This window comes from Gouania willdenowi, chromosome 16, assembly GCF_900634775.1.
Source record: "Gouania willdenowi chromosome 16, fGouWil2.1, whole genome shotgun sequence".
Lineage (NCBI taxonomy): Eukaryota > Metazoa > Chordata > Actinopteri > Blenniiformes > Gobiesocidae > Gouania > Gouania willdenowi.
This window is the reverse complement of record NC_041059.1, coordinates 15,253,267-15,325,355: the sequence shown is the minus strand read 5'-3', so window position 1 is coordinate 15,325,355 and position 72,089 is coordinate 15,253,267. Positions and strand designations below refer to the sequence as shown.

At 39.4% G+C, this 72,089-nt stretch overlaps 2 protein-coding genes and 1 long non-coding RNA gene across 7 annotated transcripts in view; 1 reads left to right on the top strand and 2 right to left on the bottom strand.

Annotated features, from left to right (window-relative positions):
* LOC114477411 (uncharacterized) overlaps window positions 1-2,705 on the bottom strand; it is a 3,090-nt gene extending 385 nt beyond the window's left edge. Inside the window, exons 1-3 of the long non-coding RNA XR_003675700.1 lie at window positions 647-2,705; window positions 462-570; window positions 268-343 (exon numbers count right to left, since the gene is read on the bottom strand). This is a non-coding gene — a long non-coding RNA (uncharacterized LOC114477411). The remainder of the gene's footprint in view (window positions 1-267; window positions 344-461; window positions 571-646) is intronic.
* A 13,378-nt stretch (window positions 2,706-16,083) lies between these two features.
* Window positions 16,084-57,894, top strand: galnt1 (UDP-N-acetyl-alpha-D-galactosamine:polypeptide N-acetylgalactosaminyltransferase 1). Of its 3 annotated transcripts, XM_028470747.1 has the most exons (14): window positions 16,086-16,479; window positions 31,617-31,729; window positions 38,766-38,905; window positions 38,988-39,156; window positions 45,690-45,856; window positions 47,338-47,465; window positions 47,567-47,646; window positions 48,626-48,796; window positions 51,169-51,286; window positions 51,564-51,744; window positions 54,410-54,549; window positions 54,648-54,746; window positions 54,887-55,021; window positions 56,107-57,894. In XM_028470747.1, the coding sequence occupies exons 3-14, from the start codon at window positions 38,767-38,769 to the stop codon at window positions 56,251-56,253; spliced, it is 1,674 nt and encodes a 557-aa protein (XP_028326548.1). In that variant the 5' UTR covers window positions 16,086-16,479; window positions 31,617-31,729; window position 38,766; the 3' UTR covers window positions 56,254-57,894. The 3 variants fall into 3 exon arrangements, with proteins under 3 accessions (XP_028326547.1, XP_028326548.1, XP_028326546.1); XM_028470746.1 differs by lacking the exon at window positions 31,617-31,729 and having other exon boundaries at window positions 16,084-16,479; window positions 56,107-56,253; XM_028470745.1 differs by lacking the exons at window positions 16,086-16,479; window positions 31,617-31,729 and adding an exon at window positions 38,580-38,669 and having other exon boundaries at window positions 56,107-56,253.
* Window positions 57,895-69,499: 11,605 nt separating this feature from the next.
* Window positions 69,500-72,089, bottom strand: part of tmem245 (transmembrane protein 245) — a 21,934-nt gene continuing 19,344 nt past the window's right edge. For 2 of the 3 annotated variants that reach the window (XM_028470905.1, XM_028470907.1), the window contains 2 exons: window positions 72,051-72,089; window positions 69,500-71,966 (listed from right to left, as the gene is read on the bottom strand). The exon at window positions 72,051-72,089 is cut by the window's right edge and continues 2 nt beyond it. In XM_028470905.1, coding sequence (XP_028326706.1) covers window positions 71,941-71,966; window positions 72,051-72,089 — 65 coding nt within the window. In that variant the 3' untranslated portion in view covers window positions 69,500-71,940. The remainder of the gene's footprint in view (window positions 71,967-72,050) is intronic. The other variant, XM_028470906.1, reaches the window with a different exon arrangement.

Genomic DNA, 72,089 nt, shown 5'->3' with positions numbered 1-72,089 from the left:
GCTCAGATGAAGTGCAAGAAAATAAAACAAAAGACAGAAAATAGTGCAATGAATGAGAAAATACAATAGAAGATATACAGTATATAAATAGAAATATACACATCAAGATTGAAAAATGTAAGTAAATATAGATATATATTCTTAGCCTTAAAAAAACTTTGCTATATATTTACAGGTGTCTATGAGAATACAAACATGTTACTCTGGGCTGTGGTATTCAGCAGTGGAAATGTAAGCAACGTTCAGAAAAAAAAAAGCCTCACTCACTGCATGACTCAGCTCGTGCTGCTTCACATCAGATGTTTGCATCTCTAGTATCACTGCGATGACATCCTCTTTTTGACTGGAAGACAAAGTTTAGAAAAAACAAACATTTGGGCCTTTGATTACTTTTAATTAACATTGATCTTATTTTAGTTGTGTTGCCAAGAACAGACTACAACAGAAAGGGCTGCACCTACCTCTAGGTGTTCCAGATACTAAAGCTGATGGGAAGCACATGGTCAGGCTGTTGGGGCATCAGACTGTGGTGATGGGGTCGACTCAGTGGCACCCTCACTGGTTTTGTCACTTTTGAAAAGAGACAAATACATTTAATTGCCAAATAGTTGTAAATACAAACAAATCAGAGCTGTGACATTCTTACGTTTCACTCCACTCCAATCACTGTCCTGAATTGAGCGGTAGTCTTGAGTTTTTCTAACTTAGACACTGTAGAGAGGTCCGGTGGAAGCCGTGAGCATGCATTTGCTTATAGAGTTTCTGGTATACTCGCTCGCTACGAGTACAGCCATCCAGCTCTCTGAATGCGATCAGCAAACAGGAAGGTTTGAACCTCATCCAGATTGCACTTTTTTGCTGCAATCCTTAAAATAGCCAACAAAAATCAATGGTGGCCACAGATGCTTTCTCTGTATGCGAGTTGATGCTATGCTGTTAAGTTTCAAATTACAAAATGCAAAAATGACCTTGTTGTACAGGTGTTAGTGATCAGATCAATGTAAAAAGGACATGGGTTAGTGACCATAATGTAAAACATGGGTTGGTAATTGAAACAAGACCTGGGTTAGTGATCTGTTCAGTGCATAAAGAACCAGGGTTAGTGACCATAATGTAAAAAAGACATGTTAGTTATTGAAATAAGACCACACTGTGGTCAACGCAAAAAGGACCTGGGTTAGTGATTGAAACAACGCAAACAGGACAGGTTGGTGTTTCCTAATGTTGAAATGACCTGGTTGTACGTTGGAAAAATGCAAAAAGAACCTGGGTTAGTTAAGACGATGCTAAAAGGATCGGTTCTTGATGGGAATAATAAAAGACATGGGTTAGTGATCAAAACAAAGCAAAAAGGACCTGGGTTAGTGATCAATACAAATTTAAGAGACATAGGTTGGTGATCAGAATGCTAAAATGATCTCGTACATTGGAAAAATGCAAGAAAAAAAAAAAGACCTGGGTTAGTGAACAATCAATGCAAAAAGGACCTGGTTGTAACTGGGATCAATGCAAAAAGGACTTGGTTAGTGATCGAACATGCAAGAAAGACCTGGGTTTGAGATTCCAACAATTGAAAAATACCCACTTGTACATCAGATCAAAGTAAAAAGGACCTGGGTTAGTGATCAGATCAATGCAAAAAGAAACTGGGTTAGTAATAATAAAATGCATGATGACTTGGGTTACAGATCAGATCAATACAAAAAAAACCAAGGTTATTGATCGATCAGTGCAAAAAGGACCTGGGTTAGTGACCAGAACAATGTAAAATTGACCTGTTAAATGGAATCAATTAAAAAAAACCTGGGTTAGTGATTAAATCAATTCAAAGATGACCTGGATTAGTGATCAAAAATGCAAACAGGACATAAGTTGGTGTTCATAATGTTAAAATGACCTGGTTGTACATCGGAACAACGCAAAAAGAACCTGGTTAGTGATCTGTTTAATGCATAAAGGACCAGGGTCAGTGGCAATGTAAAAAAAGACATGCGTTAGATATTGAAACAATAAGACCTGGGTTAGTGATCAAAACAACGCAGCATGTAGATTGTGTTCATAATGTTAAAATGACTTGGTTGTACATCAGAACAATGCAACAAGGACCTGGGTTAGTCAGAAAATGCAAAAAGGATCTAGTTATAAATGGTAACATGAAAAAAGGACCTGGTTAGTGATTAAAACAAATCCAAAAGACGTAGGTTGATGATCAGAATGCTAAAATGACCTTGTACATTGGAAAAATGCAAAAAATACCTGGGTAAGTGATTTGCTCAATGCAAAAAGGACATGGAGCCAAAGCAGATTTTAACATCAGCTGGCAAAATGTGAATATATGACCCCAGCCAGTGCAGATTTCAACATCAGCTGGCAAAATATAAATATTTGACCCCAGTCAGAGCAGATTTTAACAGCTGGCAAAATATAAATATTTGACCCCAGCCAGAGCAGATTTTAACATCTGCTGGCAAAATATAAATATTTGACCCCAGCCAGAGCAGATTTTAACATCTGCTGGCAAAAAAGTAATATTTGACCCCAGCCGGAGCAGATTTTAACATCAGCCGGCAAATAAGCAATGTTTGACCCCAGCCGGAGCAGATTTTAACATCTGCCGGCAAAAAAGTAATATTTGACCCCAGCCGGAGCATATTTTAACATCAGCTGGTAAAAAAAAGTAATATTTGACCCCAACCGGGGCAGATTTTAACATCTGCCGGCAGAAAAAATCATGTTTGACCCCAGCCGGAGCAGATTTTAACATCAGCCGGCAAAATATAAACATGACCCCAGCCAGAGCAGATTTTAACATCAGCCGGCAAAATATAAACATGACCCCAGTCAGAGCAGATTTTAACATCTGCTGGCAAAATATCAATATTTGACCCCAGCCAGAGCAGATTTTAACATCAGCCGGCAAAAAAAGTAATATCTGACCCCAACCGGAGCAGATTTTAACATCAGCCGGCAAAAAAGTAATATTTGACCCCAGCCAGAGCCAATTTTAACAGCCGGCAAAAAAATTATTATTTGACCCCAGCCAGAGCAGATTTTAACATCTGCCGGCAAAAACGTAATATTTGACCATAGCCGGCAAAATATAAATATTTGACCCCAGCCAGAGCAGATTTTAACATCTGCCGGCAAAACAGTAATATTTGACCCCAGCCGGAGCAGATTTTAACATCAGTCGGCAAATAAGTAATGTTTGACCCCAGCCAGAGCAGATTTTAGCATCAGCCGGCAAAATATAAATATTTGACCCCAGCCAGAGCAGATTTTGACATCAGCCGACAAAAACGTAATATTTGACCATAGCCGGCAAAATATAAATATTTGACCCCAGCCAGAGCAGATTTTAACATCTGCCGGCAAAAAAAAGTAATATTTGACCCCAGCCAGAGCAGATTTTAACATCTGCTGGCAAAATATAAATATTTGACCCCAGCCAGAGCAGATTTTAACATCTGCCGGCAAAAAAGTAATATTTGACCCCAGCCGGAGCAGATTTTAACATCAGCCGGCAAATAAGCAATGTTTGACCCCAGCCGGAGCAGATTTTAACATCTGCCGGCAAAAAAGTAATATTTGACCCCAGCCGGAGCATATTTTAACATCAGCCGGTAAAAAAGTAATATTTGACCACAACCGGGGCAGATTTTAACATCTGCCGGCAGGAAAAAATCATGTTTGACCCCAGCCGGAGCAGATTTTAACATCAGCCGGCAAAATATAAACATGACCCCAGCCAGAGCAGATTTTAACATCAGCCGGCAAAATATAAACATGACCCCAGTCAGAGCAGATTTTAACATCTGCTGGCAAAATATCAATATTTGACCCCAGCCGGAGTTAATTTTAACAGTCGGCAAAAAAAATTATTATTTGACCCCAGCCAGAGCAGATTTTAACATCAGCCGGCAAAAAAAGTAATATCTGACCCCAACCGGAGCAGATTTTAACATCAGCCGGCAAAAAAGTAATATTTGACCCCAGCCAGAGCCAATTTTAACAGCCGGCAAAAAAATTATTATTTGACCCCAGCCAGAGCAGATTTTAACATCTGCCGGCAAAAAACTAATATTTGACCATAGCCGGCAAAATATAAATATTTGACCCCAGCCAGAGCAGATTTTAACATCTGCCGGCAAAACAGTAATATTTGACCCCAGCCGGAGCAGATTTTAACATCAGCCGGCAAATAAGTAATGTTTGACCCCAGCCGGAGCATATTTTAACATCAGCCGGCAAATAAATAATGTTTGACCCCAGCCAGAGCAGATTTTAACATCAGCCGGCAAAATATAAATATTTGACCCCAGCCAGAGCAGATTTTGACATCAGCCGACAAAAACGTAATATTTGACCATAGCCGGCAAAATATAAATATTTGACCCCAGCCAGAGCAGATTTTAACATCTGCCGGCAAAAAAAAGTAATATTTGACCCCAGCCAGAGCAGATTTTAACATCTGCTGGCAAAATATAAATATTTGACCCCAGCCAGAGCAGATTTTAACATCTGCCGGCAAATAAGTAAGGTTTGACCCCAGCCAGAGCAGATTTTAACATCAGCCGGCAAAATATAAATATTTGACCCCAGCCAGAGCAGATTTTAACATCTGCCGGCAAAAAAGTAATATTTGACCCCAGCCGGAGCAGATTTTAACATCAGCCGGCAAATAAGCAATGTTTGACCCCAGCCGGAGCAGATTTTAACATCTGCCGGCAAAAAAGTAATATTTGACCCCAGCCGGAGCATATTTTAACATCAGCCGGTAAAAAAGTAATATTTGACCACAACCGGGGCAGATTTTAACATCTGCCGGCAGGAAAAAATCATGTTTGACCCCAGCCGGAGCAGATTTTAACATCAGCCGGCAAAATATAAACATGTCCCCAGTCAGAGCAGATTTTGACATCAGCCGGCAAAATATAAATATTTGACCCCAGCCGGAGTTAATTTTAACAGCCAGCAAAAAAAATTATTATTTGACCCCAGCCAGAGCAGATTATAACATCAGCCGGCAAAAAAAGTAATATCTGACCCCATCCGGAGCAGATTTTAACATCAGCCGGCAAAAAAGTAATATTTGACCCCAGCCAGAGCATATTTTAACATCAGCCGGCAAATAAGTAATGTTTGACCCCAGCCGGAGCAGATTTCAACATCAGCTGGCAAAATATAAATATTTGACTCCAGCCGAAGCAGATTTTAACATCTGCTGGCAAAATATAAATATTTGACCCCAGCCAGAGCAGATTTTAACATCTGCCGGCAAAAAAGTAATATTTGACCCCAGCCAGAGCAGATTTTGACATCAGCCGGCAAAATATAAACATGACCCCAGCCAGAGCAGATTTTGACATCAGCCGGCAAAATATAAATATGACCCTAGTCATAGCAGATTTTAATATCTGCCGGCAAAATAAAAACATGACCCCAGCCAGAGCCAATTTAAACAGCCGGCAAAAAAATTATTATTTGACCCTAGCCAGAGCAGATTTTAACATCAGCCGGCAAAAAAAGTATTATTTGACCATAGCCGGCAAAATATAAATATTTGACCCCAGCCAGAGCAGATTTTGACATTAGCCGGCAAAATATAAATATGACCCCAGCCAGAGCAGATTTTAACATCTGCCGGCAAAAAAGTAATATTTGACCCCAACCGGGGCAGATTTTAACATCTGCCGGCAGAAAAAGTCATGTTTGACCCCAGCCGGAGCAGATTTTAACATCAGCCGGCAAAATATAAACATGACCCCAGCCAGAGCTGATTTTGACATCAGCCGGCAAAATATAAATATGACCCCAGTCAGAGCAGATTTTAACATCTGCTTGCAAAATATAAATATTTGACCCCAGCCAGAGTTAATTTTAACAGCCGGCAAAAAAATTATTATTTGACCCCAGCCAGAGCAGATTTTAACATCAGCCGGCAAAATATAAATATGACCCCAGCCGAAGCAGATTTTATCAGTCGGCAAAATATTAATATTTGACCCCAGCCGGAGCAGATTTTAACATCAGCCGGCAAAATATAAATATTTGACCCCAGTCAGAGCAGATTTTAACATCTGCAGGCAAAAAAAAGCAATCTTTGACCCCCGCCGGAGCAGATTTTAACATCTGCCGGCAAAAAAGTAATATTTGACCCCAACCAGAGCAGATTTTAACCGCCGGAATAATATAAATATTTGACCCCAACCGGAGCAGATTTTAACATCAGCCGGCAAAATATAAATATTTGACCCCAGCCGAAGCAGATTTTATCAGTCGGCAAAATATTAATATTTGACCCCAGCCGGAGCAGATTTTAACATCAGCCGGCAAAATATAAATATTTGACCCCAGTCAGAGCAGATTTTAACATCTGCCGGCCCATTAGATTATTGTAATGTTAGAACAGATTGTACTATTAGCTGGCACAATAGAAATAAAACTACCTCATATAGATTGTAACATTTGCTGGCAAAATAGATTGTTTAACATTAGCTGGCACAGTAGAATATTTTACAATTAGCTGGAACAGAGTAACATATACAACAAATATTTAACATCAACTGGAACAGATGTAACAGATACAATAGATCGCAACATAGGTACACTACAATAATAAAACCAGCACTATAGATGAATCCACATCCCATATGACTCAGGTCTTGGAGAGGCTGGTCTGGTCCTTACGGTCAGTGGGCGTGAGCTCCCATCACTGGTCTGGATGTTGTGATGGCATCAATTTTTTTTAGATTTCCTTAGTCAAATTTTTAGTCTTCATACATGGTTCTGGCCGAAAATGGGCAGCTCTGGCCGAAAATGGGCCGGAAAATGGGCAGCTCTGGCCGAAAATGGGCCGGAAAATGGGCCGCTCTGGCCGAAAATTTGTAAACCGTCAACTTCGCAATTCTTTAAATTCGCATTTTTGGCAAAACTAATGATTTAACATTTTTCCACTTTAGGGTTTTTCAAATAAACCGGTTAGTGCTAATTTTAACCTCACAAGTGTTTGATTTTTTTATAAAGGTTTATAAAGACTTAATTTCGAACGAACAAATCATTACTATTTAGTTGGCGCGCAATAAAAATTTGTCAAGTTTTGGTATAAATTCGTCAACACGTTAAATTAAGACTGAAAACATTATGGCATCTATAATTAACTCACCAATGTTTGGATTTTATTTGTTCTTTAAACCATGACCCAGAAACAACAGTATGCGACTAAATTAATGTGTACACTACAAACGAGTATTTATTTTATCGTATTTTCATTGTAGTGTTTTTACGTTACCTGTAAGGCGCTTTTTAATTAAAATGAATTGTTGATTATTTAATGGGGTCAGAGGGTGGAGCTTTAAACCGCTAAACCAAGAGTGTCAAACTCATCAGAAAACAATTTAGGTTTTCGGTTAGGTTTAGGTTGTTAAATGACCGTAAACATCTTAATTTGTTAATACTGCGCATTAAAAATTACAATTATTTACATGTAATTATTTTTATATGTCGCACCTTGATGTGAAATTAGTTTGACACCCTTGGTTTAATAAAAACGATTCTCACTATGCGACGAATTGAGAACGACGACCAGGGTTGACCCACGTCCAGCGTTGACCCACGGCAAGAGCTGATGGACGTCAGGGTTGACCCACGTCCAGGGTCGACGGACGTCAGGGTTGACCCACGTCCAGGGTCGACGGACGTCAGGGTTGACCCACGTCCAGGGTCGATCGACGACTAGTTTTGAGTGTGACTGACGTCAAGAGTCTTTTGTCAGCGGCATCAGATGTCCATTTAATAAACGGGACAAACAGGACTGAGCTTTGTAAAAACCGGGAAAAATCAATGGTTTGGGGGGAAATCGACGAGTACACGGACTGTAACTCGGAAAAACCGTGACTTTTGTTGGTCACCCTACCGAGGTCGCGCAGCAGCCGTTGCAGCTCAGAAAGAATGAGCAACTACGCATCCACAGCTTAAGTAAGTTTGGCCAATCAAAGGAAATGAGCATCACCTGCTGTAACAGGTGCTGCTGCACGAGCGTAATCTACTCACTCATGCTGCGTTCCAGGACCCTCGGAACTCTGCATTTTGAGTTTGAAACTCTGACTTCAGTGTTGCAGACGCAGCACGTCCAAAATATCTCACAAACATGGCTTGAAATAATTATATTAACAATAAAGGCAATACTGTTTATGTGTTTAAAACTGTATTTATTCAGAATAGTCATTTTTTTGTATGTGTCCAACAAACCAAGGCAACAATATGGAGCACATTTATTCACAAAACGTGGAGAAAGGGCACAAATTAAAATAATAAAAATTAGGATTAAAATAAAAGGCTTTATAAATGCATTTTAAAATCATGAAAATAGCTCAACTATAATCAAAAGTATAGCACAGTGTTTTTCAACCTTGGGGTCGTGATCTCATGTGGGGTCACCTGAAATGTCTAGTAGTTGATTAGAAAAATAAATAATACATATGAAAATGATTATTTTTTCAAATTAAAACACAACTCATCAGGCACGTCTCACTCGTGAGGGATGCAGAGGTGGACATTCACACTTTTATGAAAACAAAAGTTTATCCCCCTCCCATTTTACAGAGGGATTCATTGTTGAAAACAGATTGGTCCAGTTTTGATTGACACTTTCTCAAATGTAAATGAAGTTAAAATAAAATACAGCTTAAAGAGAATAAGGTGAAAAGGGGAAGAAAAATAAATGAATAACATAGTTTATATATATATATATATTCAGTCATGTTGGCTTCATACAATAATAATAATAATTACCACTGCACACGCCACCAGAGAAGCTTCCAGTAAATAATTTACAAATAAAAAAAGTTCACTGATGGTGACATTGAGATTTCAATGTCACCATCAGTGAACTTTTTTTTTTTTTTTTTGGTAAATTATTCACTGGAAGCTTAGATATTGTGTGACAAAGATATCAAAGTTTGTTGTTTTGAGAAGAGTCATTTTTATGATTAAAAGTTATGATTGTATTATATTCTAAAGTTTAGAATTATCTGTCTTGTCTTCCTTTCTTTCTGTTCACAGCATAACCTTATATTTAGTTCTACAAAATGTGTTTACAGCTAATTTTACTGATTATTGTTACACATAATCCTGCATGTGCATTATATACAGTATAAATGTGTAGATTTGACCAACTGTTGGAGAAACCATTTTATTAAATACAAAGCAAACAACATGCAAACAGAAAAACAAAGGTAGAAATAGTGTATTTAAATTATGAAATTAGTGAGTTGTTAAAGTGCTGAGGTGCAGCGGAGGGTCTTCTTCTGCAGAGACGTGATGATGAGGGGTCCGAGTAAAACCCAAAATTCCATGGTAATTTTGAGGGTATAAACATGCATATAAACACATTACTGATATATTAAACCATATAAACCAAAAAATATAGAAATGGGACATTTTACAGCTGCAAATGTGTAACATATTACTGGTATTTTGAGAACAGGACACATGTAGATTTCTGAGCAATTCATTATAGTTGTGCAGGACTAACAGGAACTCCACATACTGAAAATTGGCATTGCCACATGTGCACTAACACGACACGACCTAAGAAGAGAAATAAAATAAGATTAAAAATAAATTAATAGTTGCAACAATTTGCAGTCTTGTTCCAGGTTCTGCTGTCATAATATTCCCATCCTTGTACTTCCAATGTTTAAATGTTTTGTTTTTAAGGTTCATGTTACATTTTGCAAAAGGTTGCACTTTATTTCTGGCTTATTGATTTTTGTTTGGAAAATTATTACCCTTTCTTTCAGACATTTCATTTATTTGGGCGTGTATTTGCGATGTTCTGTTTTTGGTTACGTTTAGATGAATAAATTAATACACTACACTTTGCTCCCCAAGACACTTTGTTTGTTTTCATTCTACAGAGTTTGTGAGTATGTGTCCCAGAACACTGAAACACCATATATATATATATATTTATATTATTTATACATTAGCATCAGTACAATGTCCAATTTCCATTTTTTTCTGGGTTATAGAATAGCCAACCACATGTGTCCTGTCCACAAAATACCAGTAATATGTTACACATTTGCAGCAGTAAAATGTCCCATTTCCATATTTTCTGGTTTATATGGGTTAATATACCAGTAATATGTGTTTATATGTATATTTATACCCTCGGAAATACCCGAACCTGATGATGAGCTGCTATACTCCGTTACTGTCCCGCTGTCGGCTGAACAAAGAGAAGTCCTGACGGTCATGTTGTCCTCTTCCTCCATGAGTTCTCTGTGGTGTTGTTCATATATATCAGGTAACGCCAACTCTGAACTTTTCATCGGCTAACAAGCACTTCATTGCGGAATGCGGATGTTTATGTGCCGTAAAGCGTCGCGCGGTCACATTTTGACATCACATTTTGCTATCACATTTTGCGCGCGGGTCGAGTCGAGTTGTGCGTGCGCATGCGCGGCCAACCGTGCCAGTCTGGCACGCTGTTTGGACCACCTCTTCCAGCAGGACCATTGGGCCGTTAACCCCCCTGCGGTGCAGTTCACACCTACGCAGGCCAGACAATGGCCCCCCATGGTTTCACACATGCACAGAGCTGGTTAGGAACGGCCCTGGTTGCCAGTGTGAGTACACTTTATAGGTCCAGACTTAACCTGGAGAGAGGCCAAAAACCTTAAGGCCACAGTGGGTTGCCACAACAACTTCCGGAGCTGTACTCATCCCTGAAAATGAAGAGAAGTAGAGATTAGCGACACAGTCTAAGCAACACACTGTAAATGCAGTCAGAAAAGCTTGTATTTCATCTGTTGGGCGTCATAAGAGAGGAGTAACTGCAACTTTAAAATCCAGAAGTCTCAGATACATTATGCTGGATTCCTGTGTTGGCTCTACAAAAATGGCTTTTACAGCTCAGTTGTTCCACTTCCCAGTTGGGGAAGATTGTAAGATTTGCAATGTTTATATGAGTCCAAAAATCATCAAAATTGATAATGACAAAGTAAACCCTATGCCTGATAATCATAAATCAAATATTCTGAATTTAGAGATTGAGACTATTGAGCAATTAAGTTTATTAGTTTATTAACAAGTTCAAGACGGAATCAGCACTTTTTGCCTGTTTGGCGCCTGGTGACTTTTTTGTAAATCTTTTCATTTTCATTACACGTGGGTTTCTTCCTGTCTGCGATTGGGAGAAAAGGGAGATTTGTGAAAATATGGCGTCATGTGCCAAGGTTACATAAATATTGAATATTTGCCTGTAGGTAATCAGCTTACTATAGGATCATTATGAGAGGACTCATGTTTGTAAATGCTTGCATGCACATTAAAGCACATTGCACAGAATGTAGCGGATGTCTGGACGGTTGGTGATAAAGAGGAACTGTGGCATCCCTAAACAGCCCTGAATGTTGGAACATGGTCAGAAATGAATTATTCAGGGTCCCATGCCAATGGAGCAGCTCGCTCACTGTAGGAAGAAAAGAACCACAATGGATCCTGCTACCTGTCATTGCAGCCAAATATTTATCAGCTTTATTTATTAAAGCTGCTGTAGACGATCATCCTTTATCAGATAAGGAGTTGGCCTTACAGATCAATAAATCAGTGAATATTATTTGCCAGAAAAAAGATGTAAAAGCTTGAATTTGTCACTCAAAAGTTTGTTTTGATCTCCACTGTAAAGACTCTTATTGACATTGTCAGAAAATAATTGTCCATTGCATTGTGGGATGCGGAGTCCTGTCGACCAGTGGTTTTCAACCTTTTCAGTCCACGACCCCCAAAATAAAGGTGCCAGAGATCGGGGACCCCCATTGTACATGAAGGTGGTTGAACACAGACATGAACATTGAAGAACAGTCATGTGGAGACAGGACCATCTATAAGGGGGGATAAATGGGAGAGCTTTTTGGGGCCCATCCATAAAGTCGGCAAAATGATGGTCCATTGTTCTATGAATCTATGATAACCACATTTATTTATTTATCTGAATAATATCCACTGTTATCCAGGAAGTGTATTATAATTTGGGCCATAGTATATAGTCATTTTAAAGATGTAAATCCTTGTTTTAATCAGAAATAAAATGGGTTAAAAGTGACCAAAAATGGTGGAAACATTCGCTTTAAAGACAGTGGAGATGATAGCAGACTTCAGGAAGAACCCAGCCCCCCTCACCCCCCTCACCCTGGGAGACTCTACAGTGAGCTCTGTGGAGTACTTCTGCTTCCTGGGGACCATCATCACTCAGGACCTCAAGTGGGAGCTGAACATCAGCTCCCTTATCAAAAAAGCTCAGCAGAGGATGTACTTCCTGCGGCAGCTGAAGAAGTTCAGTCTGCCAACAAAGATGATGGTGAACTTCTACAGCTCCATCATCCAGTCCATCCTCTGCTCCTCCATCACCATCTGGTACGCTGCAGCTACGGCCAAGGACAAGGCCAGACTGCAGCGTATCATCCACTCTGCAGAGAAGGTCATCGGCTGCAATCTGCCCTCCCTCCAGGACCTGTACGCCTCCAGGATTTTGAGGCGTGCAGGAAAGATTGTGGCCGACCCCTCCCACCCCGGTCATAAACTGTTTCAATCTCTCCCTTCTGGAAGGAGGTTTCGGTCCATCAGGACCAGAACCTCCAGACACAAAAACAGCTTCTTTCCCTCTGCCACCATCCACATGAACACACCCCAAGTCACCCACTGAACCCCCCCCCCACCCAATCACCACCTCCATGATGACATTATCTGCTGCACTGTATATATATATATATATATATATATATATTTATATTTATCCTATTTATCCTTTATTCTCTATCTATCCTTTATTTATCCCTCATCCTTTATATTTATCATTATTATTATTATTATTATTGTTGCTGGGTTGTTCTTTGTTTTTTTTTTTGTTTTTCTTGTTTTGTGCACCAACTACCAAGACAAATTCCTTGCTGCCGCAACATTTCTGATTCTGATTCTGGAAAAGGTGGTGAAATGGGATTTTTTTTAAAAAAAACCACAGAAATTGGTTAAAAGTTGCAAATTAGAATGGCCAAAAATTAATTATTTTTTTTTAAATTAATTGTTTGTGTTTTTGTTATGTGTATGTGAACCCTTTTATCAATTTTTTTTTTTTTTTTAAAAAGTGTTGTTTCCTCCTTATAAAAAGTGTCTTTGTGGGTATGGTGAAGACCACTATGCAAGTGTTAGAAATTATTCTGATATAAATATTCTAACAATAATGTAAATATCCATTACTTGGTATTAAAAATAATGCCGTATAAGGGTAACCTGGTAAGAGCCTGATTAATGTGTAGCTAAGGGCTGGAGCAGCACAAGATGGATTCTGGTGTTTGTGAACACCAGGAGAATCCATCTTGCAGGCAAGGTTAATATAAGGGGACTCCAAAATAAAATCTTGCCAAGGGCCCCAAAGAGGCTAGGGCCTGCACTGGTGCTAACACTTACCGAGAGAATACAGTAGACTTGGAACGTAACCCACAGGTGGAGATGAATTGCTATTCACATGGCATCATGTCAAGGCATGGTGTTTCTGTGTCTGTGCAGGAGGGGTGTTGAGCAATAAAAATGAGACACAGCTCGTCACTAACTTCATTAGTCCAGCAGGAGTTTTAGCAGCCAGGCTGACACAAACCAATTTGCATGCATTACGCAGGGAAGGCAGACATGACACCATATCTCACGTGTCATGTATTGGCTGATAAATCTTCCACTCCACAAAACGCCTTGCCAATCAGAAACAGAATCCACCAAGCTGGAGAATGAAGAGTCAATAAAGTGGTATCATCACAAGAAAATAGACTCACTCTGTCCAACAGCTTGCTATGCCAGCCAGCAGCAGCTACAGCAGCCTGAGCACTCCCAAGTGCTTCAATACTCCAGTCGTAAATTTGTACAAAAAACGGTTATGCCTGCAGTCCCGACATCTAAACAGTCCCTCGATTAAACAGGTAATTGTGGGCAATAGTGTTGACCTCTTTTTTGTAGTTTCTTGTAACTGAGAGTATTCCATTTGCTGTAAACACTTTTGCTTCTCCTTGGTGTGGAACAGTGAAGCAAATTCTTCATACCATTAAAGCTTTTATGACCAGTATAATATAATATGGCCCACTTTCAGCGTCACCTAGCTGCCATTGTAGTTACTTTGTGTTTGTAATATGTGCTTAATAAAATCTCATTAAAGTTAAAAACTGACAAAAATGATTCGAGGTACAAGTGAATATCTTTCATTTTTCTGATGTTAATTTGATATTAATATAATATTAATAATTTCCCTGCTCCCCAACAATGATCCAAAGACTGTAATAACAAGTTTATGTTTTATTGTGTGTTTTTCAATAGATATTTGAAAAACAAAACATTGTTACACACCAGCATTACAGCATTTATGATTTGTTGTTTATGGCAAAAAGTTCTTAAACTGTGTTTTTACCTTTAACCTGAGTCTGGGGATTCACCCCAGGAGTCAAAGTGCTTTGCATTTCAGTAGTTACTTTGTTTGGCTAGAGAACATGACAAACAGGCCTGTAAAACACATAATGATATAGTCCCATGGCTCATATTTTCATAAATAGTTTTAGGACTCGTGAAAAAAACAGGACTATAAGCCTCAAGTGAAAACGGGATCCTTTCCATTCCATTAACCCTTAGTCTTCAGTCAGTTATTGCAACATAACATTACTGGTCTCTAATATAACTTATGTACAATATATTGAAAATTATATGTGCAACGAACAATCAGTTTTGCTATTATTTAAATAATTGAGGCAGTTTGTGCCAGGAGGTCAAATATATGCGTCAAACTCAAGGCCCGGGGGACAAATCTGACACTTTAAACTAAGCATTTAAAAAATTAAATTAAATTAAATTAAATAAAGAATCCAAATCAGCCCTTAGGAGAATGTAAAAGTGTCAGAGAAAACAGTCATTGTGCAAATTAACAAATAATTCAGTTGTAGATATCTCAATTCCTCCAAAAGGATGAATTTGATGAAACAACACAATATTTGCAGGGCTTCTATTTTACGTGCATGTATCCCACACAAAAATTGAGCAATTCCGCTCCAACAATCGCATTAAATTGCCCTAAATTACACAAAAATGTGCCACAAAATGAGGAAATTTTAGGGGAACATCCTGCAGGCACTGGTCCTTGTCAGTGCTTGGTTATTGTTGCTGCCTTACATACTATATATACACGTTATATGTGCACTGCAAGGGCACAATGATGTTGGAATTGCTGTTTTTTCACACCCAAAATCTGCAGTTCACTTAAGATTTTAATGCTCTGTATTTGGCCCTTGTACAAAAATGAGTTTGACATCCCTGAAAGTCATGTAAAATGAGTGAAAAAAGTAATTATAGTAACTAAACTAGCAAATATTTATCAACTGTGTTTGTATTTTTTCCCCCCTTAATTCTCCTTTCTGCATTTTTAGTATTTAGTTTTCTTGCTTGCTCTTTGTGTCTTTGGTTGCTGAGACATGTTAATTTCCCTTCTGTGAAAAAAGTCTAATCTAATCTAAATATACAGATGACTGAAACCAAGGGGGGGGATCTAAGATTAATGTCAAAATGAACTGTTATTGGTTGAGACGGTTTATTGTTTTGTAATAAAGGTTTATTACAGCTGTTATTAAGACATTCCACAAGAAGACTTGTGTTAGATCAGATAAAATAGACAAAATTGTCCTTGGTTGACCAAATAGGTGAGAAAAATAAAAAGGATGCAGTCAGTTTAAGTGAAACAACCAATCAAAATATGAGGAAACACGTCCATTGTTCACTTTTACATTTTCAAAAAAAAAAGAGCAATGTTAATTATTTTCCTGGCCTGGTCTAAAATGACCTTATTGAACTCTAATGTGTTTGCAATCATACAGCAGAAATATGTCCAGCTTCTCCTTTTTTAAATGTGCAGTAAATAATCAAACTGTCTTTCATTACCCTTGAATTCAGCACCGTATGGCCTACGTAGACAGGGATGGGATGATGAGAGGTATTTGTTCCGGGTTGCTGTGGTCCAGGGGGGGATGAGCAGTGATGCTGCCTGCCTGTCAGCCTGTCAGCCGTGGAGCTCCCTTCTCCCAGTCCTTTCCCTCAGTCACACACACACACCGAGGCGGAGGAGGGAGTGCGTCCGCCCGGAGAGAGGCGCCTCTCACCCAACGTCACTGTCCCTCCGAGCCTCTGTTAAAATGGATGTTTTATCGGATGTTGTTTGTTGACCTCAGACGGTGAAGAACTCCACATTCTGGAATGTGATTTTTTTTAAATGTCCGGCACGGATAGAGCCGCTATCTCTCTCTCTCTCTCCCTCTCTTCTCCGTTAGCTAGCTAAGCTAACTAGCCCGCTAACTTAGCCTTGGTACTTTGAAACGTAGCGGCGTCACTTCTCTGCGTGTAGCCGGCCTGCAGTGTCCTACGGAGGGGTGAGCTGACCCGTTTCTCCAGGTAAGTCAGTTTAGCATGTGTGTATTTGTCATGTAAGGGGCCGGTGTGGGGACCGTGGGTCCTCTAACGGTTTCCAGCAGCAGAGCGGCGCTCCTTGTTGACAGAAGATGAGATGCAGTTCACCATTAGACACGCACATTGTCACTGTCCTCTGGACCCACCACCATGGTTCTAATGCAGTGGAACGGTTCTACATTGTAACATTTTCAGTCGTGTAACATTGGCGCTCAACCGTGACATGATTTGTGATGAATGGGCCACTACCAGCTCTACATAATCTCATTCTCGCTAATTTGTCTGCGATGACTGATCGTTTTCAAATGGCATGAACATCTTCCTACTAGTACATAACGCAAATACACACCAGTGAATGAAAAGACTGTTTAAAGTTGTCCATAGTGGTCATAGTTTAATAGTGAGTTGGCCTGATGCTCATCCCCAGGTTTTCATCCTAACCTAGAGTTGTAAACCTGAAATGTAATGTAACCCCTGGTTTGTGTCTCTGTGCCCTAACATAGGTCACATGCTTTAGCCTCCCTTGACAAAATGAGCAAGACAGACCTTTGTTGATTAAAGGCTGGTCACATTCTTGTGTAATTTTATTATAAAGAGAAAATGTAAAGAACAGAATGTGCTTGATGTGAGTGTGTGAGTGTAGTAATAATAATGCTTGCATGGGTGAGCATACATTAACAACACTGTAATTATCTCCAAAGATAAAAAAAAAAAAATGAATAAAAATTGGTGTCACTTGTATCAATGCTGCTAGAGCCAGCAATTGCAGAGCGAAAATATGAAGATGGTGGATTGACATGGAACCAATTAAACTAATCTGTCATGTTCCTTTATGGGAACAGGGAGGAGAACATTCATTATTTCCCCCCCCCCCCCCCCCCCCAGTTTTGGTGTGCATGAACAAGGATGTGTGTGATATTGCCTCCAGTAGTGCTGTGGTAGATAATGTTTTTGTCTTTATAGAATTTAGAGGCTACATTTTAAGCTACCTGTGGCATTGTCTCATTGGTGAACACTTCACAATTTTTGGTTTGCTCTCTTGTAAACGTCTAACTTTATCATGATGGTGGATATTACAGATGTAAGAAATGGGATGGAATCAACAGCACATTATGAACTAAAAACTTTGCAGGATGGAAAATTCTTTCTCACCTGTCCCCTGATTATGTTGTGTTCACGCTCTTGCCATAGTGCTCAATATGTGAGTTTAGCTTGGTGTTTAGACATGACTGTCCAGCATAGAAAGGAAATGAATCATGTTCCTCATTTCAAGGCCGTGGAGTTGGCATGATGCGTTTCCTGCTTTGTGTATGTATGCTCACTGTGTGTTCAGGCCTGAACAGATGTGGTGCTCTTTCTGCATGTAAACCTGTAGATAAACTTGAATCACGATTGTTACACATCTATTGCACAGCCTACAATGATGATAATGAATGAGATGAAGGTGAAAATCTCAGGCGTCCTCTCAATTTGTGCCTGAGTACATATCAGTGTCTGTCATTGACTGCTATACATTTATTGCTCTGAGCTGCTCTGGAACAATAGTTCTATTCTGGCCCAAGTCTCCGGAGTGAGGCAGCAGCATTCGGTATCCCCAGCTTCTGTGTGCCAGCGAGGCTTGGTTTGGGATTGGGTTTCCACAGCCACCTGGAGCTCCGAGCACAGGAATGCCATTGTTCCTCCTTGCAGACTATGGCCGGATCAGGCACATATGCACATAGACACATCATGTAAGAGGAGTTCGTGCCAACCTGCATGTCCCCCTGAATCCAAACAGAGGTCCCCCTGCTTTGCAACGTTTCTGATGCTCACGTAACTGCTCAGTGAATCGTCAAAGATTCTGTTTGCTTGGCCACTGAAAGCTGAGGTTAGCAGCTTTGAGAAGTGGCTGAGCATTTTATTCTGTAGACCAGATTAGATGAGCTTAAAGTAGCTCCACTTGTCTTCTGTCTCTCAATAAAATGTCACTATTTTACATTGTGATCCATCTCAAGTACCAAGATGTAACTTTAAATGTTTGTTTCAGTTACTGTAGTGCCATAAATGCTAGGTTTAGTCATAAAAAACATTTGACGAAGGCGAAGTCGACTTATGTCCTTATATAGTTATTTGCGAGAGGCACAGGAGGAGCTGGTTTGAAAGTGAAGCTGGTGTAAAATTACAACCACTTAATGATTCAAGAACTATTGGGAAGTCTAATTGGTAATTTTTGGGGTGGAAAAAAGGCCTCAATAGTTTAATTTAGATGGAGGTCAAGGTAAAGATTTTCAAGTGAAATCAAAGAATATATAAACAAATCTAACTTTTCTTCATAAGACAGTCTTGGCTTGTTGTCCCACTCAAATGTATATGATTACTAATGTATTATAATAATGTACTAATATCTATCTATGATATATTAATGCTTAAACTTCAATTTCTCAGGGTTGATAATATGTATCAAAGCTTTATTTCCAATTCAATCGAACTTTTTTTAGGAAGTCTGAGTTTCGCTATTCACTTATGCCACTGCCTGGGTTTTTTTTGTTGTTTTTTTAAACTGTAAAAGGTTGATAATAAATTCGAGGGAAACAAAATCTAGACAGAGTCTATAAAATAAATAGGTATAAAGTTAGAATAATTTGTACATTGGTACCTTCTGTATAGGATAATCTAATCTTGTTTAAGGTTTTTCAGATATTTTATTTACTGACTGTGTTCAGAAAGACAGCTATCGTTTCATGTTAACATGGAGATTTGATACAGTGTAAGTAAAATCCTGTACATTTTCATGTCAGCATGACCAATAAAGTTCCATGACTGTTGTTTGCTTCATCACAGATTCTTGTTTTGTTGTGTACACGTTGTCTGAGTATCAACAGCACTGCCGCACTTATATGTACTATATATTTTGTAATATCTTGTGCAATATTTCTTCTGTCTTTATTTTCACAACAGGAATATCAGAACATCGTTTGGTCCATTAGGGTTAATCTTGTCTTTATATTCTCAGTTGAAAAAGCATGATATTGTGTTTAATATGGATTGTAAACTAAGTGAACTGTAAAGGTCTGGATGTGCTGTCCATACTTCTTTATTGTCTCAATGTAGAAAGTCTTACTTTTGTGGTTAAAACAGGGAGTGAAGATTTAGTGCAGAGTAGACCTTACAGAAAGTCATTTTGGATGTTGATTAATAGTTCAACTAGAGCCAACAGCGACTCCTAAATTCATGCTTCTTAGACAAAGAGAGAGAGTGAGAAATGGCAAAGGAGAAAAATGAGAGATTGAGCGATATACTTGCAGCATTTATTGTTTATATTCATCATTTTGGTTCACAGCTCGCTGGGGTTTGATTAGTAGCTGTGTGTGTGTGCATGTGATTGCCTGTGTGTGTTTGTCCTTTAGCTCCTTAGTGGGTTGCATTAGGAACACACTTGTATACAAGTGGGTCAGTCAGTGCCACAAGGGAGTCTGAAACCACTTCCTTCAACAAATCACATTGTTATTCTTTGTGTAGATGTATGTGATTAGCATGTTCGCACATTGTTTTTGAGGATTCATATGGAGACAAATGACACTCCTTTACTCGCTGTTTGTCATTCATTGACCTACCATGTCCTACAATCTCCTTGGTACTTTGAGTTCTCGTAAACCAAAGTCAGAAGCTTTGGTGGAGATACAGACAGGGAGAATGGAGATAAGGCAACAGTCTTAAACCAATGGGCACATAGGGTCACTCCAGATGATTCAGAGCCTGTCACTCTCAGTGTGTCTCAGTTGGATGAATGCAGTGTTTCTGCTGGCCTAATGATAAGAAAATAGGATTTAGTGCAGTATTCAGCAGTGGCTTAGTCAATTCCTGGCTGTAGCCCTTCTTTTACTGCGTTGGTTAATGCCTAATTGGTTCTTCTTTTTAATTTACAGTTTAGTGCCTATTGCTGCAATGCTGTTTGAAGGATATTACATCATATAAGGTTTCCAAGAAGGCTGTAAACTTCAGCAATATTTCAAAACAGGATTAGATCTTAAAAAGCTTAAAATCTGCTTCAATTTAAATTTTTGAAACATGCCTTCACTTGTAACCAAGATTATGTTTAGAAAGCAAGGGGATAGTTGATAAAGTAATTTTCTTATTGTTTTATTTTGAACAATTAGGTTTGTAATGTGTAACTTTCTTTTTTCTTGTGCAATTTTCTAGAGCTTTTTTTATCATTTGCCTTCTGCAGATGTCGATTGTGCCGAGTTTTGGAGAAGTTAGTCTCATAATTTAATCACATCTATTTTCAGGTGTGTGTAATCCTTAATTTCTCTCATTAGTCACGTTTCAAAGTTTAGCGCCTAGCTGTTGGTGATCAAAAGATCTAAAAGCTGACTCATACTACTTGCGTAACACAAGTTAGTGAATAGAAATAAATTATTTTAGGACTTTTAAGTGTGGTTTACTTGTATTGCTCAGTTGACCTCTAAATTTTGTTCAATATCAACATTGTTAGTTGTACTGGTTTCAGTTTTAGTTAGAATTATAAATCTAAATGAAGCTTTTTATGGAAAAAAACAAACAAAATTATTTCCCAATGTTTTTTGGAGTTTTTGCACACCCTTCATACACCTGAGCAAAGTGACGCAACTTTGTTCCTTTTAATGAAATCTTTCTCATATCCAAATATAAAAAGTGACTTTCATATCAAGAGACTGTATGCAAGGGGAGAACAAAGCTTTGAGTGTCACCTTGAGCACCAATGGAGTGATATAATACGGCCTAGAGCGACTCAGTCTTGTAGTGCTCAGTAACCTTATACGTGTTTCTCAACTCGGCTCCGACAATTTACTTCTTTGTAAAAGTGTGGCGTTCATGTGCATCTGCTTCACTCTGAGATATGACCTGACAGGTAGACGAGAAAAAAAAAGCCAGTTTCCATGGTGACAACCATGCTCTTTTTCCAATCCCACACCCCATTTGCCATAAGAGAAACGGAAATATATTATTTCCGCTGACTCATCTATGTACAATTTAGGCACAGACAGAAAAGTTTGCTTGCCTCTTTAATTAGTTACATTTAGAAATCTGCTTTTTGGGAAGATGCGTGTTAAAAAAAAACAAAAAACATATTCTTCTGGCAACAATAATAGATGTGTTGTGTTTTCTGGATGTTTCCATTTGACTAAAGGTTCTAAGTCTGCTCTTTTTTGCCACAAGATCTGGTTTTGATAAAGAGCTGTAGTCCAAAGTTATTATCACCTTAGTTGTTATCCTCCACATGTATCACTCCATGGGTCAGAACATGTTCAGAATAGGTTTTACACCAGAAAAATGTTCCAACTGTACAAAAAGATAGTCCAAACACCTGAGTCATGCCAATTGAAGCTGCACAGTGCACACTCATCAAACAGTTTTGCAGACAAGTCACACAATAATGAAATCATTAAACTCACTGAATAAAAACTAAAAGGGACATTACGATATTTTCATTTCCAGTACGCGTCTGTGTGTAAAAGTGTTGCTGGTAATCTCTCGCTGTAATATAGATTTAGAGCTCTACCACAGTTTAACAGGTTTATTTAACAGAGACAGTGTGCATTAATATTGTACTGAAAATGTACCAGATTTAGCTAAAAGGCTAAATTCATCTTCAGTTAGACATATAACATAACAAAAACTAAAAAATAGACTATCAAAGATGGATTGAGTCAGATTTTTTTTTTTTTTTTTAACATATGTTGAATGTAAGCAAATAGATTATTTAAATTAAACAAAACAATATATATTTTCAAGTGTTTTTTTTATATATAAATTAATGTCATGATATGTTTACTACACTGATTGTAACAATGAACCAGGGGGTGTCAGTCTAAGATATATTTTAATTGCTTCCACAAGCCTGTCAGAAGAGTTTGGCACTGTGTGTTAAAAAGTAAACGTATTTTGATGTTTCTTTTTAAATGAAAAAAAAATGACCTGAATACAAATCCATCTTAAAAACCTCGATGAAACATTCCGGACAATAGTGTAAATTTCATAGCACATTAATTTGACAGTTTATCCTGTACTGGCTCTGCCAGAGAGTCAAGGTTCCTCTGTGTATTATTGCATGTCTAACATTTGGCCTTAGAGGAGAAAGGAGTGGAGAAGGGCAGTGAGTGCTGACCTTGTGAAGGCCTCTCCATGCTGTGTCTTCATTGTGTGACAGTGAGCTATCTGCCTTAGGCTTACCCTAGCAGAGGTTTGAGCACGCACGCACAATGTCATCCATCTCTAGCTCCTATCTGCTTCCTAGCTGCTACTCTCAGTATCTGTGTTAGTGGGTTCGATGGCATTTTAAGAATTACTCGTTTTTGGCCCGGTCACAGTGATAACTGTGTTATCAGTATTTTTTTTCCCCCAATGAACAGCTTAAAAACTGTTTTCCCAAGTGCAGACACATCATAGTCTATGTTTCATCAAACTACAAATAAGTTGATGCTCTCATGTACACAGGGAACATTCATGTGCATTCAGCCGGGATGTGGGCCATTGTGAGTCCAGCCTCACAGACCAAAGAGGGACAGCTGCAGGATACTCCCCTAAAGGAGGACTAAACTGGCCAAGATATCAAAAGGTGAAGCTGGAAATTATTTACACTAAAGAAAATTGAGTTTCACAAGCCTGAGGCTCATTGTCTTGGCTCTGTAGTCATTGTTGCTCTTTTTTGTGGTGTGCTGAGATCAGCAACAACAAACAAAACAAAAAAGAAAGGAGAAAAAAAAGTGCATACAAAGCTGTTTTTGGTAAGTGCCTCAAAGTATAGTAGAAGAGGATTGAATACAATAATCCATGGAATTTTTAAATTAGGTTAGATTAGAGAGAGGATGACCATATTATTCATGTGCAGAACTCATAGTCAGTTTCACCAGCCATCATGTAGCCAAAACTTTTTGCTCAACATTTTTGATCTAACAATTAAAGCTCATTGGAGCTTTAATTATGTGTGTATAAGTACGTGTGTGTGTGTGTGTGTGTGAGGGCTATTGACAGCGCCTGCTTGACTAGGTAATGTGTGTATTTGCGTGTGTATCTCCACAGTTGTATTTCTATTTCACTATTCGCCTAGAGACTGATTGTGCATTTGCAACAGCCAATAGATTATTGATTGTCAGAGTTTTTGCTTTAATACATTCACAGACATCAAGTCATTTTAGCTTGCTTAGGCCTGTTCAATCTACTAAGGATTCATGAGTTTCATGATGCTGTTGACTGTTAATGACAAGCTTAACAGCTAATAAAGGATGACTTGATTCTTCAGTCTTTTAATATTTCAGCCATGTAACTACTTGGCCTGGGCAATATATCAAGATTCAAGAAATACAGAGTACAGTAGTCCCTCATTTATCGGGGGGTTACGTTCTAAAAATAACCCGCAATAGGTGAAATCCGCAAAGTAGTCAGCTTTATTTTTCACTATTATTATACATGTTTTAAGGCTGTAAAACCCCTCACCACACACTTTATACACTTTTCTCAGACAGGAATGAACATTTCTCCCTTGTTTAAATCCTCTCAAAGTTCAAACCTTCATAGATTTTAAAACGTAAACCTGTTTTCAAACATACAGCACTTCAGAGTCACACTGCTAGCGATCAGACATTGATGCCGAACGCACACAGAGTCTTTGTTGACGATGACATCAGGCCGTCAACACGGACACCGGTTTGTTCACCCATTTAACCATGGAGTAGAAGCTGTGTGTGACCACCTGGAGCTGTATGACACAGCCTTTATAACCAGGACCGGACTAGGAAGGATTAGGCGTGGAGGAGAATCAGCGAGAGATGGTAGTAGCAGGTAAAAGTTATCTCTGTAGCACTGAGCTAGGATAGCATTAGCCGCTAATCACACTGGTTTTTTTCACTGGTGGTTTATGTTTATGAGAGGAGAAAAAGAGGCGCAGCTCCTCGCTTCAGCAGGCAGTGAAACTCACCAAGTTGGTTGTGTCGCTGGTGGGTGAACGCAGCATTAGCCAATCAGGACACAGAACACAATGCGCGTTCATACGCTGTAAAAAAATGCATCCAAAATTGCACTGTAAAAAAAATCCACGAAACACAGAAAGGTGCGAAAGGTCAGCCGCGATATCACGAGGGACTACTGTAAACCAACACGATCTTAAGGGGAAACGTAACCCTGTCACGAAAATGTTAGTTACACTTTTCTAGAGAACCTACTTGGAGACAGAGTTTGTTCAGTTCAGTGCTGCAGCTTATGTTCTCATGTTGAGAAGAGGAACAGACTTCACGGTCTTTTCATCAAGAACTTAAAGCACTTTGCGTTTTTATGAGAGAACATAATTATTTTACTATTATGTAGCCCAGTCAGTTATAGACCTGTGCATTATTATTTAATGTGCATATGAGTGGGGTCAAGTTAAGCATTTTATTTTGTATCTTATTTTATATTATATTGTGCATTGTTGGAAGTCTGCTGAATAAATATTTTTTATTGATTAATTATTTCAAGCATTGAAATTGATTTATACAAATACATTGCCTTGATTTTAGTGAGGTTATACACAGTCATAGCCATAAATGCCACCATGGTACTAACATAATTATTTTAAAATGTCATTTTTGGTTTCGGCCAAGAATTTGGCATGCTGTGGCTGAGCCTTCAAGACACTTTTCTATTTTAAATTCTTCCAGAATAGATTATAAAGTGTAATCAACCTTGTTAGTAACAGGATTTGTATATATCAAAATATTTTGACAAAATGATTCATCTTTTCTACTCAGTGTAGGCAAAGATTGCTGTGGCTGCTGTTGATCTGATTTTTATTTTATTTGACACACCTAAAAATAAATATTGCACATCTTACTTTAGATCCTATTTATCACGCAGCCTCCATTCTTGTTGGGATAACTTTGACATGTGTGAAAATGACTAAAAGCTGACTAAGAACTAAACTAAGAAACTTTACTGGAGCTTGTAACTATTGCCCTTTAGCAAAGTCAGAAAGAGTGTATCAACGTGATTTATTTCAGAGCTTGTTTTAATTAGGTCACATAAAAAGATGCATTAACAAAAATCTTCTTGTTTGGGAAGCCTAAAAATGTTTTTTAATGTGAAATATTTTAGGAGATTACTGATTCCTTCATAAAATATGTTATTTAAACAGTAATCACCGTATAAATAGCTAAAAATCTGCTTTTGTTCTAAACTGCTAAACCATTACTACCAAACCACAGCAGGATGAGATTGCTTGTTGCGCACTTTGCACGGAATTGCTAGGAACTCCACTCTGGACTGGGAATGTTGCCTGGAGCATTTGAGCGCACAGCTGAAGGAATACATGCATTTCAGCTTGATCCTGTTAACATGGCTGCTGGCCAGAACAGGAATAGCAAGAAGACAAAGAACCAAGAAGAAATCACAAGTTTTCAGATGACCCCCGACATAGACAGGGAAAGATGCAACATTTAGAGGCTAAATCTGATCTCTGTAGTTTTTCAGGACACAGAGGAGGGAAGGCAGCGTGACAGTGTGTTGTTATCAGTGTTATCGCTTTTACCAGTGTCTAGTGGTAAGCCAGTATGTTTCCTTTGCTCGCTGAACTTTGTAAACAGGAAGCAGATCTCTGTCTTTCTGTCTGTCACACACTCTTTTCACATGTCCTTATCTGTCCTTCCTTTGCCGCCGTTCTCAGCTTTTTCCCCCCACAGTCTCCATCTGTGAGTACAGTATATCCAGAGAATGACAGACATGCGGCTCCCACTGCACTGTGATGGAAGAAAGCAAACAGGCTGTTGTATATGCCGAATAACTGTTACAGTGGAGTATCCACCAGTGGTGACGAAAAATTTACGTCATTGTTTTCGTAAACACGTTTTTTCCACGTAAAAAAAACAAGAAGACGACCAAATTGAAAACAAAATGCACATGAACAAAAACTATCAAATTGTCTTGACTATATCTGCACCAGATTTAGTCGACTAAAACAAAACTCTAACTAAAATAGTCCTGATGACAAAGTATTAACTAAAACCAAATTGCATTTAGTATAGACTATGGCTACAACTAAATCAAAGAATGCTGGCAAAATTAACACTGGTATCGACGGAGGTCAAACCAGCTGTTTCCTACCAATTTTTTTCTGGCACTATTCCTGGTATTCCTGTTTTTCCTCTCTGGGATTCCCCCAGCGAGCTGTCAGAAATGGAGCATTACCATCGCCTGTGACTGTGTAGTTGACCTCCTTTGTTGTCTTTCTTCTTGTCCTTATTTAGCCTGATTTTGGTATTTGTCCATGCACATATTGATACAGTTCCAACTAGGTCTTCCTTTTACCACCTCACAAGAGACATGTACCGTAGATGTGAGATGATTAGCATGAGGTTGTGGGAGACTACAAGAACGAGCATAGAGCAGTTGATCCAGGATTGGCACTGAACTGTTTGTTGTTGCTCAAACCAAATATGTCCTCGTTGGACACCCTCTGATACAACATATGCTACTAACAAGAGTCACATAACACATAGAGGAGTCTTGGAAGGCAGCCACACACACACACACACACACACATACACTCCAATGAAGACAGAAAAAGGTTGGTTTAATGTGCTCTGATGTGGGTGGTTCACTCATTGACGATTGTGAAATTGTCAATGACAGATTAAACAGTTAAATAGCTGTAGCTCAAGCCACAGTGCTCTAACGTGGTTAATTAAGAGCCCATCCAGTTTTGTTTAGCTGCAGCTGTGTTACGTGTCGGAGCATAACACAGAGTTGTTTAGGCAGTTGCCATCTTGGGTAAGGTTCAAACATGCTCAAATTTGACTGTACGTTATTTTCTGCAACACTCATACTTTGCTTTTACAATGTTTTTTTTATTCTCTCTCTGGCACTTTTGTATTACCACAAATATGGAAAGATTGGGAGAAGACAGATGTGAAGAAGACATTCATCTGTACTGATCAATAATGGAGGGAGATTTGGCTTTTTGGCTTTACGACTGCATTCTCCTTGATAGTTCACAGGTGGTTATTGAGGATGAATAAATCATACAAAGAAGAAACCACATTAAACACATTGGGCACAACAGCTTAAATTCTCAATATAAAAAGTTTGTACAGTAAAATATAATGTGAATCTTAGAAAAACTCAAGTAGAAATATACCTTAAGATCTGATCTAATTTCACATTTAGCTAGTTTGTATTTCATAGATATTGGCCCCTCACAACAAAAAAGGCCATGAGCTTGCAAGTTGTTACCTGACTTCATGTTGTATCTTGCATTTCCCATACTTGCTGACTTGGTTTTGAATTGGGAGCTCTTTCTGCCTGTTTATGTAGCAATAGTGAAATATTCACATACACTGCATTAACTTGTGATTAGCTTGTGGCCATTGAATACGCTGCTGTTGCAAGTACTGTTAAGACCAAGTTATGCTGTAACATTATGGCCACTAAAAGATGAGTTAAAAAGCAACTTTCTCTTTACTTTGGTAAAACCACTGTCGCCAGTGATTGTGACTTATCACTGGTAACCAGTCAACATTATTTCCCAAAGTATGTAGACCAATTAATTTGATAAATAATAATCTGCTGTTCAATCTTATATACTGGCTTTTACCAAGATATTCAAACCATCTACCTACTGATGCAGGCTGCATATATAAACTGTCACAAAATGTTTATTACCTGATAGCTTTTAAAGTATATATTGCATGGAATTGATCAACAATAAAATAAGTTTTGACACACTAACTTAGCTTTCAAATTCTCAAGATCTCATTCTAATCAAGAATCTCTCGGATTTACTGGATGAACAAGTCTAAACCATTTGCATTCCTTGTTATAATTTAAGGATTTGCATCCCTGGTTTGATCAACGGCCCCAAAAACTGATTCGTTTTTGGGGCCGTTTTTCTACTGTTTTTCTGCCAGTAGTGAAAAGCAAATGAGTCTAGTTATGAACATCATACACGAGTTATAAATACTCAACCATGATGGTTTTTCTGGACAGTCAACACAAAACTGCTTAACATGCATTAAAGCAGACATTCACAGCGTTAGTTTTTTCCCACTATCTATCTGATACCTACAACTTATACAGTGGGGCAAGTATTTAGTCAGCCACCAATTGTGCAAGTTCTCCCACTTAAAAAGATGAGAGAGGTCTGTAATTTTCATCATAGGTATACCTCAACTATGAGAGACAAAAAGAGAAAAAAAATTCCAGAAAATCACATTGTAGGATTTTTAATGAATTAATTGATAAACTTGGTCACCTACAAACAAGCAAGATTTCTGGCTCTCACAGACCTTTAAGTTCTTCTTTAAGAGGCTCCTCTGTCCTCCACTCATTACCTGTATTAATGGCACCTGTTTGAACTCGTTATCAGTATAAAAACACTTGTCCACAACCTCAAAACGTCACACTCCAAACTCCACTATGGCCAAGACTAAAGAGCTGTCAAAGTACACCAGAAACAAAATTGTAGACCTGCATCAGGCTGGGAAGACTAAATCTGCAACAAGTAAGCAGCTTGGTGTGAAGAAATCAACTGTGGGAGCAGTTATTAGATTATGGAAGACATACAAGACCTTTGATAATCTCTCTCGATCTGGGGCTACACGCAAGATCTCACCCCGTGGGTTCAAAATTATCACAAGAACGGTGAGCAAAAACCCCAGAACCACATGGAGGGACCTAGTGAATGACCTGCAGGGAGCTGGGACCAAAGTAACAAAGGCTACCATCAGTAACACACTACGCCGCCAGGGACTCAAATCCTGCAGTGCCAGACATGTCCCCCTGCTAAAGCCAGTACATGAAGTTTTCTAGAAAGCATTTGGATGATGCAGAAGAGGATTGTGCGAATGTCATATGGTCAGATGAAACCAAAATAGAACTTTTTGGTAAAAACTCAACTTTTCGCGTTTGGCGGAGAAAGAACACCATACCTACTGTAAAGCATGGTGGTGGTAACATCATGCTTTGGGGCTGTTTCTCCGCAAAGGGACCTGGACGACCTATCCGTGTAAAGAAAAGAATGAATGGGGCCATGTATCGTGAGATTTTGAGTGAAAACTTCCTTCCATCAGCAAGGGCATTGAAGATGAAACGTGGCTGGGTCTTTCAGCACGACAATGATCCCAAACACACCGCCGGGCAAAGAAGGAGTGGCTTCTTGAGAAGCATTTCATGGTCCTGGAGTGGCCTAGCCAGTCTCCAGATCTCAACTCCATAGAAAATCATTGGAGAGAGTGGAAAGTCTGTGTTGCCCAGCGACATCCCCAAAACATCACTGCTCTAGAGGAGATCTGCATGGAAGAAAGGGCCAAAATACCAGCAACAGTGTGTGAAGACTTACAGAAAACATTTGACCTCTGTCATTGCCAACAAAGGGTACATTACAAAGTAATGAGATTAACTTTTGTTATTGACCAAATACTTATTTTACCAAGGGATTTACCAATTAATTTATTAAAAATCCTACAATGTGATTTTCTGGATTTTTCTTTCTCATTTTGTCTCTCATAGTTGAGGTATACCTATGATAAAAATTACAGGCCTCTCTCATCTTTTTAAGTGGGAGAACTTGCACAATTGGTGGCTGACTAAATACTTTTTTGCCCCACTGTAGGTGTAGGGCTGAGAGTGATGTAAGCTTACAGTTGTGAAATTAGGTCTGCTAAGCAGCAGCAGCTTGTGCTATGTATACTTTTTGTAGTTAAACGGGGCCAGGTCAGGGATAACAGTTACTCATTATATATAGGAGCAGAAAAAGCTGAGCTAGTACATTTTGGAAATCCTCTGACTCTACTGCATTGCTTAAAAACTAACCAAGAGAAAAGCTGTCTTTTTCTCATTTGATAAACAGATTACAACTGCAGTTAGTTTAAATTAGTATTTACAGTATTGCCAAACATTGTTCAGTCTGTATTGTGTCATTAGTCTTGGTTGTGTGTCTTTTGCACTTTGTGTCGTTATGGTCTTTGTTTTTCTTTTTTTCCCTCTTGCCACATTACGGTGCACTCTGAAAGAGAAAGTGAACAGAAAAAGCAGCTTTGAACTGCGGGCAAAAATGACTGTTTATTGCTCTGCAGAGCTGTGTGTGATGCTGTAAGTTGATTTAATAAATGGCAGGGAAATCTGATGACTATAAGCATTTTTGCTTTTCCCGTTCCAAATTTGGAGATAAAGTATGTGTTATATAAATGCACTGAGGGTGTCTTTACTGATAACGAGAGAGGCACAGCTTAAAACAAGCAGAAAGGAGATGGAAATGTATGGACTCATTTTGGGGTTGATAGACAGACGGAAAGGCAGACGAATATACAATAGCTTACCTGCACTGCAGCACAGCCTCCTCTCGGTCACTAGCATTGAAGTGTGTGGGCTGCCTGTGGGGTTGTTACAGTATGGTAAAGTTTTTATTGCAGAATCCCACTACATACCCATACAATCTACATCGGATGGTAATATGAATTCCCTGTGGATTAGTATGATCACTTGACTTTAAAGTAGGCCAGATTGAAGGACACACATATACTTACACACATTCACTCACACACTGATTCATATTCACGCTCATCAGGATTCTCTGTGGATTTTTCAAAAATAGCAGATTAATCCAGTGAAATGAGCAGTTCTGGGAAATACATCAGCTGTCCATCCTGATTTCTGCCTGCCAGTTCATCTTCAGAGTCTACTGCTTTGTGGCCTTTTCATCCTTTTTCAAAGCTGCTAGACAGACTTTGGTTATTGTTGACCTTTTCGGTGTGAGACGAAGCGAGTGGATGATTGATTCACAATACAAAGAGCTTCAGCGTTTGGCTGACAACTTGTGAATCGGCAAAGCCCATTTTTTGGACATGTTTGACTGAATAATATTATATTTGTGTAAGCTGGGAAGTGTTGGTGTGACTGGAATCACGAGGGGTTACATTTGAACTCTTGACATTCAATGCCAGTTTTTCTCAAGTTGTCCTGGAAGTTCTGTCCAGTTTTCATCAGCAACGAACAATTACAATAGCCGTGATTGATTTTTCCAGTTCTAAATATAAAAAGAAGTGGAAAAAAATACAATGTTCTAAACATCTACAAACAGTGTCTTGTGAATTGAAAAATATAAGGTGATTTTCTTTTTCTGTCTGGCCACTCTCCAGGAGCATGCTTCAGTGACGCGCAAGAGAAAAGGTGGGATCTCCGAAGCTCCGCCTCTCTGCTGGTGGAGCACCATTTACATCTGGCCAGAGACCCCTCTAAGTCACTCAGAAAGGTACGAGTACGGATGTACTGTGGATGCATAAAGCAAAACAACATGTTTTCAGCATCCATCGATGTTTGGACAAAAAAATAGCTCTTTGTTGCTGAATGCTCTGGTGATCCTGTTGTCTTCTTGCTACAAATGTGTGCTTTTTAGCTTGTGATTTACGAACTTGTTTGGGATGTTCTTTGTGTGAACCGATGGCTTTTGACTGCTTGCTTGGTATGTGCTGCTGCTAGAAAAATTTTTTGCTACCCACTCTGAGATAGAGAAATTATTTCAATACTGCTGTAGATAGAAAGACATGAAGGACATTAGGACTGATAAGAAGATTGCAAAAGTGTACACTGGTGATGTTAAACTGATTAAATCCTGAGGTCACCAGTTCACTTTTGAAGAAGCCACTATTATAAAGCATGCTTCCTGATTTGCTACTGTTGTTGTTTTTGTACAATTGCACTGAGACAGAATTACAGTAAAACACGTCTTGATAAACAGCGTCTTTGTTCTGCCATGATCTATTAATAATCTAAGAATGCAGCCTAGAACATTGAACACATAGGGAAAGTAAAAACAGAGTGGATGCGAAAAGGGTTGACTGACTCATCAGGAAATCCCTGCTGTGATGGCGTCACTTCTCAAGTTCTTTCAGGTTATGGGCTACAGGAAGAGGCTGACCTGTAACAGGGGTAATCTAGTCCAGACGCTCAAACCAAACAGTTTGATCTGCTATACTTGATTCAAGTATTTGTAGTAGTACTGCTAAAGCATTTGTCAGCACCAGTAGGCATGTACAGTCTGTGATGGTGAAAACTGAAACTGTGGTTTGCAATAAAGTTTGAAGTGATATCAGGGTCTTTGCTCTGTTCCTTCACATGTCTTGGAAGTAAAAGCATCTGTTCTGTCCAAACTGTAAAAAATTAATGGAGAGAACATGTGGGACTTACAGCTGTTAAAAAAACCAATGACGTAACAGGAGCATCTAAAAGAATGTCAAAAGCAATGCTAAAAATACTGTCTTTATGCTTACAGTAATTTACAGAAATGAATTATTGTATGGCATGTTTGGGTTTTAATAAACACAGACTTGATATTGATAAAGTTAGACCAAGTCACAAGTATGTACAGTAGGGCTGGGCGATTTGAATTGCAGTACTTTTTTTAATCCACAAGTGTCGGCGGCGGGCGGAGTCTGCTAATACTTTCTTTCTGGCCGCCTTCTACTCTTAAATATGTAAATAAATGATTAATTACCCCTTTAGCACTGAAAGAATATCTGTAATATTACTTGAATATCTGTAAAAGTCACGTTTTTCTATTAGCTCTGTCTGCTAGCATAGCTTCTCTTCTTCACTGCAAGATATCTGCATGCCAACCGACCACTGTGTTACCAGCGCTCTCTGCTGGTCCAAACAAATATGACGTAAATCAGTGCAATTACGTTTGTTTTTTTTTAAAGTCCAATTGTTAAGGCAAAAAATACATTTTCAGTTGCGCTTTTAAAAGAAAAAGAACTATTATGCAGTTTTGCATTGTTTATTATAGAACCAGAATTTAAATTAATAGGCTTCATTTTCATTTGTATTATGCCTTTATTTCATTCAATATTTATTTTTAGTTAAATTGCATTGTTTTGAATAGTTTATCAAGGAATTCTTTTGACAATGAAAAATAAAAGGAAAATAGTACAGTATTTTCTAGTTTTTTTCCCAAAAAAAAAATTTTGTCTACAGTCCCATTTTGTAAAATAAATCGTGAGAGAATTGTATCGTGAACCCAGTATCGTGAATCAAATCGTATCGGGAGTTGAGTGAATTGTTACATCCCTAGTAAATGAAACAAACACAAAAAAAAACTTGGCTCTTTTTTGCTTAGTCAATTAATTTGTTTTATTTTATGGAGGTCTATTAACTTTTACATGTTATCAGAAGAGGATTAGCTAAATTGAGCTCCTACTATTTAGTTTCATGGGGAGTATCAGTAACACATTTGAATTTTATACAAACTTAGCATAATCTATAATATTTGCATTCCGTTGAGACAATCTTACCACATCCTGATCCGTCATTGCCCACTCTCTTTTTTCTCCCACCTCTGCTATGATTTCACTCCCCTATGAAGCCAGTCATTTTCTGCATTCAAGGTTGTGATTTAAGCATGAAATAAGCATTCTACCAGCAGCATATTTGTTCTGCAGTTTCTCTTTTGAGAGCCACAGAAATGGGCTTTAGGCCACCTTGCATCATCTTACTTCCCTAAAATCAGGCTTTGTCTTGTTCTGTTCCAACTGAGAGGAAATGCAAATGTTGAGAAAATCAGCATTGGCATCAGGGTTGTCTTGGAAACTGTTGAGCTTATCAAACCCATGTGACCCAAGGATAGCTTATATGCCACAGCACCTGGTCTGCTTTTCTTATTTAAGATGTTTAATTAGCACAAAACCTCCACAAATGTGTTGGTTACATACTAGTTATATGCTTTTCCATTAACCCTAACTTAATAATGATATCCCCTTATTGTTCCATTGAAACATACAATGATAAAACCCTCAGAATGGAGGCTCCTCAATGTCACTCATAAATTGTGAAGCAAGTGATCATCGTCTTGTTGAGTTTTTTCAATTGGTTGTGAGAAACTGTGGTTATACCATCTCAGTCTGTAAAGGGAAATTAGTCCCTGCAGAGAACAGGAGCATAGAGGAAGATGAAGAGAAACACAGAGAAGGATTTGAAGTGGGGGAAATTGTGTTCTCCAAGGGAAGTAGTGATGGCAACCGCTCTTGAAAGAGCAACATCACTAAGAGACAAATGGGGATGAAGTCAGGGGTGGTTTTTAAAAGAGCAGCTTAACTGAAAAACAAAATGTGAAATACCCAGAATAGAAAACCAAAATGTAAGTAAAAATTAATACACCTTCGGTTTGGAATTTCTCAGGTAAAATAGGATGAAGAATTGTGTGTTTCTTTATTGTTGAAAGAAACCAAGCAGTTTACGAGAGACTTATAAAGACTCATGAGAGTCTCAGACACGTGTATTAAACAGCCTTCTACCCACACACATACATCACACTAACAAACAGAAACAGGGCCAATGTCTACTGTGAACTCTGGGCACACCCATAGTGAACTCTGCCATGCACAATTAAAATATAGAAGTGCAGAGAAATGGTGGAGAGTCAGCTATTAGGAAGGATGTACTTGCTGGCATTTTATTTCATGTACATAAAAATGAAATTCTTAGTGATCTGCTCAAAAACCTGCAGTTCAGGCTGATATCCCTATGTCAGCAATGTCACTCGACTGTGAACGAGAATATTCATTGTGTTATAGAGTGCCTTTGGTTTGTTGTTTCCATTTGAGAGCAATCATTTGTAAATGTCTTGTGGGCTCACCTCTCCCTGCACAGCAGGAATAAAGAGAATAAGTTCCAAAACACTGCGGCGCTATTAGGTCATATAGTGTTCAGGCATCAAGGTTGAAGAGGGTTCATATCCAGCAGTGCTCAGTGAAACAGAAGAGAAATTGGAGAGTGTTGACTGACCTCATATTGGGCCTGGAATTTAGGGTTTTTTGGATTAGGGATCTAAAGAGGGGGACAAGCAGTCTGATGAGTTTTTTTCTGGGCATCTCAGGAGAAATAGGACAGATACCGGTATTATATTAATTGCAGACTAACCTCCCTGAATCCACCTTTGATGTTCAATTTATGTAAAAAAAATTACATTAATCTGTTAGCCTTTTAATCTTCTTTTCTTTTTACACCAATGGCCTGTATCCCCTGTCTCACTGCATTCATGAACCTTGTCACTGGCCTTCCTCTCCTCCTTTTGCCTGGCAGCTCCATTCTCAGCATTCTTTCACATACTGTACATAGTCATCGTCTCTCTCTCTCTCTCTCTCTCTCTCTCTCTCTCTCTCTCTCTCTCTCTCTCTCGTGCATGATTAGTCCATCTCTGCCTCATCTTTTTCCCTTTCTTTAACCCAAACATTGCCAAACCCATTCATGCTGGGAGCAATAAAGAAATGGAAAACATGCACTTCACAGATAATCTGTGACAGCACCCAGCTGTCTCACCTTTCTTTCGCTCTTTAAAGAAATTCAGCACGTGGAGTAACACCTGCATGTGTGAACCATAACTGCCTTGACTGGTGTGAATTTCCTGCACTGTACTGCTCTCACTGCCGTACACTGAAAGAGCCTCGCAAGTCATTACACTCCCCCAGTCATACACATTAGAGCAGGGTGCTAATTTAAATGTAATGTAAATGTTGTGAATTAGGTCTTTTTTAGAAAAACAAACAAACGAATACAAGTTTTTCCTAAACTTGTATTTTCATATGTCATTTGCACTTATGTCAAGCACTCAGACAGAAACTAAACGGGTGCTTCCGGGATGAAAGCTCAGGAAATGTAAACCATAAATGATCAAAGTTAACACATAAATTTAACCTTTCTCTGAAGTTCATGCTGATAGTAACGGGACGTCATGTTAAAATGTCCTTTGTGCAAAAGATGGTAGTCACATGAGGTTTATCATTGAGAGTGGCGTGGGAGCTGTGTGATATGGGACGGATGGAATATTTTGGGATGCATCAATGTTTGCTTAGGATATTGTTTAAAACGTGAGGCTGAATCGCCGGTTAGGAGTAATTAAAATTTTCACAAATAATGTTTTGGAGCATGTTACACATTTCCATGGGATTTTTCCCATTAAATAGGTGGCTGAGGGTCTAGCAGAGTGGGTCATGTGATTTAAGAGTAACCATGTATGTAAACTCTTTAAAGCATTAAAACTGTTAAATTAATGACAGTAGTTGATTCTATTAATCCTATTTACCATGTTTGGTGCAATTTTGCAAAAGTGTAATAGCCAGTAAAGTCATCTGAGTAAGGAGAGATGATGAAACAGAAAGAAAAGGGTGACGCAGAAATGGTTAAATCCTGAAACAAATATTGGGAGACTTTAAAATTGAAAATCAGAGGCCCTACCAATGCAGCTTTAAGCTACATAGTCTCTTCACACAAGAGGGTGTTCACTACTTCTACGAATAAGAGCCCATTACAATGTAACTGATTGACTGTTTTTTTCTTTCTTTAGTCTAGAAATTCTCTGACCTAGCCATCTTTAATTTCCCACATTGGTTCTTGTCAAGCTCACTTACATCCTTCTATTTGCCTATTCCCTTTCTTCTGCCACAATAATTGTGAAGATCAAATGGTCACTTACTGCTTTATGTATAGCACACACTTTTGAAGCCATGATAAAAAGCTAATTTGTGATATTTTTCTGTGACCTGTCAATGTTCATAATATGAATTTTTCCCCTGTAAACCAGAGATAAAACCCAGCCATCTTTAAAAAGTACCAGAACAGGTAGGCAAGGCAAATTTATTTGTATAGCGCATTTTATACACAAGGCAACTCAATGTGCTTTACATGATAAAACATTCAACTGTTTAAAATCAATAAGAACATTTAAAATCATCAGTAAAATCAATTCAAATCATCAACAAACACATTACATCAACAACATGACCAAAAATCTCTCTCTCTCAATCATATGCAGTAGAGAAAAAAAGTGCCTTTAACTTTGATTTAAAAATGTTCACATGTGATGCTGACTTCAGCTCTGCTGAAGTTTGTTCCACTTCTTTGCAGCAAAACAACTAAAAGCAGCATCACCATATTTAGTGTGAGCTCTGGGCTCCACTATCTGACCTGTGTCCATAGATCTGAGAGACCTGCTGGGTTCATACCTGACTAACATTATACACCAGCAGCAGAACTTTAAAATCTATTGACTGGGAGCCAGTTGAAACAATTTAAAACTGGAGTAATGTGCTCTGACCTCTTTGTTCTAGTTAAGACCCGAGCTGCAGCGTTCTGAACCAGCTGTAGCTGTTTGATGCTCTTTTGGGGGATTCCTGTTTGAAAACCATTACAATAGTCCAGTCTGCTGGAGATAAAAGCATGGACCAGTTTCTCCTGATCTTTCTGAGCCATTAAACCTTTCACTCTGGAGGTGTTCTTTAGGTGGTAGAAGGCTATTTTTGTGATAGAATTGATCTGACTGGTAACCATTGGAAACATGCTTTTTCACTTATAAGGCAATTTATTTAGAGTTACAGATTATATGCTTTACCTTATTATTGCAAGAGTTCAGAGTTCATTCTTTCACAGAGTTTTTCCAAAGGAAACTGTAGATGCATCCAGAAAAAGTCTGACCTTCTGTCTCACTGCAACTGAAGACCGAGAGGAGATACATTTTGTGCATGACACTTTGTGTTCTCACAATCCTATCAGGTGGAGAAGTGCTGTTCTGCTGAGTTTTTTTCTCTTCCCTGGCAGCTAAGCAAAGCTAGCCTAGGCTAAGCAATGCTAGCATTGTGTAAACTATTTTTTCATCATGCAGACATGAGAAAAATCACTGTAACCAAATACATTTTCTCCCTTCTGCTTGTGCTGTTGCAACCTGAGGTACCATTGAGGCAGAGAATGATCTAAAGAGAGAAGAGATGGTGCTACAAGAGAGAGGGAAGGAGGAGCAGGGGAATCCTAATGTGGTTATGTCTTTTCTCACTTGGCTTGCCAAAGAAAAGCAATTACTATCACAGCTCTTCTTTCTGCTGTGTATTTCTGTGCCTACCTTTGAGTGTGTGTCTGTGGTCTAGCACACATGGATGTGGTCTCTTGATTGGCTCATACAAGACAGGATATATTTAGAACATCGATATGTGTTTGTGTTGTTTAGCTTAAAGGTTACATGATGTTTTATTGGTGTTCATGATGCCAGACTTTAGCCTGACTTCGAGTTACTTTTTTTCTTAGTTTTTTTTTTTTACATCGTTTCAGGTCAGTGTAAATTTCTCCCTAAGTGTTTGAGTGATTATTTGAAGACCCTCAAAAGGAGAGGAGGACAACTGTGAATTGAGACTGCTGAGTAGAGAGATACTGTATGTGAAGAATCAAAGACCGTCTCTGAGAGATCTCTGGAAATCACCAATACCTCTGACATCCTCCAATTTTCCTCTCCTTCATTCTCACTCTAGGATGCGTAGATTTGCCTACTGTAAGGTGGTTCTGGCCACGTCTCTGGTGTGGGTGATGCTGGACATGTTCATCCTGCTCTACTTTAGCGAGTGCAACAAGTGTGACGACAAGAAGGAGAGAGGACTGCCTGGGAGAGACGGTGGGTTTCTAATGCTACATTTTTGGAGAAAACCTTCTTTTGTATAGGATGTCTGAAGCATCTGCATGTGTTCCTACAACAGACCCACTGACCAGACCACGAGATGGGCCTGGAGAAGGAGGGAAACCTGTGGTGATCCCTAAAGAGAACCAGGAGAAAATGAAAGAGATGTTCAAGATTAACCAGTTCAATCTCATGGCCTCGGAGATGATTGCCCTTAATCGCACGCTGCCTGATGTCCGCCTAGAGGGGTGAGCAACTACTTATACGTCTTCTTTTTTTTTTTCTTTTTTTTTACTTCTGCAAACCTAAATGTAGTAAGATATCCACTTTTTAAGTAATCAACGTAAGGAAATTCAGCAGATACTCAATCATTCAGTGTGTAAGAGCAAATGTCTATGTCTATGACACAGAGAAGTAGACAGGTTTATTGGGCTGGAAAAGCAAAGAAAGATTGTGTGAATTCTTATAAATCTTGGCATTATAGGCTAAGGTTTTTTTTACATCAATGACTTTTTATACATACCTACATATCTTAATTCATGATGAAAGCTAAACCGAGTGTTAATTAAGAGGTTAATAAACTGCGAAATTCAAACAGTGAACTAAACAGGGTGTTGTAATCTCATGGGAACTGCGACTTCCTGAACAACATTCAACATGCTCCAATTTCATCCATTGTGGTTGTTTGCTGTCACTGTATGATGTCCTTTTTCACTCTTCCCTAGGACTAATGTTTCACCAATGGGAAATTTCACCACACACTCTTTACTCCAAAATGACTGAATGAGATACTACAAGGCCATTTAAACTTTTTTCCTCCGCTGGCTTTGTTATTTCACTAAATTGTTTTTATTTATTTTAATTTTTTTAAGAATTTACATCGAACTACAGAATTGAATCGTTTTACCATTCTTTTATTTTAGATAACAGTGGTTTAGTGGTTAGTTGGATAAGTGTTCATCCGGTCCAAGCAGGTGCTACCCAGAGCTGTCAATCCCATTTGGGTACCTGACTTCTGCTGAAGAACAGGCATGAGTTGGTAATGAAGGTTGTGAGAGCAATGGGCCGAAGGAGGAACAGTAGACTGACAGACAGGGCACATACAGACCATACAGGTGGGAAAGACAAAGTACATTGATCCGTGAAATGGGTTTTAGTCTTTGAGTGAGAGTTGATTGCTATGTGTGTTTTCACTCAGCCTTTTCTCTGTCTATCTGTTTTTCCCATTAGGCGATAAGACAAAGTCAATATGGAGTCAGGGATTGTGTGTAGGTGGAATACATTACAGTCGCACGTACATGAGTGAGCCTGTGTCCGTGTGAACAGATTTTTATTTTTAATATTGTCAACAATACAGACAGTGCTAACCCAGTAAAATACGGGTTAGTCATGTTGACAGCTTTTTGTATGTGTATGTGTATCTGTGGCAGGGAGGATCTGCAGTGTATAAAACCATTTTCCATAACCACACCTCTCAGAAACGTTGACGAGTTCTTCTAATTGCTGTGATGTGTCTGCGTTCGTGTGTATTATTTGTTCATAATGCTGTTTTGTCCGCCCATCCTAAATATCATCACAATCCACTGGCTGTTGAAAGCATCTGTAACTTATTACTAATGAATTGCTGTTGCCAAATGTTGCTCCACCACCCTGTGACTGTGTCACTAGGACTTCCAGCTGGAGCTCTGTCTGCAAAAGCTACATTATGTGATGTGACCTGGAAACATGTGTGTCTCTTATTTAGTCAATGCACGTTGGTTTGCTGTAGCTGAGAATCAATAGGCCACAATATCATCTCTGAAAAGGGGGAAAAGTTTTAAATAATAATAATAAATAAGATTAGGGGGTATCTAAACCATGAGGTTTGGCTAACGTGTGCCTGGCCTGGAAATTAAAAAAAAGACCTTGATTATGGGCGGGGTTACTTAAACAGTTAAGACACACCCAGTCTATATTAGAAAATCTCCAAAGAACAATCTATTCTATGCTAACTACCCACTCAATACTCACTATACTTCTATTTTCACAATTATCTCAGTTCAACCAATAGTAGAGTTGACAGGTGCTTGTTTTTATAGGAGGGGCAGGGCCAACAGGGGTGGTTCTTGACGTAAGAAGCCACCAAAATATCACAAACCTCCATTCTCAGCCTATTGCAAAAATGTATTGTAATAGCCGAGAGCAGTCACTCTTAAATTTTTACAAAAAAATACAACAAATTAATATAATTTGACTAATTATCAAGAGTTAGACTTGGATCAATCAACAATACTACTTCATACTCAAATACTTTTGTTTTTAGCAGAAGGAAAGTGGTTTTGGGGTGTAGTTACTCTTTAGGCAATCTTTGTTTTTGGACTGATCCATACATATATGAATAGGTTTTTCTCACGAAGACAGTAGCACAAGAGTCTGAGAGTGACCGCATGCTATTTAATATGCTCCAGAGGCAGCTGCAGATCAGGATATACTCTTGACCTCCTGTGTGCTGTTGATCTTACCTTCTTTCTGCCAGAATCAGCTGCAGAGAAAGAGGAAGCAAGCCAGTCTGATCAAAGAGATGCAGGGATGTTATGTCGATGATGAAAGGGAGATATATATCCCAGGTATATTACAATTGACTTTTGTGGGGGGGGAATTTGGTGGAAGTTGCAGCCTGGTTTCAATTTTGTTTTCAAACTGTTTCTGCTTCCCGTATGAGAAACAGTTCCAAGTGGAAGCCACTTTTATGTCGTAGTGTTTATATGCAGCTGTCGCAGCAGGCTGAAAGAGCTACTGGCTGGTTGGCAGCTGGATGTGTTTCATTTTGTAACCCAGAGATTTCTTAAGTGCGAGGTGAGCTATTGCATTGGCAGGTTTTTCAGTAGCAGCTTAAAAACTAGTGAAATGATAAGAGAAAGAAAAATAAGACGGGAAAAGTACAAAACTGGGCCTATTTCTTGACTGGTGTGGCCTGAGTACATGAGTGTTCCTGTCTATTTGAAGCTTGTGACCTACTTTAAGAAACCTGGTCTTTATGACGGACATTATTACTGTTGCAATCCACTATGTTACATCTTGAGAAGGACTCTGCCAGGTGACCTAGACCCTGTCTGGTTATTTTATAGTGTAGTAAAATGACTGATACCCAGTAAGTCTCTAAAAAGGAAGTAAGCATGGGGGAAGGGCATCACTGAACTAAGGTAGAACAAACAAAGAAGTAAAAAACCTAAGTACAGAACCTGCGCAGAATAAATGAATCTTACAAAGACCTGTGTTTAAGCCTCTGGAAGAAGAACAGGCTGACCAGATGCCTTCCTTTTGGTCCTCATCCACCGACCAAGATTTGTTTCATTTCTATTTACGCCATTTAGTTCATTATTAACTTTGGCAATTAGTAAATTAAAATCACTTCTTAGATTAAGATAGTTAAATAAATAAATGGCAATGTTAAAATGCAACACTATTCACATGAATACTGGATGGCTTTGTGTAATGTGTGATATTCTGGAGAATCCAGTGTATTAGTTTTAACACTGTACAGTACATCTTACCTTATGTCATCAGTTTACCAAGTCAGACATTCATTACATGGCCAATAAAGTTGATTCTGATTCTGATTCATTCTTTTATAATGATGGAAAAGTGGAAAGATCTCAGTTCTTCTTTTAACCCCAGGAGTATTTTTCAGCTTGTGTTCATTCGTTCGTTCCTTCCTTCATTCGTTATCTGCTCCTTATCCGGGTTCTGGTCGCAGAGGCAAGATCCTCAGCAGTGAAGCCCAGATGGTCCTCTCTCCAGCCACTACCTCCTCTGGGGGGACCAGCAGAGACATAATCTGCCCAGCGTGTCATACACTGTTCTTGGTCACCTCCCTAAGGAAGCATCCAGGAGGCGTCCTTGATAGATTCCCGAACAACCTCTACTGGCTCCTCTCTGTGTGGAGGAGTAGCGGCTCTACTGCTGATATTTGCCTTCAATATCCCTAGGGAGGTGGTTAGTTCTATTGGAGGTAGAAGTTAAAAGTCAGCCTGACAGGTTTTTTCTCCAAACCTTCCCAGTAGACCTTCACTACATGTTTGACATTTTACCCTGTCACCTGGACTGAACTCCTCACCAGGTGGTGATCAGCTGACAGCTCTGCTCTTCACATCACTCGCTTCTGTGATTTGCAGCTGAAATTTAAGTCTTAGTATGATGGATGGATGGATGGATGGATGGATGGATGGATGGATGGATGGTTTCCTCATGTGGGTTGTCATCTGTTTGAGTGTGCTCCACACTGCGTTGGTAATGACTAATACTCTAATCAGTATCAACTGCCATCTCACTGCCTTTCTATTTCTGAGTATTCCTTTGTCTAAAATTAGGATGCACACTCAGATGCAATGCCTATTATTTGCCCTTGATTGTCTTCATTTAAAGCTGATGAAGTTGTGCTTTTTCTGGAGGCCGTAATTGATGAGCTCAGTGGTTTTCTAACAGTCTAATGCTGTTTTTTTAGTCGGAGCAATGTCTCTCTTGTTCTCAGCTCTCTTGTGTAGACTCAGTTAAAATGCAGCTCTCTTTTTCACTCACAGTCTAGATGGTGATGTCTTTTCTAGTGGGCATTTTTCTGCTTCAGAGTTTTTTTGTTTTTGTGTTTGAAACATTATACACACACTCTTCTTGTTGTACATTCACAATTATACATACAAACAAAAACATGAACATCAATGATGTTTGAATTATGAACAGTGAAACATATCCCACCCCCACCCCAAAGCTCCGGCAGAACTATTCTCTCAATGTTTTAGAATCAATAACAGAAGTTCAAACATGCTATGAAAGGGCAAATTATAGTAGGTATATGAGATATACAAAATAAATTATGACAACAGAAACTACACAAATTACCCTGATCAAAACTTTACATATCCCAGTTCTTAATACTGTGTATTGCCCCATTTAACATCAATGACAGCTTGAAGTTTTTTGTGGTAGTTGTGGATGAGGAACTTTATTTTCTCACATGGTAAATCTGCCCATTCTTTTTGGCAAAAATCCTCCAGTTCCTGTAAATTCTTGGGCTGTCTTGCATGAACTGCACATTTGATATTTCCTCAGAGTGGCTCAATGATATTGACGTCAGGAGACTGAGATGGCCTATCCAGAACCTTTACTTTTTTTGCTGTAACCAATGACAGGTCGACTAGGCCTTGTGTTTTCGATCGTTGTCATGTTGGAATGTCCAAGTGCGTCCCATGCACAGCATCTGGGCTGAAGAGTGCAAATGTTCCTGCAGTATTTTCTGATAACATGCTGCATTCATCTTGCCATCAATTTTGACCAAGTTCCCTGTGCCTTTGTAGCTTACACATGCCCATAACATTAGCGATCCACCTGTTTTACAGTAGGAATGGTGTACCTTTCATCATAGGCCGTGTTGACTCCTCTCCAAACATAACGTTTATGGTTGTGGTCAAAAAGTTCAACTTTGGTAAGGTCTCATCACTCCAAATGACTTTGTTCCAGACGTTTTGAGGCTTATCTCAGTGCTGTTTGGCGTCTTGGAAGTGGGATGCTTTGTTTCATTTGCGTAGTAATGGCTTTCTTCTGGCGACTCGATAAGCAGCCCATTTTTCTTCAAGTGCCTCCTTATTGTGCATCTTGAAACAGCCACACCACTTATTTTTAGAGAGTCCTGTATTTCAGCTGAAGTTATTTGTGGGTTTTTATTTACATCCCGAACGATTTTCCTGGCAGCTGTGGCTGAAATTTTTGTTGGTCTACCTGACTGTGGTTTGGTTTCAACAGAATCCCTCATTTTCCACTTTTTAATTAGAGTTTGAACACTGCTGATTGGCATCATCATGTCTTTATTTTGATCCTGTGTGCATTTTTGTATATGTTTGTCTTTTTGGGGAGTGGGTGGTGTTTTGTTCCTTTTTTTTTACTATGTAAAGCACTTTGAGCTGCATTTTCTTTGTCTGAAAAGTGCTTTATAAATAAAATGCATTATTATTATTATTATTATTATATTCCCAATTCCTTGGATATCTTTTTATATCCCGTTCCTGTTTACATTTTCCCACAAATCCTTTGACAATTTTTTTTTGCTTTCTCCATGACTCAGGATCCAGAACCGTTAGTGTAGCACTGGGTAAAAGAACAAGGGTCTGTAAGGAGCCCAGAAACTCACTGACCTTTTATACACACACACTGATTACTAGCAAACAGATCACAGATGAGGATGGTTATCATTAGTAGCCATTCAAACCTGTTTGTGTCAACTTGTGTGTATGTTATCAGGCCAAAATCACCAGCGTATGTCAACTTTTGATCAGGGTTTTTTGGAGAGTTTCTGTTGTCATTATGATTAAAAAGAAGTAAACACAGTTGTTCAACAATAAATGGCTTCATCCAACCACTAATCCTTTTTGCGTTATCTTTCATATTCTCTGAAAAATGGCCAAAAAATCCTAAATTCTGCCAGGGTATGTAAATTGTTTATTCATATGTACACATACATGCTTATATACAGTATATGTATGTATACACATAACCTGAGTAAACAACAAAATAAGGAAAAATGGTGGGATTATCAGCTCTCATTTACAGTATCCTTAGCTTCCATTTTTTTTCTATATAAATTAAAAAGGTTGCCAGATGGTAACATTTCTGGGTACTGCCTCTTGCATTTTCTCATATTTTAAGAAATGAACAATATAATTTACCCATGATTTAAAAGTTGGGGGATGTTTGTCCTTCCATTTAAACATTATCAATATATATTGTAATTTATTTTGTTTAATTTTTGCAGGTGCAAGAACAAGTTATACCCCGATAATCTTCCTCGCACTAGTGTGGTGATTGTATTCCACAATGAGGCATGGAGCACACTATTGCGAACTGTCCACTCTGTCATCGACCGCTCGCCGCACACGCTGCTTGAGGAGATTGTCCTGGTGGATGATGCCAGTGAGAGAGGTATACACTCAGTCTGACACACACACATCAGATAAACCCTTCAGTTCCCTCTTGTGTGAGGCTTAGCCTATTTTTAGAGTGACTGTATGATTTGTCTCAATTTTGCGTGGGTGGGTTTGCTCGCCTGTTTGTCATTGTGCCCAACATTCAGCCACGTTTATGGGCGGTTTCTGTACTGATAATCCCTGTTTGGGGGAGATTAGGTCTTTAATTCAACAGCCCCGAGGATACACTATGTTATTAAACAAAATCCCCCAAGCCTCCACAACCAGTATCATCTCACCCTGCAGGATCCCAGCATGTATGTTTTATGTCTGGAGGTGTGTTTATTTGGTGGAGAGTAAAAAGTTTATTGCAGGTGTGAAGATCGCCCATAATAATGATGAGTCACAGGGCTCAACATTAACTTTAAAAGGTCATTTGTCATGCAGGACAGCCATACATGGCTTTAGTTAATATTTTGATTAGATAACCAAACTATACATCACTGATGAAAATCTTAACCCTTTAGTGATCATTAGGTAATAAAACGTGTGTGAGTGCAGTCTGATCATTTTGCCTAGGCAGCTCAACAAGGAAGATGTGTTTGTTTTACCATCAAAAACTGTCAAAGTATAGAAATATTTAATTGTATTCCATTTGTGCGTGTTTGCACACTCACCTGAACTACAGTATATTGTAAGCAGCAACTAATTATTAAATTTTTTTTGTTGTTTTCCTGACATGTTGGCTAAATATAAAGAAATTTGAATTGGCAAAAGATCTTGGTGTCCACATAGACCTTATGTAACATACTGTATTATGAAATGACAAGGAAATTATTAAATATCAAATGAACTAATCTAATCCATTTATTATTGTTGTCCTCACATTTTTGCTTATGATGTAAAGTAAATGTTTTTGTTTTGGCTGGTAACGAGAGAGATTTTTTCCAACGATAGATAATCAACAATTTTACACTTATGAAAACAATTAAAACTCATTGATTTTCCCTCAAATTCAAGGTACTAATAAAACTGTTCTTAAATCTCTTTTTACAATAAATTAAAAAGGTGATTGTGTGATAATCTATGAGCAAAGAACTGTAAAAAAAAAACATAATAAATTACCATATGGGGTCAAAAAAAGGGGAGAGAAATGTCGAATTTAAAAGATAAGGTTTGTGGGAGCGTGCCTCGCTCTGCTCTTGACTCAGGTCGCCTCCACCCCCAGCAGCACTGGTCCAGCAGGGCTATAAATAAAATAATTTTCTGGACTTGCCATTTTGGACAAGTTAGGAGTAATAGCTTGCCAGACTGCTTTACCTTGCCAGAGGCAAGCAGATAAGCATTATTGTCGGCCTCTGGTAGCTTCAAGAGATAAGACACGCTTTAACCGTTCTTAAAACTTGTTCTTGAAGCTTTCTGTGATCAGCTTTTTTGTGTGCACATTATTTCTGCATCTCTGTGTATTGAAGGACCTATGTTGTATTTACGTCTTAGATTTCCTGAAAAGACCATTAGAGCAGTACGTCAGAAGGTTGGAAATCCCTGTGCGAGTTGTTAGGATGGAGCAGCGATCAGGACTCATTCGCGCTCGACTCAAAGGAGCGTCCCTCTCCACTGGCCAGGTGTGAGCACATTGTTACTTTGTTGTGATGCCCACAGCTCTATAGGCTTCTCTACTGTCACTCATCTAGATTGCTCTGGTGTTCTCTCTCCATATTGCTAGGTCATCACCTTTCTGGACGCTCACTGTGAATGCACCATAGGTTGGCTGGAGCCTTTGCTTGCCCGTATCAAACAAGACAAGTAAGACACACAGACGATGCACATGTAATAAGAAATATATTTTTATCAGGAGGCTCATCTTTGTGTGTCGCTAATATGAGATCGTTGAATATATTTCTAGAACTTCCTGAAAAACCACTATACACAATTGAAAAGTCTACCACTTGATTAGAACATTTTTCAGTTACAATTACGTTTTCAATTACCCATGTTCATTTACAATTCAATTACGATTACAGTTACCAGCATTATTTTTATCACCATTAAATTACAAATTAAATATTTTTTTTATCCTCTGGAAGTTAATTGCAATTACGTTCTTAATTACTCAATTACAATTAATCACACTTGCTGAGTCTGAAATGATAAACCTCATGAAAGTTAAGCTTCTTGTGCTAGCGTTCTGTTAGCATCTTTTATGCTAACAGGTCCTAAATCAGCTGTAAAATACACTAAAAACAGAAATATATCATCTAATTTCTTTCCTATCTATTGGTTACCTTGATAGACTTCCTAATCAATTAAAATAAAACGTAGGAAAGCTTGATATGAAACATATTTTAACAATTGTTAACTACATATGTATATAGCTGTATATAGAACTGTAACATGGTTCCCCAGGTAAGCGTTAAATAATAATTGACATTTTTTTGAATATAATTTTTTTGGCAATTACAATTACAAAGTCAATTATCTAAATTCTATTACAATTTCATTACGATTACGACAGCAACAGTTTTTTTAAAATTACAATTATAATTATGCCATAATTGTAATTAACTATCAATTATGTGATTACAATTATAATTGACCCCAACCATGAACTATAATCATGATTCCAACACATTTGGTTTTTTTTCCGTACCAGACCGCTCAAGGTCAGCAGCTGATTTGATTTAAAACCAGCAAAAGTCATGGAAATCCACCACATCTCCTGTATTTGTCCCTTTGTGTGTTGTCTATGCGTGTTCTAAACAACGTGTGCATGTCTTTGTTGCAGGAGGACTGTTGTGTGCCCAATTATTGACGTTATCAGTGACGATACATTTGAGTACATGGCTGGATCGGACATGACGTACGGAGGCTTTAACTGGAAGCTGAATTTCCGCTGGTACCCTGTTCCTCAGAGAGAAATGGACCGACGCAAAGGGGACCGTACACTGCCTGTCAGGTCGGTGAAACTTGTCCTTCAACCTCCCAAACAAAGCTGAGCTCATTCTACACATTAAAGCAGGGTCACCAACCTTCTGAAACTGTGAGCTACTACAAAGCAATATGTGTAACTCTACATCTGGCATCTTTACTGTATTTATGTTTGTGAGTTTAAAGCCTGGCAAGGATATTTTTCACAACACACATTTGCTGCCTGCGTAGAAACCTGTGATTTCAAACCGTCTGGAATGGTTTCAATGCATTTAGAGTTCATCACTTATCTGCTGTGGTGTTACGCTCTCACTTCTCTTTGTTCAGAAGATTTAAAATGTACAAAGTATACAAGTGTTAGACAAGCTTTAGTTTTAAACCAAAAATGTATTTTTTATTGGTTTTCCTTGAATTCTGTGGAGTTAATGAACATCCACAATTAAACAGTTTTTTGTATTTGTCAATTGAAAATTGACAAATACATTGTTCTTGTAGAAATTCTTATTATTCTTTTTTTTTTTTCCGCAACTCCTTTGTCCTAGAACTCCTCCTAGGCTATTAATGCAGCACTAATAACACGTCATCTCATAGGGGCAATGTCAACGGTTTGCAGTCTACGTTTTTTGTCGCCAAAATGCAGTTTATTATCAATGTTTTTTTAGCTGGTTTATTATTTGAATCACTGCTTCTAAAGTTTCAGACCTTGAAACTAAAAGTCTGGCTGTCTCTATCTCCTCTTCCTTCCGTTCCTGATTCCAACGTCACACTGATAATGTATCTTATGCAACAACACTTGACGTTAGTTTTTTTTTTTTTTTTTTTATCACAACCCATTCTGGCAATTTTTTTCCAAAGGGAACAAGTGGCCTAAAAACTTTATCAGGCACACTTTATACTCAGAAATGATTACACAATCCAAGCTGCTACATTTCAAGCCATATGTCAGTCCTTCCTACATGTGCATCTACAGTATTCATTATGAAAAACTAAAAGGTTACACTTTATCCGTCTGTTCATAGCAAACAGCTGCTTTTGTGTCACCCTAATCACGTATGCCTTTGAAATCTACACTTACATTCCCTCTACTTTCACACAATTAGAGGGATAAACAAGCAGCACCAAATGTATATAAGGCTGCAGATCTTTGTTTGTTATTTAGGTTTTGTTTTATTTGATCATTTGAGTTTGTCTTAAAATAGATGGCTTCAAAGAAGATCAAAGAGTTACTGGAAATATCTGGTGTTTGGTTTATGATGCATTTATGTGTAATTCAAAGTGTTTAGAAAGCTTTGACATGCCATGATGAAATAGGAAGCACACATTTCTCATTATACAAGCATTTATTGACATGAAATGTTTTTACGCAACGATAAATTCTTTCAAAGCAGCTCCTTTTACAGCTCTGCAGTTGGTTTTGTAATAATACAGTATTGTAGTGTATGATATAAATTATAAGCAAATAAATACAGAATCCACTGTGTATACAACAAAATAAATATACAATTATAAAGTATTATCATATTCAGGGGTGCACATTCCTTTTTTATTTTTGGTCGGAGCTCCTCAGTTGCTGCTTGGTGCTCACTTTTCTACACACTTGTTTTTCTGGCACCACATCACAGGAGGAACAGAACAAAGGGATGTGTTGATAACGTGACTTGTACTTTAATTTAGACTAAAGTTGAATAGAAGCAGCACAACTAAATAAACACTATTTAAAGCGTCAAAGAATATGAAGCTTTCTAGTGAAATGACTGAAAACTAAATGTACAAATATCTGAAAACCAAATGTAATTGACAGCTTTTTAAGTACGTACAATAATGACTCTTTAGAAAGCACTAAACAGCCTATTGTTCTACAGAGTATCATCACTCCCCACCTGACCGTATTTAAAAACAATAGAAGATTTTTGCTCCAAAATGTTTTTGTAGCTTACATTAATTATTACCATAATTGAAAAAAAAAGTATTAAAAATATAAATTCCGTGAAGTAATTATTATGTTTTTTGTTTACTTAACATCAAACAGAGTGCTACAATAAACTACAATAAAAACCTAATTTGATGTACTATTTTGGTATATGTATTAAGATAAACTATTAAATATGAAATTTGATAAAGTATGAAATAACATAAAAATATATTTTTTTAATGCGGTAGTTCTTTCTCAGCTTTTTAGGGTAATTTCCACTCACATCCAAAATGTCAAGAAAACAAAGATTCTTCATTTTTTTTCCTACAAAATTTTGTATTAAATGAAAACAAAAAAACATTGTTTCTTTTTAAATGCCCGACTCAAAAAGAAAATATTCTGTGTTGAGATAAACCACAGAAAAAGGTACAGAGTGTGAAAATCGTGAGATGATGAGTGATTATTTATCCTCTGCTGTTTGCTTCCAGGACTCCCACTATGGCAGGTGGTTTGTTCTCCATCGACAGAGATTATTTTCAGGAGATCGGCACATATGACGCAGGCATGGACATCTGGGGTGGAGAGAACCTGGAAATCTCTTTTAGAGTGAGTGAACACACCCACAACCAATGGACATGACTCTGTTCTTCCATGAACTGGCAAACAGTCCACTCACACACTCACACACTCACACACACGTTTCTCTGACTACACCGCTGACTTGACTACCAGTTTTTCAGCTGTCATCCCGACTGTCTTTCAATGGCACACGTTCAGGCTGTTGCGTCTCAAACAGGACCGATCTGCCTCAGGTTCAGAGTGACAGGGACTTAAAGTCTGTCTGTTCTGTAAGGTTTGAAAAATAAAGACTTTTTCTTCACAGATATGGCAGTGCGGCGGGACGCTGGAGATCGTTACGTGCTCTCACGTGGGTCACGTTTTCAGAAAAGCGACGCCCTACACGTTTCCCGGAGGAACGGGGCAAATCATCAACAAAAACAACCGACGGCTGGCTGAAGTCTGGATGGATGAATTTAAAAACTTCTTTTACATCATTTCCCCCGGTGGGTTGGTGTGTGTGTGTGTTATACATGTCAGTGCTCATGTGTGGACGTTAATCTCTATGGCAGGCGGGATCTGTCCATTAAATCACTGGAAGTGTGATATTGCAGAGGTGGCCCAACAGTGCAGGACGGAAGGGTGTCGAGTAATTTCACGCTACAAAGCATCTATTAAATTGCACAAACACACACACACACACACACACACACACACACTGACAGAAGTTAGTAAATGAAGAGTATTTTCAAATCGTGGCATCTTGTTAAACTTTTCAGAAATCGTTTTTTAAACTTTCGTTTTGAAAATTCTTCTCCCCTGTGTTTTTGAATATAATCCTTACGCACACACACATTGGACATTCTTATGGTGGGAAATAAATCATAGACACATGTATTCCATTGGAGGAGGAAAGCACACAGAGAACACAGATAAATGGCTATAGAGGGCATGTTATAGCTGTGTTATAAGAGAGACAAACAATGGCTTCTCAAAAGGCAGTACCTAATATCTTGTTTGTTTATAGTGTAGATGCAAACACATCATTTATTGCGGTAAAATAAGTACTGAATCATGGATATAGATTAACATCGTCTTTCAGTTGTTGTAACTATGGAGTTTTCTCGTGGTTTGTTCTAATTTCAAAATGAAAGATGACTGAGCTCTTAAAAGTTTATTGGGTGTATTTTGGTAGATTTGTTGTTGCATAATTCACCCAATTAAACCAAGTCTACAAAGCTTTCCTCTGCCTAAAGGTAGTGAGTTATAAAAACACTACAGCAGCAGTTTTTTTTACACAATATCTACAGGGTAACATTGCCTTGTTAGATTTCTGGGTTATGAAGTCAAATAACTGCGATGGACTGGATGTACCTAGCACCCAGAGACAGTTTGAGATAGGCACAAGCAGACTCCTGCAGCCCTTAAAAGGGAGCATGCGAGTTGGAAAATGGATGAATAGAAATCAAATAAATGTGGTTTGATGCTAAATGAAGGAGCGAAGGAGTATTCACACCAGTCCTGTGTAGCTCACTTTAACGAACCAGGGTTTGATTCCCCAGAAAGTCTGCTAGGTGTAAACACTATGACTCATTTCCTGCCTAGTAATATAGGAGCGCTGACAGGAAACAGCAAATAAAGTTAAAAAAAAAATCTTAAAAAGCTGTTAAATAACTTATGTGGAGCTGTAAGGAGGGGCAGGTTTATACAGATTTGTGTAGAAACTCAGATAATATATAATATAGTGATTAAGGATGCAAGCTTGTAACTGGAGGGTCATCAGTTGAAATACTGCTTCCAACTTTTTCTCAATGACTTTTTGGTTAAATAATGTCAATGTCAATGTCAACTTTATTTATATAGCACATTTCAAAACAGCTACAACTGCCCAAAGTGCTGTACAGCAAACATTATAAAATACAATGTAAAAGCAGTCACAAGATATACAGCATAAAACAATAATAATAAAATACATGGGATCTGCTCAACTTGTGTTGAAAGCCAAAGCAAAAAGATGGGTTTTCAACAATGACTTAAAAACATGAATGGACTGGGCCATTTTGACATTCAGAGGAAGGCTGTTCCAGAGCCTCTGAGCCGCTACGGCAAAAGCCCGGTCTCCTCTGGTTTTGCGCTTAGCTATAGGCACCACCAGAGTCATTTGATTGGAGGATCTCAGTGTTCGACCTGGATCACGAAACAACAAAAGCTCTGAAAGGTAGGATGGAGCCAACCCATTCAGACATTTAAAAACCATCAACAGTATCTTGAACTGAATCCTAAAACTGACTGGAAGCCAGTGCAGAGAGGCCAACACAGGAGTTATGTGCTCACGTTTCCTCGTTCCCGTGAGCAAACGCGCCGTTGCATTTTGAACCAACTGCAGACGCCGGATGGAAGTTTGATCGAGCCCACAGTACAGAGAGTTACAATAATCTCAGCGACACGTAATAAAAGCATGAATGACACGTTCCAGGTTGGCGTGAGGCAAATAGGATTTGATTTTGCTAAGCAAACGCAGCTGAAAAAAGCTATTTTTGACGACTGAACTTATTTGTCTGTCAAACTTAAATGAACTGTCCAAAACAACCCCAAGATTCCTAGCAGAGTCGTGGAAATAGATACTCAAAGGGCCTAGAGCAGTGACATCACATGAGTTACCAAATACAACAATTTCAGTTTTAGAGCCATTAAGCTTCAGGCAATTTTGAGCCATCTAGTCCTTTACTTTCTGTAAACGGTCAAACAAAACTTGAGCATTTTCTGTGCCTGGCTTCAAAGGTAGAATAAATGCCTGTAAGTTTGGAGCACTTTAAAAAATGCTATTGTGAGTGAATAGAAACAAAACCAAACAAAGTTTTTAAATAATCAGCTTATCTCTACCCGTTGGACTTTAGTCCAGGTCTGACATAAAGTCTGAAAGTAGCCTAAGGGCTTGGTCAGCTACAGAACTTTGATGTTCTCATTCACTTCAAGAAAAGAGTTGAGGAATTTTGAGTGACATACTACTGATGAGTAATGTGGAGATGTTTTTGGCTGTATTCAAACAAGTGTGTTACAGTGTGGAAAAATGTTCCTCACAAACGTGTGTGTGTGTGTGTGTGTGTGTGTGTGTGTGTGTGTGTGTGTGTGTGTGTGTGTGTGTGTGTGTGTGTGTGTTTACGGGTTCAGGTGTGACCAAAGTGGACTACGGTGACATCACGTCTCGGAGCGCCCTCAGACAAAAGCTCCAATGTAAACCTTTCAGCTGGTACTTGGAAAACGTCTACCCTGATTCACAGATCCCTCGGCACTATTACTCCCTGGGAGAGGTACACACACACACACACACACACACATACACACACACACACACTAGTAGGTGTGCTTTCAGTCAGTGGCGTTACTCACTGCATTTGTTGTGACTCAGATCAGAAATGTGGAGACCAACCAGTGCCTGGACAACATGGCCCGCAAGGAGAATGAAAAAGTTGGCATTTTTAACTGCCACGGCATGGGAGGCAATCAGGTAACAAAAGTAAAAGAAAAGACTGGACAACTTGATTTTAAACAATTGCTTTCAAAACATCATGTGCCACAGAATGTTTCTGTGAGATGGGAAAGCTGTAAATACTAGCTTTAGATGTGATTTGTTTGTTTTACATTCAGGTTTTCTCCTACACGGCTAATAAAGAGATCAGAACAGACGATCTGTGTCTGGACGTTTCCAAGCTTAACGGACCAGTCATGATGCTCAAGTGCCATCACCTTAAGGGAAACCAGTTGTGGGAGTACGACCCTGTGGTGAGTGGAACTAACACTAAACTATTATACAATTATAACAGTTTTATAACATTCAACAACTGTAGACATTTTTTAAAGCATTTTTCATGTTGAGGCTAAATGAAGCAGCACATTTTAAATGGTGCTTTTAAAAAGTAATCTTGTCAGTGTGCCATGAGTATTGAGTTTGTTACCATCCATCACTCGCCATATGATTCAGTTTACTGTTTCATTCCCCAAAGTTACAGTTGATTATAAAAGAAAAGTTTATAATTGTGTAATAAAACAAGTAGATGAAGTACGAGTCGAGTATTTTGGGTTGTTTTGCACACAGTCAAGAAATGAAAACTGAGAAAATAAAAGAGAAAAATAGTTCAACCACAACGACTTTGAATGAAGTTATTATAATAATAGGGTGTAACGTTATATTGGTTATATTGGTTCATTTTGAACGATTCGATCTGAAACGATTCAGTGACTTGAAAGCTATTCAGTAACTTTTTAGCCAAAATAATAATTCAACCAGTGTGACGGAAATAAATACCTGTGAGGTTTCATAGATTCCTGATGTTTCTTGTAAGGGAATCGTCTATAAATTAATTATGCTGCTGCTGCAGTGAATGCTGTCAGAAGGGCCTGGTGGTGGTGGACGGTGGACACAGTGAGCGATTCCTTTAGAACATCTACGTCTGTGTTAAAGCCAACGTGTTTCCACACACTGGACCCCGAAGCTGGATTGATCAATTTCTTGATCGCCTGCTTTTCCATTTTGTTATTGTCTGCTGGCACACACCGCGTGATGTCATAGACAGTAACGACTTTAATATTAAAAGCACTTTTAAAACACATCCATATAAAGTCTGCCATGCTTAAATCCAATGACTTATTTCCTTGTATCGTTACAATCGATTGATTACCTTTTAAAACAATTTTGAATCAATTATTGTCATCCAGAAGGACAACTTGTCAAGCACAGATTGATGTTGTTGAATCGTAGGAATATAAATTGATTCATCGATCAAACGGATGAATCGTTACACCCTTATATAATAATGATGATGTTTGGAGTATAATTGAGAATTCTCACAGCCGTTCTCTCTGTGCAGAAGCTGACGCTGATCCACGTCAACAGCAACCAGTGTCTGGACAAAGCCAGTGAGGAGGACAGCCAGGTGCCCAGCGTCAGAGACTGCACACACACGCGCTTCCAACAGTGGCTGCTCCGCAACGTCACACTACCGGAGGTCTTCTGACCACACACCACGCATTCATAAACAAACACACACACACAGCGGCCCAAGCACGAGCAATCAGGGGAAAGGACGTGTTTGTTTCTTCACTTTGGGCAACGGTATAAGGAGGGACTTCCCACAGAGGGATTTGGCAGCGAGAGGATGAACAGGACAAATAGGACGGTACTACCTCTACCAGCGCCAAGAGGATAAGGAAGAGGAGGAGTGTGATTCAGCCTCCTCTGAACAAGACGAAGTGGAAAGAAAGACTCCCTCTGAGAGACAATGGCTGTTGTTACATTTGTTGTTTTTTTTTTTTTCTGTTTTTTTTTTTAAGATTTGAACCACAGAGACGCTTCCTGTGCGGTAAGACGAGCCCGCCCCTCAACTCATCATGTAACGTTTACTGACTGCTTCTTTACAGAGTGTGCACTTAATCTGGGTGAATGTGAGTGCACCTGTGTGAGTGTGTGTTGAGAAAGTGACTGAATTCCTTGTGTTTTTTAACTTAAATGTTTTTTGTTTTGTTTTTTATCAGATTTTTGAAGAAGGCTGCGTGTGAGTGTGTGTGTATGTGTGTGTGTGTGTGTTTGTTAAAGCCCCTCCTACAGTCTGACAGTAGGCTTTGTCTCCCTCTGTTGTTCCTCCTGAGCATTTCATCTTTACAGATTGGAGCCTTCACCAGAAACAAGGACATGTCCCAGGAACCGCACATAGGCGGGAAGGAAAAAGAGAAAACTCCTGACGTCTGCCATCAGCAGAGATCTAGAGATGTAGAAATGTGACGTTTGTGATACTTTGAGATTTCTATGTCCAGTTTTTACATGGCTTGTCAGTCTGTTACTGTTGTCTTTAAAGATGTTTAACTTAGAGCTAACACTGTCACACACACATAACTGATGCTCAACCATCACACACACACATACACAGATACAGGCTGCCCTCATTTGATGCTCTAATCTGTTGAGTCATATCTTCCTCTCAGTGACCTCTTTAAGATTTACACTCCAAGGGCTTCTTTCCTCCAGTGGAGTGTGTGGATGTGGATGTGCACGTCTATGTGGGAATATGTCGCATACTCAGTCCTCACCTGCCAGATGTTATAACATCAGTCCGACACCTCCAGGTGATACAATAATGTGCTATCTGCATAAACTCATCCGAGGTGGGATCGGGTGCAACAATAGGAGTCGTTGATGGACGGATTCAAAGTGTTCTGTGGGTTCAAAGAGCACATATCCTAATCACCTGCAGCATTTCACTTCCTCATATCTGTGTTAGAAAAGAAGACAAGGCGTCTCTATGAGACTTCCTGTCTACATAAAGGAGCGTGGCAGCTTAACAGTCAGTCCTCTTAATTTCAAACCACACACTTCCTGCTCACACTCTTTAGTTTGTATCATGCTCGCTGCTTTCAGTTGTTTCATCAACGTTTCAGTTTCATTTCATTAGAATCGTTTACACATGCAACACATCATTAGTTTATCAAGGTTGGAGTCAGTCACATAACACGTTTCTTGTTTTTTTTTTTTTTTTTTTAAATTGTTGAGTGAGTGACTGCTGACGAAGTGAGTGTGGGTGAGTGTGAGGGAGTGCGTCTATTGTTCAGTTCTGGGGTGAAAAGTAACAGACGTGACCAGGCTTCCACACTGAGCTGATCCAAATGTATAAAAATAAAAGTGAAACGTTTACAGAGCCATGTAGAAGAAGTGGTTACTGCTGTTTGTTTTACTCCAGTCCTCACAAACATAAGACACACGTCGAATCAGGGAAGCATCCTTTTGTAATTGCTTGTATTATTTTAAATGCACCATTGATCGCTAATTTGGCCCCCCAAGAATGCCCAAAGTCTCACCAAAATTTGCACGCACCTCAGGCCTGTTGAAAATGTTTAGAATTTGGCGCAATGAAAAAAATTGGTAAAAAATGCAAGCACAATGCACATTATAGACGCCAACAATGCGATGGAACCGCAAAACCAGTAGGTTTGTCCGACATGTATTCTTGACCCCAAGATGAGCAAAAAGCTACATTATAACCGTGACCAAAACCAAACAGGAAGTCGGCCATCTTGAGTCAAAAGTCAAAAATGGCGTAATGCATTTGCGCAAACTAGTCTGATGTGCGTCATTCGATTCGCTTTAAACTAGTCCTGAACACTTAGGACCCACTGAAGATTAAAGATCATCAAAAGATTTTTCGTATCTCTAACGGTTTGGTCGTGGCGCTGCCGCAAAGTTGCAATGCTAATTTCTGAAGCACGCCACAATTTCAAAAAACCCATAACTCTGACACACAAGGTTCAATCAGCCTCAAATTTCTCACAAATGACATTTGTCTAAGCTGCTTTGTCTTTTTGACTGGAGGCATTTACGGTCATGTTCACTGTTGGCAACTATGGCACGCCATAATAGAAAAATGCATATAACTAATATACAAAGTTCAAACAGCCTCATATTTGATATACATGACGACTGTTCAGCCCTAAACAAGAATCATTGTGAAAATTATCCATCATGCTTTGCGTTCTGGACTGGCACCAATTAGCGCACCATACTAGAAAATCCGCTATAACTGTCATACACAAACTTCAAACTGCTTCATATTTGATACTAAGGGTGCAAGAATTAGTCGACATTGTCGACAAAAATTGATAACGGAATTAGGCTTGCTAGAGTGTATCAGCTGTTGCTGATTTACTTTTAGTAATACTGCTGATCAATCTTTAATTCTGCAGCTACAGCCATAATTTATAGCTTAAAATGTTGCTACAATCATCTTTTTTTATATAATTATACATTTCTATGAGCAGGTTTAGCTCAGTGTGATCGGAGCCTGCTCTGATTTCAACTTTTTTAACCGATTTCAACTTTTTTCAACTATTTTCAACTTTTTCAACCGATTTCAACTTGTTTCTTCTTTTTCAACCGATATCAACTTTTTAAACCTATTTCAACTGTTTTCTACTTTTTCAACCTATCTTTACTTTTTACAACTGATTTCAACTTTTTTTCTACTTTTTCAACCGATTTCAACTTTTTCAAACAATTTCAACTTTTTTCAACTGATTTCAACCTATCTCAACTTTTTACAACTGATTTAAACTTTTTTTCTACTTTTTCAACCGATTTCAACTTTTTTCTACTTTTTCAACCAATTCCAACTTTTTTCAACCGATATCAACTTTTTAAACCTATTTCAACTGTTTTCTACTTTTTCAACCGATTTCAACCTATCTTTACTTTTTACAACTGATTTCAACTTTTTTTCTACTTTTTCAACCGATTTCAACTTTTTTCAAACAATTTCAACTTTTTCAAACAATTTCAACTTTTTTCAACTGATTTCAACCTATCTCAACTTTTTACAACTGATTTAAACTTTTTTTCTACTTTTTCAACCGATTTCAACTTTTTTCTACTTTTTCAACCAATTCCAACTTTTTTCAACCGATATCAACTTTTTAAACCTATTTCAACTGTTTTCTACTTTTTCAACCGATTTCAACCTATCTTTACTTTTTACAACTGATTTCAACTTTTTTTCTACTTTTTCAACCGATTTCAACTTTTTCAAACAATTTCAACTTTTTCAACCGATTCCAACTTTTTCAACCGATTCCAACTTTTTTCAACTGATTTCAACCTATCTCAACTTTTTACAACTGATTTAAACTTTTTTTCTACTTTTTCAACCAATTTCGACTTTTTCAACCGGTTCCAACTTTTTCAACCGATTTCAACCTATCTCAACTTTTTACAACTGATTTAAACTTTTTTTCTACTTTTTCAACCGATTTCAACTTTTTTCAACTTTTTCAAACAATTTCACATTTTCTACTTTTTTTTTAACTAATTTAAACTTTAAAAATTTGTTTTTTTTAACTTTTTCAACCAATTTTAACTTTTTTGACCGACAATAACTACAGCACGTGTTCAGTCCTTTTGATAAAGCCGAGTCTCCTCTGAAGGTAACATCACACCAGGCTGACTCTTCTGTTCTCTGCAGATTATTCAAAACTCTTTCACTTGATCAGATAAATTATTCATCCATCAGGTTCAGACCCACAGAGGGCCATCAGGAGGACATATTCGACAACAGCGTTTGCATAGTCATGAATAAAACATGATGATGCTCCTGCATTTGTTTCCAGGAGCATCTGAGCAGTAAATAAGGTGCTGCTACAGAGTAGTGTTGATGAAGCTGGTCAGAGAAGTGAAAAGGTGTCAGAGTGGAAGGTGTTTCTGTCATTGGAAAAGCATCAAAAAAAAAAACTCGAGAATTTCAAAATACATTTACTATAAATTTGTTGCAGATTGGATTGAGCTTTAAAGAGTACTGATATATCCTACTCAAGTAGAAGTACTGTTATTAGATTAAAAATTTAAATTGTACTCCAGTACAGATGCATGTAAGTCATACATAAAATACTCCACAAGTAAAAAGTAGCTCAATTAAATAATACACAAAGTAAAAGTTATGAGTTACTCTACTTCTTTTAAGTAAGTAAGTAAGTAAGTAAGTATTTATTTATAAAGCGCTTTTCGCAGATAAAATCACAAAGTGCTGTACACAGAAACAATAAACATACATTTACATCACATGTGTAGCATCATAAAAGGGCAGTAAAAATTAAAAATAAAATCTTGTTAACTAAAAGCTTTTTTGAAAAGCGAAGTCTTCAAATGTTTTTTAAAAGTGTCCACGCAGTTCATCTCCCGGAGAGACTGGGGCAGACCATTCCAGAGTCTGGGGGCTGCAGCCTGGAACGCCAGGTCTCCTCTGGTTTTAAATTTAGTTTTTGGGAACCTTAGTAGACCCTGACCTGAGGATCGAAGGCTGCGTCCTGAAGTGTAGGGACACAACATGTCTGAAATGTATAGAGGAGCCTGGCCATGCAAAGCCCGGAATGTTAGAACCAGTATTTTATATTAAATCCGGAAATTGACAGGGAGCCAGTGCAGGGAGGAAAGTATCGGGGTAATGTGTGATGTTCTGGACGTACCGGTCAAAAGTCTGGCAGCAGCATTTTGAACCATTTGGAGTTTACACAGGGTCGACTTATTAAAACAGGTAAAAACTGAGTTACAGTAGTCAATGCGGGACGAAATAAAAGCATGGATGACCAGTTCCAGATCAGGTTTGGACAGTAGATGCCTCACTTTTGAGATATTTCTCAGATGGTAAAAACAGTTTTTAGTCAGTTGACGACAGTGGCCCTCCAAAGACATCGATTGGTTAAACACAACCCCAAGATTTCTGATGCTGGATTTCACTGATGAACCCAAATCACCGAGAGAGTTCTTAATAAGTGGGATCTTTTTATCAGGGGCGATGATCAGAGTTTCAGTTTTGTTGGGGTTTATCTGGAGGTAGTTTGATGAAAACCAGTTTTTGATGCATGAGATACAGTCCAAGAACTCAGGTAAAAAGTGAAACTCTGAGTCATTAAAAGAGCAGTATAACTGGATATCATCAGCATAAAAATGATAAGAAACATTTTTAAAACCACGGATCAACCGACCAAGAGGCATCAGGTACAATAAAAACAAAACAGGCCCCAGAACAGAGCCCTGGGGTACTCCACATGACAGGGTGGACACATTGGACATTACATCATTAAAAGCCACATTAAAAGTTCTACCATTTATATACGAGGCAAACCACTGTAGTACAGCACCGGAAAACCCCATTTCTGATTTGAGACGATGGATCAGTGTGTTGTGATCTACGGTGTCGAAAGCAGATGTTAAATCCAATAAAGTTAAAACTGTGTAGCGACCAGAATCAGCAGCCATCATCACGTCACTGGAAACCTTCACAAGGGCAGTTTCAGTGGAGTGGATCGACCTAAAACCAGATTGATATTTATCATAAAGATCATTATCTTCCATGATTGATGTTAGCTGCTTGGCTACCACTTTTTCCATCATTTTTGACATGAAGGGAAGCTTAGATATGGGCCGGTAGTTTATAGGCTGACCTGGATCAAGATTAGGCTTTTTGAGAATGGGATTTACTAGGGCGTGTTTAAAGTAGCTGGGGACTGTGCCGGATTTAAGTGAAAGGTTGATCAGTTTCACCAACCATGGACCGACTTCATCAAAAACATTTAAAAGCAGTGAGGTTGGAATAATATCCACAGGGCTCGATGTGGGTTTCATTTTTCTCACTAGATCCTGAATATCCTGTAGGCTGACAGGAGAAAAGGAGGACCATGTGCTGACGGGAGCTACAGAAGTGCACGAGCTGACCAAAGGAGTCGTGATACTGGCCCTAATATCTTCTACTTTATTTACAAAGAAGTTTAAAAACATGTTACAATCATCCCTTGTGTGTACAGGGACATGGGACGGTGGGGGTGTAACAAGATGGTCAATAGTGTTGAACAAGACTCTGGGGTTTCTCTTATTTTGGAGAACAAGGTTAGTGAAATAAGTAGAGCGGGCGCGCTTTATTATTTCATTTAGCTCCATTATCTTTTCCTTAAGATGGAGTCGATGCACTTCCAGTTTAGTTGTTTTCCACAACCGTTCCACTTTCCGACAGCTTCTTTTGAAGTTAAAAATGGTTTCATTCATCCATGGACAAGGTTTTTTATGAGTGCTAACAACGTTTTTAGCTGGTGCTACTGTGTCTAACAGAGTCAGACAGTGATTATTAAAGTTAGCCATAAAAGAGTCAACATCATCACAGCTAGCGAAGGAAGTTGGGTCAAAGGAGGCAGAAAACCCACTGAAAGCTGCTTCATTTAGGATGCGTCGCTGTTTTTTCACATTGGAAGGGATTTTAGTCAGAGTGATTGACAGGTTAAATAAAATACAGCAGTGGTCACTTAACTGTAAATCATTTATGCTTAATTTGTCTATTTTTAAACCAAGAGAAAAAACTAAATCTAAAGTATGACCTTTGGTGTGTGTTGGACCTGACACATGTTGTACAAAGTTAAAAGAGTCCATAAGAGTCATCAACTCAGTGGCCATAGGACATGTGGACTTATCAACATGGAGGTTAAAATCTCCAAGGATTAAAACACTCTCAAGTGTTATAATAGATGACATGAACTCAGAGAACTCATCTAAAAATATACGAGCAGGACCAGGCGGTCGGTACAGTAAAACACAGTGAAAAGAGTGTTCGTTTCCAACCTTGCACATCTGGAGCTCGAAGGAGTTGAACGCGTTCGTGTCCAACAGTCTGCAGCTGAATGTGTCCCGGTAAACGAGCGCCAATCCTCCTCCGCGACGCGTGATCCGTGGGGTTCCAAACACAGAACAGTCTGCAGGGCGCAGCTCATTTAAGTGAACGTACTCGTTCTCCCGTTGCCATGTCTCTGTGATGAACATCAGGTCCAACCCGCGGGACATGAAAACATCTTTCAGGATGTGCGCTTTATTTGCCAGCGATCTGGCGTTTTGTAATCCAAGGCGCAGCGACACTTCCGTGTTGGCCCGTGGAGAGTCGCGCTGCAGCGGGCGAAGGCATCCATAATCCACGGCACGGTGTCTGGGAAGGCGCCGGTGAAGCGGCGCTACGATCGGCAGATGACGCAGGCCGGTGATCGGACGCACGGGAGCCACAGGCTGAATCCACCGTAATCCATTTGACAGCGGGTGTCCCGGAGCAGTCCCAGGACAAGACCTCCTGTACGCCTTCACCTTCACCAGGAGTCCAGCGCGTCTGCCCCGCCTCTTGGCACGCTTCCTACGCGGGACAGGTGCACGCAGCAGGTAGGCAGGCACCGAGGCCAAGTGTGGAGGAAGTCTGGAGGTTTGATCCTCAGGGCAGCTCAGACGTACCTCATGTGCATGATTTAGGTCCATTAGTGCCTGACGATCGTATGTCAATACTGTTGCATCAATGTTTTGGCACAAAAGAACGATCAGGACACAGACAAACAGAAGTTCCAGCAGAGCTGGCAGACGGCAGCCGATACACGCTGGCGCCATCTTTTAAAAGTCCATTACTTTCACCTCTACCCGTTACTATTTCGAAACATAGGAAGACCAGAGAAATATAAAAATAAGAGCACGTGGAGAACAAATGCGCTTCTTTTTCTTTCATTTGTTTTTTGTTTTTAACAATACAAAAACAAAAAGATGTAAAATAATAATTTGCAGATATCTGAAAAAAATCGGATCCCTGAAAATACAGATCACCAAGAGAAATGGATCAAGAAAACATGTTCTATTTCATAATATTTCATGAGATGTCTCACTATGGGATACACAATCCCTGTAGCCCTCAGAAGCACTTTTCTCAATCCGTCAAGCCCTGATTGGCTGGAAAAAACTTTCCATCTGCCGGGGACACTCCCACCCTCTACAAAAGGGAGGGCGGATGAAAAGTTCCTCATTCAAACACCTCCTCTCTCTCATGCACATCTCGCATTCTTATCGGCTAAACTGTCCACAGGCGGATTCCTTCGGGTTTTCCAGTCTCTGGGCACTGGTAAGTATAAAACGCATTGCGTGGACCACAACAGGTCAAGAAGCAACCAGCACTTACCTTGCTCTGCTCGGTAAGTGGGGACACTTACCGAGGACACTCCGAGGACACGCAGGCGCTCTCAATGAGAGCTCTAAATGTCCTCTCCCTCCCTCACGGCTTACCAAGCTGAACTGTGTGAGGATTTCACTCGATCTCAGGACTCAGCAACAGTGGAGGAAATTTCATCCGTAGCGGATGTGTGTCTCCGCACCCAGCGCCGCTCCGTACGGGCCTTGGGTAGCGTGATAAGCAACAAGTGCCACATCCTCGACGCGCCGGTGGTCCCGGACAGAATATTTGGCTCGTCGCTCGCTTTTGTGCAACGATGCTGCAGAGACAAAAAGAGGGAGGATGAAGCTCTAGATCTGTGTCTTCCCCGGTTCCGTCTCCGTCCTCACGGAAAAGACCGTCTCAAACTGCTCCCCAGGGTCCGCAGTTTAAGTCACAGCGTCCGGCCGCTCCGCGATCCACCCAGCCTCAATGAGGCCAACCGGAGGAAGTAAAAGACGATCTGTACGCTTTCCCCTCCCTCTGTGATGCAGCTGGATGTTCCTCATTCCCCAGCTCCACCTGTTATGCTTTCACGCGCGCATCCATGGGCTCCTCACAGCCCATCCTCCCCACCATTGAGTCAGGAGACCCTAACACATGTTCAAATAAAGATGATGTGTACATTGCTCAAGCACCCCAGCCAAAGGCCAGGGGCGCAGCATGTGAAAGAAGAATCCTCTACTATAAGCAGCGTGGTAACGGTAACTGCTGTCTCCACTCGGCGGGAGGCCTCGGCCTTCTCCGGGTTGGAGGCTGCAGAGCTCCCATTACCATGCTGTCCCCAGGAACGAGCAGTATTGCACACTCGTTCCCGGGGGTATGGCTCTGCTCCATTGGCAAGGGGCGCCCCTTGACAGAGTTGGCTCCGCTGCTGTTGGCAGACAGAGGGCTCCACCGCCCTCCGGTTGGGCCCTCTAGTAGTGTGCGATCCGTTGCCTCAAGAGGGTGCCGTTACGCCACAAATGGTTTCTCCGGTCACTGGCAGCCTGACTCCGGGAGAGGGCGCCACCGAACCACGTCCCTCCCAGACTGAATGAGCCGGAACGCTTCTCCACCCTCTTTGTTAAGAGGGAGAAATGGGCAGCGATCGCGGCTCCACCATGGGTGCTGCGGACGATATCGGGGGGTTACAGGCTGCAGTTTGCGGCTGTCCACCCCCGTTTTGCCGGTGTAATGCAAACTCGGGCCCCGGCCCATGTATTGCAAGAGGAGATCGGCTCTCTGCTGAGCAGAGGAGCTATCTCAATCGTTCCACCCCGCACTGTCCCAGAACGGTTTTTACTCCTTACTTTAGGTATTTTCTGGTCCCCAAACAAGGGGGGCCAGCATTCGCCCTATCTTGGATCTACGGGCTTTGAACAGATTTCTCAGGAAATATAAGTTCAGGATGCTTACGCACGAGCTTTTACGCCTGGTGCATCATTTGGATTGGTTCACGTCATCCGCCTCAGCCGCCTCCACATGAGAGAGTTCCAGCTATGGGTGACCTCTCATGGGCTCAGCCCTGTGCATCATGGTGCACGAAGGGTTCTTGTTACGCCGGAGTGCAGTGCAGCCCTGCGCCGCTGGCGAGCCTCAGGTTTCCTGACACACGGTGTCTCCATGGGGACCGTTACGTCCAGGAAGGTGATCTCCACAGACGCCAGCTTGACGGGCTGGGGTGGGGTGTTCGAGGGCAGGTCGGTGAGAGGCTGCTGGGAAGCAGACCTCCGATGCTGTCACTTAAATTATTTGGGGTTGTCAGCGATGTTCCTCTCGCTGATCCACTTCCTCCCGTCTCCAGGGGACATCAGGCTGATCCTGTGGAGTAGTGATTATCTCTCTTTGAAAGCGACACGTTCCCGGGGTCCTGCTGTCTAGGGACGCGCCGGTGTACGGGGAATGGAGGTTACACCCACAGTTGTGGGCCCACTATGGACGGGCTGAGGTGGATCTGTTTGCCGTGGAGAAAAACATGCAGTGCGCGTTGTTTTTCTCCCTGCACGGCACAGATGCTCCCTTTGCGTAGATGCACTGCCGCACGTCTGGCCGCACACACTGCTTTATGCATTTCCCCCGTTGGCTCTTATACCCCCACTCTGTCCAGGGTGAGGGAGCAAGGTCATGCACTGATCCTGGTGGCCCCTCACTGGCCAGCCATGCACTGGCTGGCAGAGATTTAGCAGCTGCTGTGCGCTCCTCCTTGGCAGCTCCGGCAGCGCAGGGATCTGCTGTCACAGGCGGGAGGAACGATCTTCCACCCACACCCAGAGTGGCTGGGGCTGTGGGCTTGGCCCCCAAAATGGCTCTGTCTGTCAGAGGTGGGACCCTCACAGTGTGTGATCTTCAGCTTACAGGGTGCCCAGGCCTCTTCCATTAGCTCTCTGTATGATTGCAAGTGAGGGGTTCTTTGTTATTAATTATGAGTGAGATTTCTCTCTCATATTACTCATGAAACCAGGGTTATATAAATAACCTACAGTGCTTCGAGGGTTGGTTTCTCAAGGGGTGTCACATCCCTTTTTCAGGGCCTGGTTGGAGTGATCTTATCATCCCTGCAGGGCCTGATTCACAAGCACGTGGCGTGTTTCACTGTGATAGTGTATTTGGCGGCAATCGCAGCCTGTCATGTGGGTTTTGGGGATAAAACAGTGAGTCAGCTCCCACTGATCGGCCATTTTGTATTAAGTGAGCACACGGGCCCCACCACGTCCTGGGCCTTGTTCAGGGGAGTGTCTGTTCAGGACATTTGTGCAGCAGCAAGTTGGTCCTCGCCCCTCATGTTTGTCCGGGTTTACATGCTGGACTGTTTGCTGTCCTGATGTATAATGGACTCTGCCTTGCAGGCTGGTTTTTTTTCACGCGATTAGTATAAGTCTGCACTGTGGAAGCTGCTACATCCCATAGTGAGACATCTTACTAAATATTATGATATAGAACTTTAGGTTATGTGTATAACCCCGGTTCTATGAGTGAGATGTGTCACCAGACAACCCTTCTTACTCGAACGAGTGAGAAGAGCTGCTTATTTTGAATGAGGAACTGTTCATCCACCCTCCTTCTTATAGAGGATGGAGGTGTCCCCGGCAGATGGAAAGTTCTTTCCAGCCAATAAGAGCTTGGCGGATTGAGAAAAGTGCTTCTGAGGGCTACAGGGAGTATGTATCCCATAGTGAGACATCTCACTCATATTACTCATAGAACCGGGGTTATATACGTATATACTGTAATCTAAAGTTCTTGACCCACCTTCGGTACATGACCCACAAGTTTTAGAACTTCTGCATTACAGTAGCTGTGACTGGGATAAATGTGAGGAAAGGTTTAATGCTTTAATACTTTAAGGTTTAGAATCCTGTGATGGACTACTGCTGTCCAGGGTTTTCCGAAAGCACATTATAAAATCCTTTCTGATGTTGTGCAGGTGAAAGAGGTTGGACGTTTGTTTCCCAGAATAAAACACTTGCTGGCTTCAGCAGCAGCTCCGTGGATTTAATATTTATTCTGTCCATCTGTCCACAGCTTCACTCACACGTCGACAATCTGTAAAGCTTTAACAGAACAGACGACACGGTCTGACTCAGCTCACACACACACACACGGACTCTCCATTTGTGTTTAGTCAGGAAGGCTTTTTTTCCCTCTGCATAAAACAGCCTTGTTTCACAGAGGCTGAGAGGAAGGAGAAAAGAGGAGAAAGCACAGGGGTCATTCCGTGTCATTTCAACAAATGGCCCGCACACGTCAGTCTAAAAAACTCTGAAATTCTTAACGATTCAAGATTTTTTGTTTGATCAGATAAATACTTTTTGAGATACGACCAATTAAGTGAGGGGGGTACGTGTTGATTTTTGCGTCCTTATTTTTCTTGCATTTTCAGCTTCCAATATCTCAGGAACTACATCACATGGGAAACTCAAATATGGTATAGTAATACAGCACCACCTACTCTCTCAGAATATACAAAAATATCTGCTCTACATCCTCTCTGGTGGATATGCCAGCGTCTCAAAATTGGAAAAAAGTCTGTCGGGGTTTCGGGCTCGAACGGTTTGGGCCTTCAGTAAACAACTTTGGATGTGTCTCAGCTCCCAAAGAATAAATGGTTATAAGACACAGAGTCAAGCTACAAAGGCCTCATGTAAAAGATTTTCAATATTTGCGGGTGGTGAAAAAGCCCCAAAGTTGGGGTCCAATTAAAATATGAAGTTGCATACATTTTATATATATATATATATATATATATATATATATATATATATATATATATATATATATATATATATATATCCCAAGAAAGACTCATTTTATACTATAAATAAACAAAAGAAAAGAGATCTGATTTTTTTCTTACATTCCCACATGCAATTATGGGCCAATGAAAATAGCTTAAAATATATATATATATATTTATTCATATTTCAAGAGACTGTCACCCAAGAACCAAGGCATAGATCTGACTAATCATTGGTGGTTTGAACAGTCTATGTACATAGCTCAAAGTTGATAAAATTACAGGGAGCTGAGGCATATGTAAAGTTGTTTACTGAAGGCCCAAACATTTTTGAGCCAGAAATCCCAACAACATTTTTTCCAATTTTGAGGGGCTGGTATGGCCACCAGATCGGATGTCGAGCAGATCTTTTTGTATATTCTTAAAGAGTAGGTGGAGCTGTATTACTATACCAAATAGTAAAAAAAGACAATAGGAAAAAAAAGAAATGAAAGAATGACAACAAGCCACTGCTGATTGAAAGATGAGGTTTATTAGGCGTGTTTCACATTAACTTATACATACACATCCACAGCAGCAAATGAAAGTAAAGGTGATCACCCATCGACCCAGAACACGTCACCAACACAAGCCATCAGGACAGCTCGTTTCTTAAAGCTTCAAGTGAACTTCAAACCACTTTAAAGTCCGCATGAGAAAAGCCTCAAAGCGACGTAAGTAGTGGAATAAATGTGAGGAAAACCAATGTTTTATCGTTAAGAAATTAACATAAAGTGCATAAAAACTAACTGCCGCTGATGATGTTAAGAACATTTTAGGAAAAGTAGTGAAAGTCGCTCAAAACCCTGAAAGTGCTCTCACACACACAATGAATCCTACTAACACTCATCAGACGTTACGTTAGGAAAGAAAAAGCATGGATGTCTTTAAGGGACTCGCAGTCTGATAAAAAAATGAAAAACACAGAAAACATAAAAGGGCTACAAGAGCATCATACCAGAGGTTCTCAACTCACGGGTGGGGACCCAAACAAAGGTCCCTCTAAAAACATCAATGGAAACACATTTTTAAAAACTCAATAATTGATGTTTCATTTCAGATTTGTATGCTGTAACGGTTTTGTACTTTTGAAATTGCAATATTTATTAGTATTTACTTTCCAATAAGGTAGTCATTTTGTTTTCTTTTTAAGGTTGTTGATGAGAACTGCAGCCTTTATAATGTTTTTGGTAGTTAAAAACTAATATCAAGATCTAATATTGTCATTAAGTTGGCAAACTGAGATTTTCAGGTAATAGATCACATTCTAACTGGTCCATCTGGGAGTCAGACTGGTTGAGAACCTCATCGACTGAAATCACAACAGGAGATACAAAACATTTTGTACACAACAAAAATAAAACTCCTATCGTTTCCTAAAAAGTGTCTTGGCAAGTCACGATATATGCGATGGTCCCCAGTTATTTAAAAACTATTAAGAACATCAAGTTCAAACCAACAAAAACAAAGTTGAATCATTATTAACCTAAGGTGACAAACTGAAATAAAGCTAGTGAATGTTTAACAGGAAATGCTTGTGCTGGTACACTGACCTGTGTCTCTATTCTTTGGATTTTTAAAAGTGAATCTCAGACTTTTTAAAGGTCAAGATCCAGAGTCATGTTAACCTTCTGTTTCATTGGTTTTCTTGGTGTGTTCTTAGTGCAGCGCACGTTATTAAAGAGGTGTTAAAATTCCCATTTTGTGCAAAGGTTGAATGAGCGAACATACTACATGTACTGTACTGTGTGTCAGTTACCCATAGAAACTTTGTTTTACTTTAAAGAATCAGTCAAATCACTGCTTTTGTCCTCAAAACACTAAAATTGAAGAAAATAAAAGTGAATAATTGGTTTCTTTTCCATTTTCTGTCCTGCCTTTAAGCTGAAGGGTGGGGACATGTTTAAAGCTAATTGCATTAATGTAAAAAAGTAAAAGTTGGCGAAAAAAAGAGAAACGAGTCAATAAAAGAATAAAAATAAGATTCACACATAGAAGCTAAAGAGTGAATAAAGATGCACGTTAGTAATGTAACTGTTTTTGTCTCCGGTCGATAAAAAAAAAAAACACTGAAATTCAGCATGTCCAACTACTGACCTTTGGGTGAAAGGCTTGACTGATGGACGTTGTCAACATTCGATCCTATCATCAGTGATTGAAACAAATGTGTGACCTTTAGAAGTGGAGCCTGTTCATAGCACAGGCAGTGTTTCCTATTTACAGTCAAGCCAAAACACTGAAAAGATGCATAAAAATGGGTTGTTTTCATAAAACAGTCCTACATAATATGAAAATGTATTGACCTCCTGTCACTTCATTTTTATTTTAGCCGAATAAAGCGTTTTAGAGCTAAAATTATTTGTGCAAATACTCTCTTTTCTTTTTTTTAATTGGAGGATGTGTACAACTTTGTAAAACTAATTTCCATTAGTTTGACATGCATTGCTCACTCTTTGTGAAATAAGGACTTTTTTTGCTCTGACTGACCTTAAAACTAGTCAGTAGTTGATCTGAGTGGATGCAGTGGATAAATATCCTGAGGAAGTTTGTGTTTGAGTGAAACAACGGTTCACCATAAACCTGAAGCTCTGCCTTGATAGAGCACGAACAGTGCAGCACGCACACGCACACACACAGGATGTGGAAAAGACATCAGGGGCTGAAACAGATCATCTGTGTAATCTCCAATCTGATCTCAGTCACTATTCTGTAATAGAATCACAGAGGAAACAGCCACCATCAGCCACAGCCACAGCCTCAGCTCCAAACCACACACTGATTTCATACAATCACTAAATCAGAAGGAATCATTTTAGGCACTGTGTTCAAAGGGGATCAAGCTCTCCCATGTATATAAATAAAAACCAGCTGTCATGGTACTGGTCCAGGTTTGAGTCCTTAGGGAGACTTTCTCCTTACGAGACTGTTGTCGGTGTGTGCTCTGTAGGGATGACATTCCCAGTGAGGACCTCTTCTCTGGTAGGAATCAACACAAAAACAGGAACACATCCTGGTTCTTACTCACCAGTTTTCTTTAAGAGGGAGGGCGTGGACTCTGCAAAGG

Bases quoted from the DNA above. Each gene is read 5' to 3' on its own strand.
- galnt1 (XM_028470747.1), top strand. From the start codon at position 38,767: ATGCGTAGATTTGCCTACTGTAAGGTGGTTCTGGCCACGTCTCTGGTG. The intron at 39,157-45,689 runs GTGAGCAACTAC...TAATTTTTGCAG, and splicing joins CCTGATGTCCGCCTAGAGGG to GTGCAAGAACAAGTTATACC. The intron at 54,747-54,886 runs GTAACAAAAGTA...TTTTACATTCAG, and splicing joins ACGGCATGGGAGGCAATCAG to GTTTTCTCCTACACGGCTAA.